This window comes from Stigmatopora nigra, chromosome 17 (assembly GCF_051989575.1).
Source record: "Stigmatopora nigra isolate UIUO_SnigA chromosome 17, RoL_Snig_1.1, whole genome shotgun sequence".
Taxonomy (NCBI): domain Eukaryota; kingdom Metazoa; phylum Chordata; class Actinopteri; order Syngnathiformes; family Syngnathidae; genus Stigmatopora; species Stigmatopora nigra.
Window position 1 is genome coordinate 12226868 of NC_135524.1, and position 70752 is coordinate 12297619.

The 70752-nt window shown below is 50.3% G+C and overlaps 1 protein-coding gene, 2 long non-coding RNA genes and 1 pseudogene across 5 annotated transcripts; 3 read left to right on the forward strand and 1 right to left on the reverse strand.

The window, feature by feature from the left end:
- Nucleotides 1–18978: 18978 nt before the first annotated feature.
- Nucleotides 18979–35186, forward strand: LOC144210293 (FH1/FH2 domain-containing protein 3-like). Of its 3 annotated transcripts, XM_077736878.1 has the most exons (12): nt 18979–19086; nt 26152–26196; nt 27976–28020; nt 28512–28879; nt 28974–29028; nt 29232–31271; nt 31350–31511; nt 31724–31914; nt 32773–32962; nt 33205–33349; nt 33412–33561; nt 34341–34857. In XM_077736878.1, exons 6-12 carry the CDS (start codon nt 31143–31145, stop codon nt 34541–34543), a joined length of 1170 nt encoding a protein of 389 aa, XP_077593004.1. In that variant the 5' UTR covers nt 18979–19086; nt 26152–26196; nt 27976–28020; nt 28512–28879; nt 28974–29028; nt 29232–31142; the 3' UTR covers nt 34544–34857. The 3 variants fall into 3 exon arrangements, with proteins under 3 accessions (XP_077593004.1, XP_077593005.1, XP_077593003.1); XM_077736879.1 differs by lacking the exons at nt 26152–26196; nt 34341–34857 and adding an exon at nt 34867–35186 and having other exon boundaries at nt 18984–19086; XM_077736877.1 differs by lacking the exon at nt 26152–26196 and having other exon boundaries at nt 18984–19086.
- Nucleotides 35187–36333: 1147 nt separating this feature from the next.
- Nucleotides 36334–42173, forward strand: LOC144210292 (sodium/hydrogen exchanger 5-like; annotated as a pseudogene).
- A 702-nt stretch (nt 42174–42875) lies between these two features.
- Nucleotides 42876–58657, forward strand: LOC144210295 (uncharacterized). Its single transcript, XR_013329348.1, has 3 exons — nt 42876–42950; nt 58083–58127; nt 58610–58657. It is a non-coding gene; the product is annotated as an uncharacterized LOC144210295 (long non-coding RNA).
- Nucleotides 49993–57652, reverse strand: LOC144210676 (uncharacterized). Its single transcript, XR_013329432.1, has 2 exons — nt 51078–57652; nt 49993–51024 (listed from the first exon to the last, which is right to left on the reverse strand). It is a non-coding gene; the product is annotated as an uncharacterized LOC144210676 (long non-coding RNA).
- Nucleotides 58658–70752: the final 12095 nt, after the last annotated feature.

Here is a 70752-nt window from a genome sequence, read left to right on the forward strand (position 1 = left end):
GCTAGGTGAGCGGGGGCCCCCCTCGCCACTCCTCGTCCAATTCCCGCCGGGGCCGCCAGGTGACCGGCGGCGCCGCCGCGTCCCTTCTTTGCAGACACTCCGGGGGTATGCCAAGGCGGCATCCAGATCGGCGGGCTGACCGAGGAGTCGTGCACCCTGAGCTGGAAGCCTCCCCTGGAAGACGGGGGCGACGAGGTCTCTCACTACCTGGTGGAGAGGGGAGACACCAACAGACCTGGGTCTTCATGAATGCCGAGTGCAAGGAGCTGACCTGCGCCATCAGAGGCCTGTTCAAGAACACCGAATACTTGTTCAGAGTGCGTGGGATCAACAAGTACGGCGCCGGAGTCCCGCTTGTCTCGGAGCCCGTGCTGGCCAGAAACACCTTCAGTGAGTTCCCCCGTCCGTCCCAGCTCCGTCATACGCTCCGGGGGCGAGCGAGCGACACTCGCCTTCCCACCGGAGTCCTCTTTCCCACCCGGGCCTCGAACAAAGCTCTCTTTTTTTCTCCAGCCGTGCCGAGTCCACCCGGCGCCCCAGAAATCCTGGCGTCCGGAAAGGACTTTGCCAGCGTGGAGTGGCTGAAGCCCGAGAGCGACGGCGGCAGCCCGTTGACCCACTACCTGCTGGAGAGACGGGAGAAGAAGAGCGCCCGCTGGGTGAAGGTGAACAGGAGCGGAGCACACTTGGACACCTCGCTGAAAGTCTCCGGTCTGACGGAAGGGAGCGTTCAGAGCAGTTCAGAGTGACGCCCATCAACAAGGCCGGAGAGAGCCAACCCAGCGAGCTTTCTCTCTACGTCGTGTGCAGAGTGCCGACGTGTGAGTACCCCACCGGGGAGTCGTCTGGGACCCCCTTAGGTCCGACGCCGCCATCCTTTTGGTCATCCCGGCGTGTTGGGTTTATTCTGTTTTATTATTATAATAGTTATATTAATTCATTTCTTTATTAAATCATTCTCTTTCTTTTCTTTGTATTAATTCATTACTTTGTTAAATCATTCTCTTTCTGTTTTTCAAAAGTGTTGCCAAGTCATCTTTAACCTAGACAGCCTGTTCCAGGATGGTTATACAAACAATCCACCCAATCTGGGTCCTTGAGATTTGGTGGGCCCTTGGTGACGAGGACAGGGCTATTCGGACAATAACAAGAATATTGTTATCGTTATGTAACCGTACACTTCGGGTTTTTCTGTATGTAACGATTATATGATTATGATTATATTATATGATTCTTAGGTCAAGGAGGTTGTATAATTACTCTAATCTAAATGTTGTTAGGTCTAGTCCCTGTTTTTGTTATTAGTAAAATACTTTGATTGTTATTGTAGTCCCAGATGTTGTTTTTACTCATACGTGATGGAATGATCAACAACTCTGTAACTTGTGACCATAAGAATGGGACGAAAACGTCTATTCGGGGAGACGTTCGGAAGTTGTAAGGTGACACTTGCTGACTCTCCCCTTCGGAGGCTTTTACCCATTGTTGTATCCATTTCTATTTAATTAAATGTCAATAATTGAATAAGATGTCTTCCTGCAGTTATTGATAATTACGGACGAAGGTAATTATTAATGAACCTGACATTTTGGTCCTTCTGAGCCATGGAGGTCAATATACCGGAGCGAGAACCCAGGCGCTGCTGTTCGACATCTGGTAAGTGACCGTGCGCACGGCGTCTTCAAAACCCTTGGTGGGCCGGAGTTTTTCGACGGGGGCGCCTGGATTCTCGGCGGTTGAAGACTTTTCCTGCTGGAGGGAGACATCTGATGGATCTCGGGTAAGTCCACATTAATGTCTGCATGTTGTGAAGGTGTTTACAAATGCGTTAAAGGGACATTGTATGTGAGGCCCATTGTTGGGCTGGTTTCGCGTCCTGGGTGACGGCGATAAAACCCTGTGTTTATACTAGTCAATGGCAGGTACGGTGGGGCACTTTGCTGGAAAGTGTCCTGTGTCTCAGGGGTAGGCACGAATGTATTGTACTAGAGGTACAATATTGGGGCCGGGGAGTGTCCTGTGTCTAAAGGGTAGGCACGAATATACGTTGTATGTTGTTTGTGTGGTTTCTGCAGTAAAATTAGGAAAGGCCTAGGAGATACAGTCGATACAGTCGAATAGATAATAATAATATTAATAAGGAGTGTAAAGAAGGCAAGCACTAGGTGGAGCTACTTTGGTAAAAGGGTGGTCTCAATTGAAACATTGAGGGGACGGGGAAGATAAACTTTCTGACTTAATAAAATACGGGAAACACCAATATTAATTGAAAAGATTATTGCTCAGCAAGCAATACCATAAAACTATAGGGAACTCTTGTATATTGGGTTTGACGTCTCCATATGGTTTCAATTGAGACTAAACCATCTTGCAAAAGATTAGGATAAACTACCAGACAAGGGAAAATACGATGGGATCTAACAACTCCCTCAATCACCATTCATTTGGGGAAAAGTGTTTTTACAAATAAAAAAACGTGTCCTACTTGGCAAGAAAAAAATATTGAAGCAGTGTTTATCCTGTTACGCGGTAAATAGGAAGTCAATTTTTCCACTGTTTAATCATTTTACCTGCTTAAACCTTACAGGGCATGGTCTGAAGCTGGGGGCGATAAATGAGACGTGGTGTACCGGCGTTCTAAAACAAACTACACCCCTGATACCACGTTCTGGCCTACGGTGGCGGGGTGGTAGATAAATTATACGACTCCTGCCGAAACGCGGCAGGACTAGGTACTTTGGTCTCACTGCTCTTACCGATGTCTGTTTTTCCATCCACAGTGGAGGAGATACAATTGGCGGCTCATAATTCGGAGGTGAAGGGTCGACCCTCCCGACATCGTCGAGAGGCATGGAGGGAAGGAGATCCAACATACATTGATGCGATTGGCATCCCCCGGGGCGTACCAGATGAGTATAAGCTGGCTAATCAGATCGCAGCAGGTTGGGAGTCTATCTTCCTTCTAATCACCCCAAACAAAAATGTGGATAGAATAAATTACTTACATTAAAATGTTCAAAACTTGGAAATTATACTGAACAGGGATTTGTGGCCATGAAGGAACAACTGGCAGCTACCAGTCTGATGGCGTTCCAGAATCGCATAGCGGTGGATATGATCCTTGAAACAGGGGGCGTGTGTGCAAGGTTTGGAAAACAATGTTGCACCTTCATACCGAACAACGCGTCACCCAGTGGATCTCTCACCAGGGCCATTACTGGCCTGCAAACACTGAACCGCAATATGCAAGAGCACTCTGGAGTAGATACGTCCGCATTGTCAGATTGGTGGGATAAGACCTTTGGAAAATCTAAAGATTTGGACTATAGGCACAATTACCGCTATCCTAACATTGTGTGGGTGATGTAGTATCCCCTGTTTGCGCTCCTTGCTAAGCCGACTTATAACTACTGCAATGGCCCCTACAAATTCTAAAGTACATGAGTTGTATCTTATGGGACGGTTTGGGGAAAGCAGTGAGGTCCAGGAGTACGGTAAATCCGAGGACCAATTGGACGAATATAATTATGTTTTTTCTCTTTCAGACCAGCCATGGGAGTAAGGAGTAGGCGGATAAAATCGCAGTCACCGACATTTCCATTTAGTGATTACTAAGAAATGACTAATAACATACATATTATAAAAACGGGGGAATGTTGGGTTTATTCTGTTTTATTATTATAATAGTTATATTAATTCATTTCTTTATTAAATCATTCTCTTTCTTTTCTTTGTATTAATTCATTACTTTGTTAAATCATTCTCTTTCTGTTTTTCAAAAGTGTTGCCAAGTCATCTTTAACCTAGACAGCCTGTTCCAGGATGGTTATACAAACAATCCACCCAATCTGGGTCCTTGAGATTTGGTGGGCCCTTGGTGACGAGGACAGGGCTATTCGGACAATAACAAGAATATTGTTATCGTTATGTAACCGTACACTTCGGGTTTTTCTGTATGTAACGATTATATGATTATGATTATATTATATGATTCTTAGGTCAAGGAGGTTGTATAATTACTCTAATCTAAATGTTGTTAGGTCTAGTCCCTGTTTTTGTTATTAGTAAAATACTTTGATTGTTATTGTAGTCCCAGATGTTGTTTTTACTCATACGTGATGGAATGATCAACAACTCTGTAACTTGTGACCATAAGAATGGGACGAAAACGTCTATTCGGGGAGACGTTCGGAAGTTGTAAGGTGACACTTGCTGACTCTCCCCTTCGGAGGCTTTTACCCATTGTTGTATCCATTTCTATTTAATTAAATGTCAATAATTGAATAAGATGTCTTCCTGCAGTTATTGATAATTACGGACGAAGGTAATTATTAATGAACCTGACACGGCGTTTCCATCTCTTTACCACCGCTGCTCTTTTCCGGTTTAAAGGCACCCCCTCCCCGCCTTCGGCGCCTCGTATCACCGACACGCACGGCGACAGCATCGCCTTGGCCTGGTCTCGTCCCGCCGAAGACGGAGGGGCCGACGTCTTGGGCTACCTGCCGGAACGAAGGAGTGGACCAGGGCCCACCAGAAAACGCTGCGCACCTCCGAGCACACGGTGACCGGACTTTGCTCGGGGAAGAAGTATCGCTTCAGAGCGGCCGGCGTCAACATCAACGGCACCGGAGACTTCAGCGAGCACAGTGCCGAGACTGAGCCGACCGAGAGGATCGGTACGTCGCCCGTTCGGGCCAAGGAAGAAAGGCCTCGGAACAACCGGAAGTGGGACGCCGTTAGATACCGGCGTTCCACTTCCATTTGTCGTGACGCCAAGTAGTCGAGTAGCTGGCTCAACTGACCTCATTTGACCTCCGCCCAACAGAAACGCCCGACTTTGACCTGCCCGACGACTTGAAAAAGACCGTCTGCCTGCGTGCCGGCGGCTCCCTCCGCCTCTCTGTTAACGTTAGCGGGCGTCCCGCGCCGACCGTGGCCTGGACCAAGCCGGGCGTCGATCTGAACAACCGGGGCTTCGTGGAGGTCACGCGCAAGTCCACCACGCTCATCGTCGACAAGGTCCACCGCTACGACGCGGGCAAATACACGCTGGTCGCCGAGAACTCTGCCGGAAAGCGGGAAGTCTTTGTGGTGGTCAAAGTCTACGGTGAGCCATCGCCGTCCCTCGTCCGAATGCCGTCGTGGCCGTCTCGGCACTCCTCGGCCGACGACAAACTCTGAATCCTTCCAGACACGCCGGGACCGACGGGAGCCATCCAGGTCAAGGAATTGACCAGAGAAGCCGCCACCATCACCTGGGAAGCGCCCACCGTGGACGGCGGGGAGCCCGTCAACAACTACATCATCGAGAGGCGCGAGGCATCCATGAGGGCCTACAAGACGGTGACCTCCAAGTGCAGCAAGACCTGCTTCAAAATCCAAGGCCTGCTGGAGGGCACGCTGTACTACTTCCGAGTCCTCCCGGAAAACATATACGGCGTGGGCGAGCCTCGCGAGACCCCGGACGTGGTCCTGGTTTGCGAGGTCCCTCACCCGCCGGCAAAACTGGAGGTGACGGACGTCACCAAGAGCAGCGTTTCCTTGGCCTGGGAGAAGCCCGAGCACGACGGGGGCAGCAGAGTGACCGCCTACGTCTTGGAGGCCTGCCAGTTTGGCGGCGACAAATGGATGAAGGTGGCCTCGCTGAAGATGACCGACTTTGAGCACACGGTGGAGAAGCTGAACGAGAAGGAGCAGTACTCCTTCCGAATCAAAGCCGTCAACAGCCGAGGTGCCAGCCAGGCCAAGGAGCTGGTGGCGCCCGTGACCGTGCAAGAGCAAAGAGGTGAGCGCTGGGGTGAACCCCAAATGTTTACTGGCTCTCTGCAGTCCTTGGCCTTTTTTTTGTAATCCTTTGATTTGTCTCTGCCAGTCATGCCCGCAGTGGATTTCAGCAGCCTCCCCCAGAAGAGCATTCACGTGCTGGCCGGCAAGACGCTGGAGCTCCACCTGCCCATTGTCGGCAGGCCTCCCCCGTCCTGCCTCTGGTTCCTCGGTGAGGACAGGATCAAAATCACCGAGCGTGTCAAGATCCAGAGCGGCGGCAAGTTTTCCAAACTCACCGTCTCGGACGCAACCATCGCCGACACCGGCGACTACGCCCTGGAGCTGAAGAACGCCGTCGGGGTCACCACCGAGGTCGTCCGAGTTGTCGTCCTCTGTAAGGAAAGCTTTCATTTGTCGTAACCCGAGCCGGACGTGGCGCCGGCTTTGGGACGAGCGGGTGGCTTGGAACTGACGGAATATCCTCCCTTCTCAGCCAAACCCGACCAACCCCAAGGAGCCATCCGATTGGACGAGATCGACGCCACCTCCGTCACCTGTAGCTGGGATCCCCCTCTCAGGGACGGCGGGGCTCCCGTCAGCGGCTACGTGGTGGAGCAGCGAGACGCCCACCGACCGGGCTGGGTGCCCATTTGTGGGTCGGTCAGCCGACCCACCTTCAAATTTCACAACCTGATCGAGGGAGACGAGTACGTCTTCCGCGCGGCCGCCTTCAATCGCTACGGCGTGGGGGAATTCTCGCAGTCTGGCATCGTCACCTGCAAGAGCTTGACAAGTAAGTGCTCCTCCTCTATGGCCGTGAAGGCCGCCACCCCTTTTGGGAGGGGGCGGGCTGGCGTTAGCCCGTTCACCCGCACTCGCCTGACACCGACCGGTAGACAGCAGGGCTGTGGAGAGAAAAATGCGTCCTTATGGTACCACGTGCGTCGTTATGGTACCACGTGCGTCGTGCGTAACCCCCTTAACCCGCTGCCCTCCAAGCTAGGCGTGGACAGAAGCCAACCCGCTGTCCATCTTCAACAGATGTTTCCGGATCTCCCGGACGACCCACCGTCTTTGACGTTTCACGCGACGGAATGACCGTGGCGTGGAACCCGCCGGAAGAGGACGGCGGACTGGAGGTTTCCGGTTATATCATTGAGCGCAAAGAAGTCAGGTCTGACAAATGGGTGCGAGCCAACAGGAATCCCATCACCATGACCAGATACCGCTCGACAGAGTTAACTGAAGGTCTGAAGTACGAGCACAGAATTCTGGCCGTCAACGCCCGCGGAATAAGCAAACCGAGTTTGCCTTCCAAACCGGCGGTGGCAGCGGATCCCATTGGTGAGAGACCGCCCAAATCCCCCCCGTCTCATTGAAAGAATCTGGTGGGAGTCGGTAAAAAAAAAGAAGGATTTTGCACTCCAAAAATGTGAGTTTTTTTTGTTGTTTTCTCGGTCAGATCCACCCGGTTGTCCGCAGAACCCTCGGATTACAGAAACCACCAAGTCGTCCGTATCGTTGGCCTGGAGTCCCCCCGATGACGAGGGAGACGCAAAAGTGGACGGCTACCTGATCGAGATGCAGAAGGCGGGCACCGTGGCTTGGCTCAAATGCAACACCACTCCGTCTCTGATTTGCGAGTACACTTTGTCCAACATGCCGCAAGGAGACCAGTTGAAATTCCGAGTGCTGGCCTGCAACGCCGGCGGTTGCGGCGAGGCCGCCGAAGTACCCGGGACCGTCTCGGTCACCGAGATGTCGGGTGAGCCGGCGCGCCGGGCACCGTCCAAACGCCTGGTCTTCGGCCAGCTGGGCCAAAAGTCTCACGCCTTGTTCTACTCCCACAGAACCTCCCGATTATGAACTGGAGCTGAAATACAAGGATGTGTACGTGGTTCGCCACGGCGGCGTGGTCCGGCTCTCCCTCCCCGTCAAGGGAAAACCTCCCCCGAATTGCTCGTGGTCCAAGGACGGCGCGGTCGTGTCCAACAGGGCCATGGTGGCGCACACCGAGGACACCAGCGAACTGGTGATCAAAGGGGCCGAGAGGACCGACTCGGGTGTTTACGAGCTCCTCCTTCAGAACAAAGTGGGCAAGAAGAAGGCCCAAATTAAGGTCAACGTCATCGGCCGCCCCGGCGCCGCCGAAGGACCGTTGACCTACGAGGAAATCCAGGCAAACTCGGTGAAATTGTCCTGGGGGGTGCCCGGCGACAACGGCGGCGCCGAGATACTGGGCTACATCGTGGAACGGGGGGAGGTGTGCAGGAACGCCTGGTACACCGTGGACGGCAGGGTGACCGATACTCAGCTAGTGGTCAAAGGCCTGAAGGAGGGGACAGAATACCACTTCAAGGTTACCGCCGAGAACACTTAAGGCATCGGTCCCTCTCTGAAGTCGGCGCAGCCGCTGGTTCCCCGGACTCCGCTCTGTAAGTATAGAGTAAAAGTGAGTCACCGGCCCCCCGTGAGTCCCGTGACTCGTTGACGTCTGCTCTGCCAAACAGGCCCGCCGGAACCCTCCGGCGCTCCGCCCGAGATCATGGATTTCACCAAGAACTCGGTGGCACTGGCCTGGTCCCGACCAAAGGACGACGGGGGTTCTCGCGTCACGGGTTACTACTTGGAGTACAAGGAGGTGGCCTCCGAGCAATGGCGCCGTCACTCCGCCCGGATTCTCTCCACCATGTTCACGCTGTCCGGACTCACAGAGGACGTGGACTATCATTTCCGCGTGGTCGCCCTCAACGATATCGGCGAGAGCGAGGCCGGACCCGCCTCCGATTCCGTCGTGTGCAAAGATCCCTTCGGTGAGTACCGCTCCCACGTGCCAAGTGGCGGACTAAGCCTAGAGCACGTCCGCTAGAGTGTATTACAAAATAGTTTTTTTTTGGTTTTTTTTTGCAGATAAGCCGAGCCAGCCGGGCGAAATTGATACGACGCAAGTGACCAACAACACCATAAGCATTCACTGGCAAGCTCCAGAATGTGATGGTGGGAAGGAGGTCCTGGGATACTGGCTGGAATGTAGGAAGTCCACCGAAAGTAGCTGGCAGAAATGCAACAAGCAGAGGCTGAAAGAACAGGAGTTCACCATGCGCGGTCTGTCCGAAGCCACCGAATACGAGTTCAGAGTGTATGCCGAGAACGAGACGGGAATGAGCAGACCACGACGAAGCGCCGCTTGCGTCAAGACCAAACTGAGCGGTGCGTATAATAACCCCCGCGGCGGAGACGGCGCCGTGGGTAGGCGTCACGACAACGAGCTGACAGTTAACATTTGGTTTCTGGCCCCCCCCGTCCGCATGGCCCGCACAGGTGAAACCAAACCCAGTCTCAGAAAGGAAATGGACGAAGTCACCGAAAAACTGGGCCAGCCCGCCGTCATGAAGTGCCAGATTATCGGCAGGCCCATGCCCGAGATCCGGTGGTACCACGCGGGCAAGGAGATTGCCGAGTCGCGCAAATACGAGATGAGCTCCAACGGCCGCAACCACTCCCTTTCCATCACGACCGACTGACAGGAGGACGAGGGAGCGTACACCTGCAAGGCCAGCAATGATGCCGGAGAAGCGGAAAGCACGGGAACGCTGGTCTTGGAAGCGGCTGCGGCCTTCAGCGCCGACCACCCGCTCAAGAGCACCTACTACGCCGGTCTGGGAACGACCCTTCGCATCCACGCCGCCTACGTTGGCCGCCCCGTGCCCAAGATTACATGGCTCCACGAAGCCAAGACCCTGGAGGACTCGGACGACATTAGCATCGAGAGCACCGAGCATTACACCCACCTGGTCATCAAGAACGTGCAGCGCAGAGTCCACGGAGGAAAATACAGGATCCGACTGCACAACCACTTTGGCCGGGCCGACGCCGCCTTCAACGTGGAAATCCACGGTACGTGGCCGCCGTTACATTCCAGAGTCGCCCTGGTTGCATTCCAGAGTGGCCGCCGCTGACCACGCCGATTGCGTTTGTCGCGCAGACAAGCCTGACGCGCCCCAGGGTCCCATCGTTCTGGAGGCCCTCCTGAAGAACTCGGTGATCATCGGCTGGAAGGTCCCCAAGGACGACGGGGGTTGCACTGTCACCAACTACATCGTGGAGAAGCGCCAAGACAGGGAAGGAAGCCAGTGGGAGTTGGTGTCCATCTCGGTGAACGGCACGTCTTGCCGGGTGCCCAACCTTATTTCTTCCGGGTCTATGCCCAGAATCGCTATGGCAACAGCAACCCCCTGGAACTGGCCTCGCCTATTGTCATCAAGACCCAATTGGGTGCGTTCAAAAAGTCGGGCAAAAAGAAAATAGTTTCAAAAAAAAAAGCCAGGACAAATCGTGGCCTGTTTGACTGACCAACGGCTGTCGTTTTTCCACAGAGAAACCATCTGCGCCTCTGGCAGTGGTGGTTTCTGCCATCACCAAGGACTCCTGCGTGCTTTCCTGGAAGCCTCCGCTCAGCGACGGCGGCTCCAAAATCAAGAGCTATTGCCTGGAGAAGAAGCAAAAGAAGGACAAGAAGGAATGGGGCGAATGGACGCCCGTGACCACGGGCGAGATCAAACAGACGGTCTTCTCCGTCAAGCATTTGTCGGAGGGCGCCGAGTACGTGTTCCGGGTCAAGTGCGAGAACCTCGGGGGACAGAGTGACTACAGCGAGGAGAGTGGCGCCATCGTGCCGGCCACGGCCGTCGACGTCCGCGCGCCCGCTTTCAAGGAGGAGCTGAGGAACATGAGCGTGAAGTACAAGAGCAACGCCACGCTGGTCTGCAAGATCACGGGACAACCCAAACCCGTGATCAAATGGTTCCGACGAGGAAAGGAGATGTGTTCGGATGGAACCAAGATCAAGATCCAGGAATTCAAGGGAGGTTACCACCAATTGGTCGTCGCCCAAGCTGACGAGGAGGACTCCACCATCTACCAGATCAGGGCCACTAACCAAGGAGGGTCCATTTGCGCTACCGTCTCTCTGGATGTCGAAGGTAAGCACACCAGTCACTAGTGCATTCTATTTCTCTCTCTCTCTGTCTCTCTCTCTCCGTCTCTCTCTCTCTCCGTCTCTCTCTCTCTCTCTCTCTCTCTCTCTCTCTCTCTCTGTCTACACCTTTCCCCGTTGGTCTCCGGCCACTGCTTCTTGGCCCGGCGCGTTGTTCTCCTCGCATTGACCGCCTCTTTTTTCTCTGTGAGCAGTTCCTGCTAAGATCAACTCCCCAAGAACCTGAAGGACAAAGAAGCTATTCCTGCCCTGCGAGGAGAGATGGTCAACATCAAGATACCTTTCGGAGGCAAGCCGGATCCGGTCATCACCTGGCAGAAGGGGCAAGATCTCATCGACAGCAACGGCCACTACCAAGTCATCGTCACGTGATCTTTCACTTCTCTGCTCTTCCCCAACGGCGTGGAGAAGAAGGACGCCGGCTTTTACATCGTCTGCGCCAAGAACCGATTTGGAATCGATCAGCAGACGGTGGAGCTGGATGTGGCGGATGTGCCCGACGCCTCCAGGGGCGTCCAAGCCAGCGACGTCTCCAGAGACTCGGTGGCCCTGAACTGGGTGGCTCCGGCCAACGACGGCGGCAGCAAGGTCGTCAGCTACGTCATCGAGAAGTTCCCCACCACCTCGGAGCGGTGGGAGCGCGTGGCTCAATCTCGCGACACCCGCTACACAGTGGTGGGCCTCTTCGGAGGGACCGGCTACCAGTTCAGGGTCATCGCCGAGAACAAGTTTGGACAGAGCGCGCCGTCCGAGGCCGGCGGCCCCGTCGTGACCAAGGAGGACAAATCCAGGGTGCTGCTGTACGACAGGGAGGTGGACGAGGCGGGGCACGTTCCCAGGGGCAAAGCGCCGCACTCGGACACAAAGAACCTGCACGGCAAACTCGCCATCGCCAAAGAGCTGGGAAGGGGTCAGTTTGCCATCGTCCACCGTTGCGTGAGCGTCGGCTCCGACAAGACCTACATGGCCAAATTTGTCAAGGTCCGGGGTGCCGATCAGGCCCTGGTCAAGAAGGAAATTGCCACGCTCAACCTGGCCAGGCACGCCAACTTCCTCCTCCTCCACGAGTCCTTTGAGAGCCCCGAGGAGCTGGTGATGATCTACGACTTTGTCTCGGGCGCGGACATCTTCGTGCGCCTCCACGCTGCCGACTTTGAGCTCAACGAGCGAGAAATTGCCAATTACCTCCGGCAGATTTGCTCGGCCCTGCACTTCCTGCACGCTCAGAGCTACGGGCATTTCGATGTCCGCCCCGAGAACGTGGTGTACGAGACCAGAAGCGGCAGCCGCGTCAAAATCATCGAGTTGGGCCAGTCCAGGCACCTGACGCCCGGAGAGCAGATCAAGATCCAGTACACCACCGCCGAGTACGCCGCCCCCGAGATCCACCGTGGCGATGCCGTGAGCGCCGTCACCGACATGTGGTCGGTGGGCGTCCTGGCCTACGTGCTCCTCTGCGGGCTCAACCCCTTTGCGGCCGAGACCCACCAGCAGATGATCGACAACATTTCCAACGCCGCCTACGGTTACGACGACGAATCCTTCCAGCGAGTCAGCGTGGAAGCCATGGACCTTACGGACCACCTGATGACCAAAGAGCGCAAGCACCGCATGACCTCCGCCGAGGCGCTGGCGCACCCGTGGCTCTCCGCCCCCCCGGAAAGTCTGAGCGGGAGAAGCATCCCCAGCGACAGACACGGGCGGTACTACCGGGCCGCCGCCAAGAAGGAATGGAGCACGGTGGTCTCTGCGGCCCGTGTGGCCAGCGGTGGCTCGGTCAGATCCCAACGCGGAGTGCTGGTGGCCAAGGTGAAGATCGCGCCCTTCGAGCACGGACCGGTGGGAGGCCAGCTGGGCCACCGGGCGGCCGCCGAGGGCGACGACGTCAAGTTCGTCTGCAACATCGACAACTACGACGGCGCCACCGAAGTCACTTGGTACTGCGGCGTCAGGCAGCTGGAAGCCGGCGACAAGTACGCCGTCCACTACGAGGACGGCACGGCCACCCTGGCCGTAGCCGGCGTGACCAGGGCCGACGACGGCACGTACAGGTGCAAGGTGGTCAATGAGTACGGCGAAGACAGCGTCTACGGCGAGCTGTTTGTGGACGGCGTCCGCTCCTACCGCCGCTTCTTCACCGCCCGCGCCATCAAGAGGACCAAGCGGCGAATGGACGCGGCCCGAATGCTTCAGAAGTCGCCCGAGTTCACCCTGCCCCTTGTCAACCACCGGGCCCACGTGGGCGAGGACGTGCGCTTCAGCGTGACCGTCACCGTGCACCCCGAGCCCCGTGTGACCTGGCACAAATCGGGCCAGAGGCTGATCCCGGGAGAGGACGACAAAAAGTACACCTTCCTCAGCGACAAGGGCCTGTACCAGCTCATCGTCCGCGCGGTGGACCACGACGACGACGCCGAATACAGCGTGACGGCCCGCAACAAGTACGGGGACGACAGCTGCAAGGCCCATCTCACCGTGGTCCCTCGGCCCAAACCGGCCGACCTCACCCTCAGGCCCATGTTCAAGCGTCTCCTGGCCAACGTGGAGTGCAAGGAAGGCCAGGACGTTCGCTTCGAGATCCGGGTGTCGGGCCGCCCCGCACTCAAGTGGGAAAAGGACGGCGCGCCCGTGGCCTTCGGCCCGTCTATCCAACTGGTCCACGAAGGCTTGGATTACTTCATTCTACACGTGAGAGACACTCTGCCCGAAGACTCGGGCCTGTACAGGGTGACCGCCACCAATTCGGCCGGATCGGCCAGTTGCCAGGCCACGCTTCGGGTGGAACGGGTCGCTCGTGTCAAGAGGGACGACGAGAGCGGACCGAGGCAGGATCCGGGCTGGGCTCAAAAGGAAGCGCTGGACAAGAAGGTGCGGCTTCATCAGATTTTGACCGACACCGTGGTCCTCCCTCTGCCGCCGGCCGCGGCGCAGGCGGTCAGGGAGGCGGCCACCGCCTACAAGCCCGCCGTGGCCACTAAGAAGAGCGAAAAGACCCAGGCCCAGGTGAAGCTGGAGAAAGCGAAGAGAAAGAAACGGGCCGACGAGAAGAGACTGCGCATGCCCTACGACGTGCCGGCGCCGCGGCCCCTCGACCCGCTGGCGCTGGAAGAGGACATGGGGATCAAACACTTCCGGCCTCTCTCCGACATGAAGTGGTACAGGAAACTCAGGGACCAGTACGAGTTCCCCGAGCCCCTGGAGAAAGTCCAACGCAAGAGGATGAAGCCGATTCGTCTCTCCAGGTGGGAGCGCTTCTACGAGGTGCCCGTGAGGATCAAAGACCAGTACAAGCCAAAGTGGCGCATCCCCTCGGCCACCCGGGACGACCTGGAGACGGTCAGGCCCTCCAGGCGCCGCACGCCTTCCCCAGGAACCGACTTCTACCGCCGAGTGCGAAGAAGGTCGCTGGGCGACCTGTCGGACGAGGAGCTGCTGCTGCTGCCGGTCGGCGAATATCTGTCCGTCAAGAGGACGGAGGAGGAGCGCCTTCGCCTGGAGGTGGGAGAGCCGGAGCTCGGCTACTCGGCCTCCCCGCCCGGCCTGAGCCCCGTGCGCTTCCGAGCGTCGTCGCCCGTCAGGGTGCGCGCCGTCGTCGACCGGGAGACGGAAGCCGGCCCCAGCTACCAATCCTACCGAATTCCTTCCAAACACGAAGCCGGCCCCAGCTTCCTCGACCTGCGTCAGCGCCACGACAAGGCCACGTACAAACCTCCCGGACAGAAGCAGAGAGTGTACGAAGACAGAGAGGATCAGGAGCTACTCCGACCTCACGCCACCGCCCACAGAATCACCACCTACAAGAGCCAACTCAAGCGAATGGAGTTGGAGGAGAAGAGCCAAAGTTTTCAAAAGGACACCCGCCGCGTGGCGGTGGCGGCGGCGGCGGCGGCGGCAAGAGCTTCGGAGGCCACCTGGTCCGAGCACGTGACGTTTCAGGCCGCCGAATATATCCCCAAAGTTGTCAAGAAGCTCCCCGAGGCGGAGAGCGAAACTCCCCGCTGGGAAAAGCCGGTGGTGTCGGAGTCTGCCTTGCCCCAGGTGGATTTTCTCTCCCGCTACGAGGAGAGAAAGCAGACGCTCAGGTCTGAGCGGAGATGCGTCCAGCCAACGCCGGAGTCTCCTTTCAGCCTGGACCACGTCCTGCGCATGGGCATCCGCTTGCGCTCTCAACGCGTGGCCGCCGGTTCCGACGCCCGTTTCACCCTCAACGTCCAAGCCAAACCGGAGCCCAGAGTCAAGTGGTTTCACGACGGCAAAGATGTGGTGCCGGGCGCCAAATACCGCATCGCCAACTCGGGCGGACTGCTGACGCTCCAGATCAACGACTGCGTGACCACAGACGCCGGCACCTACTCGGTGGTGTGCGGAAACATCAAAGGGGAGATCTCCGACAGCGCCACTTTGGACGTGGTGGAGAGATACGCCGCCTTCTCTTGCGCCCGCGGGGACGAGGAGCCGCCGTCATGCCGTCCCGCCGATCCCACCCGACCGGACGCCTACCACATCTCGTCGACGACCGCCGAGGAATCGCCGGCCCAATCCGTGGGGGTGGTGGAGAGAGCGCGGCCCGCCCAAATCCTGAACACGCCGCAGTCTCTGAGTGTCGAGGAGGGAGATCCCGCCAGATTCACCTGCGACCTGGACGGTGACCCGGCTCCTTCCGTGGCGTGGCTTCGCGGGGGCGTGGAGCTGGGGTCCTCTGCCCGTCACCGTGTCGTCTCCACGCGGTACGGCTCCTCCCTTGAGATCTTGTCCGTGCTGGTGTCCGACCAAGGAAGTTATACTTTAATGGCAGTAAATCCCGCCGGTAAGCAGGAAGCCCATTTTACTCTGACTGTTGGAAAATCCCAGTCCCGGCAAAAAGTGACGGCCTTCCCGAGAGTCGCCTCTCCCGAAGCCGAGTGCCCCGAACCTGTCGAGAGCGGGCGGCCGATGGAGTCTCTCTCCTCTCCTGAACCGGTCAAGACGCCGCAGCGGATCAAGTCCCCCGAAGATGTCCAAACGCCGCAGCGGATCAAGTCCCCCGAAGATGTCCAAACGCCGCAACGGATCAAGTCCCCCGAACCGGTCAAAACGCCGACACGGATCAAGTCCCCCGAACCCGTCAAAACGGCGACACGCATCAAGTCCCCCGAACCCGTCAAAACGCCGACACGCATCAAGTCCCCCGAACCGGTCAAAAGCCCGCAAAGGATGAAGTCCCCGGAGGCCGTCAAGTCGCCTGGCGCCAAATCTCCGCCGCCGCCTTCCGTTGCTGAAATCAAATCATTGAAAGGAGCGGCATCGGGGTTAGGGTTCAAGGACAACTCGGCCGTGAGTATTTTCCTTTTTCTGCGCTCCAACGTTGCCAGTCGCCTCCTCCCCGTTCTTCACGTGGCCCCGGTCCTTCGCAGGTTTCGGCCACATCCGACTTGACCACGAGCCGCACCGACGAGGCCTACTCTGTGGAGATACGCGGAGCGACGGCAGCGGACAGCGGAAAATACACCGTGGAGGCCAGAAACCAGCTGGGTCAGTATTGGTCCACTTCCGCTTTCAACCTCCTCGGTAAGTAGTTACAATTGTGACGCCACGGAAAACGTACCCGCCGGCAAACGTGCTGTTCCCATTCCCGCAGGCCATGCAGAAGAAGCCACCCAAGAGACGACACACCTGGAACAAAAAGCCGAAGCTTTCTCAACCTCTTCCGTCCAGGTGAAGACCACGGCCACGCGCTCCACCACTTTTAGCTCCACCGAGACAAAGAGCGTGCGCGTGGAAGCCTCCTCTTCTATCTCGCAGAGCCAGCGTGCAGCCGAACTTAGCTTCTTGTAAATAGGAACTTTTTTGTACCAAATTTGACATTCATGGAGTGACATTCGCATTCATGGATTGACATTCACATTCATGGATTGACATTAGTCCATCGTCCAACTAGCGTCTCGAATTGTTTTGAAACACGACGACACTTTTGCAGTTCCGTGTACATAATGTATATAGCCGGATCGGACGGTTATGCCAAATGTCTGCCTTGTTATTTCTAGCAAGAATATGAAGTGAAAGAGTGAACGCAAATGCGCTTCAGCGGGGGAAAGTCCCACACGGAACGAATACCCCGGCAAGCGTGGAAACCAAATCCCTGCGCCTCAACGCTACGTTGATGTCTAAGATGGCCTCGGCGGGTGGAGCGTCTCCCCGCCAAAGTTCAATCACCGGTGAAAGCAACCTCTGCTTTTTTTGACTCGTGTCGCCATTACCGTTTCCCGCCAAGGCGAGACCCCCCGCGCCACTTGCGTCACCCTCGCGTGAGAGGCCTCGGCGGATCTCACTCTTGCTTTGGCTCGGAGCGACCATTCATTTTGTGACCAGCGGAGCGCGCAAGTGGCCTGCTCTTTCCCCTTGACATAGTGGCGCCGCTCCCGCCCGCAATGGTCCCCGGGGCCTTTCCCCAGCCTGGTTGCCCGACTATATCTGGGGGCAGTATAGTGGCGTACCCTCTCGGAGGATCTGGCTCGTTAGCGTGTTTGTGTGTGTGTGTGTGTGTGTAGCTTTCAGTCGGCATTGCCTCGTGCGCCTGCCGGCGGAAGCTTTTTTTTTCTTCTTCTTTTCTTTACTTGGTCCTCCTTGAGTGTTTGTTTGTCGTTTTGTTTTAATAAAGCATGATTTCAGCACCACACATTCTCTGGCCTGTTTTCTGACCAAAATACTGTGAATCACTTCTGGGTGGCGCTGTCAGGAGCGCCCAGTTTTGTCCCTCCTTGTTGGGTCCGAAATAACAGATCAACGCAATTACCAACCGTGCACCAAGGAAAAACGAGGCAGAGACTGTGTTATATTTTAAAGGCACCGGCCGGCGGAAGAGAGGTCGAGGCGCGAGGCGGTATCTCGCGCTCGGCTCGGTGGTTCTCTCTTATCTTTTCGAGGTGGAGGATGCCTTTATTGAATTTCAGCATGATGTCACGGAAAAATACAGAAGTTGAGATTATAGGCATCATGGAAAAATACAACAGTTGAACACTGAGGTGAGTTGAGAAGATATTATAGACATCATGGAAGAGCATAAGATGAGGACAGAGATTATAGACGGGGTGTTCTTTAGAAATGCACATTATATTAAGACTCCTGTTTTAAGCAACTTCACACTCCTGGCCTGCAACGACACCAAGGAGGTCACCTCGGAGCAGGCCGCGGCGTCCTTGTCATCGGGCTCCTCTGCGTCCGGCGACGGCAACTGGACGGCCGAGGCCAAAGTCACGCTCACACCTTTCATCAACGGAGGTACGTGTGCGCCACAACACCATGTCCAGAAACCGTTACCTGCACTTTTTTTTATCAAATCATCTTTGTGTCATGAGAAAAAGCCAAGGTGGAGCCCATCTATTCGCCACGCTCATCTGTTGCTCACACGATCGTCACTGTCCCGTGTTCCCGTTAGTTTGAAGAAGTTGGTGTCAGAGAGCTGTCCTTTAACAAAGGAGGGTCTCTGACAGGGCCCCAGGGGAAACAAGTCCCAGAATATATGACAGGCTGATGATTGGCTCCAGAAGGAGGGTTTGGACATTTTATATGAAGTGCTAAATGTATACTAGAGTGATTGTTAAAAAATATATATCCACTCTCACCAGTCTGCATACCTTTCCCATTACTTACTCTGAAAATGTACATTGTTTATTATATCACCCAAGTCTTGTATACGTTCTATACATTCCACACTTATCTTGAGACCCATTATTCCTTCTTCCTAGCTGCACAAGAAACCGCAAAGATCTCAAGGCCTAGGTACTAAATCATGTTAATTAAAAGACGAGCAAGCTTTAAAAAATCTTAATATAAAAATTCCTTTGTAACTGAAACCCACCCACACATTTTCAAATTCATGCCCACTGTGAGAGAGAGTTAGCATACAAACCGTCTTTTTATTTATTTATCTTTTACAGCGATTTTGAAGTGTTACTGTCAACTCAATCTTTAAACTCTTCAATTTATAAACAAGCAACCAAAATGTCCGGAGGTCGAAACTATAGAGATAAAATTAAACTCACTAAATGTTTTCGCTAATCATTGTAATTATACTTGTTTACGAGGGGCAATGTTCTGATACTACTTGCATGTTAAATGTAAGATATAGCCCCTACGGCGTACAACTGTGAACCTGTATAAAATCTCGCGAGAAATTAAATAACCGCATATCAGTATTTTATTTTGTAAAACGGAAGTCTCCATTTTGAAGGAACGCAATGACGTCACTTCCTTTTTCGCCACGGTCCTCTCAAACGGCACTATGTTAGCGAGCTCCAAATGTTTGTCGGAAGAATTTGGACTGTGTTCGTCCGTAAAAGAACGTGAGTACATTCTATCCTAATAACTCTAAAGTTGGCTATTTGTATCTCTGTGTTGTACATGCGCCGCAGTTGCAATGTTGCCCGAATCATGACCGTAGTAAGTTACTGTATTGACCACATGGCCGCCATGTCTGGTCGGCGTTTGGCTTTGAGGTTTGGTAATTATCTCCTTGCAATTGATTTCTCTCTCTTTATTGCGTTTAGTGGGACGTTCTTTCGGCTTTAGTAGCATTTTAACCTGTAACCTTTTTTGGTAGGCGTGATAGACCTCGAATTTGCCCATTTAAATGTTAGCATTCCCGACGTGAGGCTTTTGTTCAAAATGGCGACTATTAAAAAAAAGTTCATTCGTTCGTTCCTCTAATCTGCCATTTATTGACAAAGTAACACATGTCTAGTGGGTTAATATTACTAAAATGTGTTTAATAGTAGTGCTTAAATTATACAGATTTTGAAGGGGAGGGAGAGAGAGATACAGAGAGAAATGGGGGGGGATTTATTGCCACCCTCTGAAAAACAAAAGACAGGATATTGAATTGGAAAATAACGTTTTATTTCTTCTAATTCGACATATATTTATAAAGTAACACAAAAATAGTAGTTTAATATTACCAAAATGTTTACTATGAAGACCCGGATAATAGTACTATGAAGACCCAAACAGTAGTACTATGAAGAGCCGAACAATAGTATTATGAAGACCCGAATAATACTACTACTACTAATATTCATTATCTTTGGAATTTTCCACTGCCTACTATTATTCCGGTGCCTACTATTATTCGGGTGTTCATAGTAATAGTAGTACTAAAATTATACAGATTTCGAAGGGGGCTGGATGTTAATCCTTTCCCACCCTCTGGGAAAAAAAACAAGAGGATATTGGATTGAAACAATGTTGTATTTCTTCTAATCCACCATCTATTGACAAAGTAACACAAAACTAGTGTTTAATGTTATTAAAATGTGTTTTTTAGTAGTACTAAAATTATACAGATTTTTGAAGGGGGAGAGAGAGAGAGATGGACTCCAACCCTTTTTGCACATCAACACGCTCGTTTCAAAGCAACATTTTTTAAATAAACTTGGAAAATAAGTTTAATCTAACCTTACACTAAACATAATTCTAATTTTGTTCTGCATTTTCATATCTTCCTTTTTCCCGGCCGGCCGGGTTCGCTGTTTATTCCGCTTCCAACCTGATTTTCACTATCGATGGGCTGTTTGCTTTCATATTCCCTTCAAAATATTCCGAAAATGATGCACACAAATGTCCTCACAATGGGATAACGCACGACCACTTGCCAACGATAAGTAATATATATTCCTCGTAATAGAGATCGCTACGCCATTTGCGCGAGTGACGGGGGGAAAACACTGTTATACACGAAAGAGATGCAGCAAAAAAGACTAGTGCGCTATAGTCAAACAGCTACATGTCTTGCTTTCTCGTATCTCGAAATTGGTCTTGTATCTAGAGATTATTTGCTCGAAACTTTACTCGTATCTCGAATTGCTCGTATGTCGAGCTACCACTATATATTGTCAATTTTAAATGATAATATATATTGTTGTGCCTTGTATTTTTTTCAAAGTAAAAAGTACTGCAGCTGTAAATAGTTTGGGAAACACGTTCTAACTCCATACCACTTTACAGGTTCTTCTGGGCCCCAACGCAAGTCGTCTCAAGATGTCGTCTCATGTAAGTTTCTTTGAATTGATTTGACTTTTAATTGACTATAACTAACCCTGAAACTAGTTTATTCGTTGGCATGATTGATGACATAACCCGCAATTGGTCTTGAAACCCAAAATGCCTCCCATACGCTTTGATTTAAAAAGTATTTCCCATTAATATGGTCTCTTCCTGCCATCTTGTGGCTGTTTTGAAAAAGTTCACCATACAATTATTTTCCCGACCAAAAACTCAGCCCTCCTCTTTGATTTGAAAATTACTTCCCAGTAATATGATCTCTTGCTGCCATCTTGTGGCCGTTTGGAAAAAGTACACCCTGCAATTATTTTTTTCCGACCCAAAAACCCTGCAATATTGTCCAGTAATATGGCGCCCCAAAAGAGGTGACCCCCCCCCCCTCCCACACACACACACACACACACACACACAGTCGGTCATTAAAAGGCTTTCGGTTTATGTGATGACAAAGTAACACATGTCTAGTGGGTTAATATTACTAAAATGTGTTTAATAGTAGTGCTTAAATTATACAGATTTTGAAGGGGAGGGAGAGAGAGATACAGAGAGAGAAATGGGGGGGGGGATTTATTGCCACCCTCTGAAAAACAAAAGACAGGATATTGAATTGGAAAATAACGTTTTATTTCTTCTAATTCGACATATATTTATAAAGTAACACAAAAATAGTAGTTTAATATTACCAAAATGTTTACTTTGAAGACCCGGATAATAGTACTATGAAGACCCTAACAGTAGTACTATGAAGAGCCGAACAATAGTACTATGAAGACCCGAATAATACTACTACTACTAATATTCATTATCTTTGCAATTTTCCACTGCCTACTATTATTCCGGTGCCTACTATTATTCCGGTGCCTACTATTATTCGGGTGTTCATAGTAATAGTAGTACTAAAATTATACAGATTTCGAAGGGGGCTGGATGTTAATCCTTTCCCACCCTCTGGGAAAAAAAACAAGAGGATATTGGATTGAAACAATGTTGTATTTCTTCTAATCCACCATCTATTGACAAAGTAACACAAAACTAGTGTTTAATGTTATTAAAATGTGTTTTATAGTAGTACTAAAATTATACAGATTTTTGAAGGGGGAGAGAGAGAGAGATGGACTCCAACCCTTTTTGCACATCAACACGCTCGTTTCAAAGCAACATTTTTTAAATAAACTTGGAAAATAAGTTTAATCTAACCTTACACTAAACATAATTCTAATTTTGTTCTGCATTTTCATATCTTCCTTTTTCCCGGCCGGCCGGGTTCGCTGTTTATTCCGCTTCCAACCTGATTTTCACTATCGATGGGCTGTTTGCTTTCATATTCCCTTCAAAATATTCCGAAAATGATGCACACAAATGTCCTCACAATGGGATAACGCACGACCACTTGCCAACGATAAGTAATATATATTCCTCGTAATAGAGATCGCTACGCCATTTGCGCGAGTGACGGGGGGGAAAACACTGTTATACACGAAAGAGATGCAGCAAAAAAGACTAGTGCGCTATAGTCAAACAGCTACATGTCTTGCTTTCTCGTATCTCGAAATTGGTCTTGTATCTAGAGATTATTTGCTCGAAACTTTACTCGTATCTCGAATTGCTCGTATGTCGAGCTACCACTATATATTGTCAATTTTAAATGATAATATATATTGTTGTGCCTTGTATTTTTTTCAAAAGTAAAAAGTACTGCAGCTGTAAATAGTTTGGGAAACACGTTCTAACTCCATACCCTTTACAGGTTCTTCTGGGCGCCAACGCAAGTTGTCTCAAGATGTCGTCTCATGTAAGTTTCTTTGAATTGATTTGACTTTTAATTGACTATAACTCTAACCCTGAAACTAGTTTATTCGTTGGCATGATTGATGACATAACCCGCAATTGGTCTTGAAACCCAAAATGCCTCCCATACGCTTTGATTTAAAAAGTATTTCCCATTAATATGGTGTCTTCCTGCCATCTTGTGGCTGTTTTGAAAAAGTTCACCATACAATTATTTTCCCGACCAAAAACTCAGCCCTCCTCTTTGATTTGAAAATTACTTCCCAGTAATATGATCTCTTGCTGCCATCTTGTGGCCGTTTGGAAAAAGTACACCCTGCAATTATTTTTTTCCGACCCAAAAACCCTGCAATATTGTCCAGTAATATGGCGCCCCAAAAGAGGTGACCCCCCCCCCCCCCCTCCCACACACACACACACACACAGTCGGTCATTAAAAGGCTTTCGGTTTATGTGATGACAAAGTAACACATGTCTAGTGGGTTAATATTACTAAAATGTGTTTAATAGTAGTGCTTAAATTATACAGATTTTGAAGGGGAGGGAGAGAGAGATACAGAGAGAGAAATGGGGGGGGGATTTATTGCCACCCTCTGAAAAACAAAAGACAGGATATTGAATTAGAAAATAACGTTTTATTTCTTCTAATTCGACATATATTTATAAAGTAACACAAAAATAGTAGTTTAATATTACCAAAATGTTTACTTTGAAGACCCGGATAATAGTACTATGAAGACCCTAACAGTAGTACTATGAAGAGCCGAACAATAGTACTATGAAGACCCGAATAATACTACTACTACTAATATTCATTATCTTTGCAATTTTCCACTGCCTACTATCATTCCGGTGCCTACTATTATTCCGGTGCCTACTATTATTCGGGTGTTCATAGTAATAGTAGTACTAAAATTATACAGATTTCGAAGGGGGCTGGATGTTAATCCTTTCCCACCCTCTGGGAAAAAAAACAAGAGGATATTGGATTGAAACAATGTTGTATTTCTTCTAATCCACCATCTATTGACAAAGTAACACAAAACTAGTGTTTAATGTTATTAAAATGTGTTTTTTAGTAGTACTAAAATTATACAGATTTTTGAAGGGGGAGAGAGAGAGAGATGGACTCCAACCCTTTTTGCACATCAACACGCTCGTTTCAAAGCAACATTTTTTAAATAAACTTGGAAAATAAGTTTAATCTAACCTTACACTAAACATAATTCTAATTTTGTTCTGCATTTTCATATCTTCCTTTTTCCCGGCCGGCCGGGTTCGCTGTTTATTCCGCTTCCAACCTGATTTTCACTATCGATGGGCTGTTTGCTTTCATATTCCCTTCAAAATATTCCGAAAATGATGCACACAAATGTCCTCACAATGGGATAACGCACGACCACTTGCCAACGATAAGTAATATATATTCCTCGTAATAGAGATCGCTACGCCATTTGCGCAAGTGACGGGGGGAAAACACTGTTATACACGAAAGAGATGCAGCAAAAAAGACTAGTGCGCTATAGTCAAACAGCTACATGTCTTGCTTTCTCGTATCTCGAAATTGGTCTTGTATCTAGAGATTATTTGCTCGAAACTTTACTCGTATCTCGAATTGCTCGTATGTCGAGCTACCACTATATATTGTCAATTTTAAATGATAATATATATTGTTGTGCCTTGTATTTTTTTCAAAGTAAAAAGTACTGCAGCTGTAAATAGTTTGGGAAACACGTTCTAACTCCATACCACTTTACAGGTTCTTCTGGGCCCCAACGCAAGTCGTCTCAAGATGTCGTCTCATGTAAGTTTCTTTGAATTGATTTGACTTTTAATTGACTATAACTAACCCTGAAACTAGTTTATTCGTTGGCATGATTGATGACATAACCCGCAATTGGTCTTGAAACCCAAAATGCCTCCCATACGCTTTGATTTAAAAAGTATTTCCCATTAATATGGTCTCTTCCTGCCATCTTGTGGCTGTTTTGAAAAAGTTCACCATACAATTATTTTCCCGACCAAAAACTCAGCCCTCCTCTTTGATTTGAAAATTACTTCCCAGTAATATGATCTCTTGCTGCCATCTTGTGGCCGTTTGGAAAAAGTACACCCTGCAATTATTTTTTTCCGACCCAAAAACCCTGCAATATTGTCCAGTAATATGGCGCCCCAAAAGAGGTGACCCCCCCCCCCCCCCCTCCCACACACACACACACACACACAGTCGGTCATTAAAAGGCTTTCGGTTTATGTGATGACAAAGTAACACATGTCTAGTGGGTTAATATTACTAAAATGTGTTTAATAGTAGTGCTTAAATTATACAGATTTTGAAGGGGAGGGAGAGAGAGATACAGAGAGAGAAATGGGGGGGGGGGATTTATTGCCACCCTCTGAAAAACAAAAGACAGGATATTGAATTGGAAAATAACGTTTTATTTCTTCTAATTCGACATATATTTATAAAGTAACACAAAAATAGTAGTTTAATATTACCAAAATGTTTACTTTGAAGACCCGGATAATAGTACTATGAAGACCCTAACAGTAGTACTATGAAGAGCCGAACAATAGTACTATGAAGACCCGAATAATACTACTACTACTAATATTCATTATCTTTGCAATTTTCCACTGCCTACTATTATTCCGGTGCCTACTATTATTCCGGTGCCTACTATTATTCGGGTGTTCATAGTAATAGTAGTACTAAAATTATACAGATTTCGAAGGGGGCTGGATGTTAATCCTTTCCCACCCTCTGGGAAAAAAAACAAGAGGATATTGGATTGAAACAATGTTGTATTTCTTCTAATCCACCATCTATTGACAAAGTAACACAAAACTAGTGTTTAATGTTATTAAAATGTGTTTTATAGTAGTACTAAAATTATACAGATTTTTGAAGGGGGAGAGAGAGAGAGATGGACTCCAACCCTTTTTGCACATCAACACGCTCGTTTCAAAGCAACATTTTTTAAATAAACTTGGAAAATAAGTTTAATCTAACCTTACACTAAACATAATTCTAATTTTGTTCTGCATTTTCATATCTTCCTTTTTCCCGGCCGGCCGGGTTCGCTGTTTATTCCGCTTCCAACCTGATTTTCACTATCGATGGGCTGTTTGCTTTCATATTCCCTTCAAAATATTCCGAAAATGATGCACACAAATGTCCTCACAATGGGATAACGCACGACCACTTGCCAACGATAAGTAATATATATTCCTCGTAATAGAGATCGCTACGCCATTTGCGCGAGTGACGGGGGGGAAAACACTGTTATACACGAAAGAGATGCAGCAAAAAAGACTAGTGCGCTATAGTCAAACAGCTACATGTCTTGCTTTCTCGTATCTCGAAATTGGTCTTGTATCTAGAGATTATTTGCTCGAAACTTTACTCGTATCTCGAATTGCTCGTATGTCGAGCTACCACTATATATTGTCAATTTTAAATGATAATATATATTGTTGTGCCTTGTATTTTTTTCAAAAGTAAAAAGTACTGCAGCTGTAAATAGTTTGGGAAACACGTTCTAACTCCATACCCTTTACAGGTTCTTCTGGGCGCCAACGCAAGTCGTCTCAAGATGTCGTCTCATGTAAGTTTCTTTGAATTGATTTGACTTTTAATTGACTATAACTCTAACCCTGAAACTAGTTTATTCGTTGGCATGATTGATGACATAACCCGCAATTGGTCTTGAAACCCAAAATGCCTCCCATACGCTTTGATTTAAAAAGTATTTCCCATTAATATGGTGTCTTCCTGCCATCTTGTGGCTGTTTTGAAAAAGTTCACCATACAATTATTTTCCCGACCAAAAACTCAGCCCTCCTCTTTGATTTGAAAATTACTTCCCAGTAATATGATCTCTTGCTGCCATCTTGTGGCCGTTTGGAAAAAGTACACCCTGCAATTATTTTTTTCCGACCCAAAAACCCTGCAATATTGTCCAGTAATATGGCGCCCCAAAAGAGGTGACCCCCCCCCCCCCCCCTCCCACACACACACACACACACACACACACACACACACACACACAGTCGGTCATTAAAAGGCTTTCGGTTTATGTGATGACAAAGTAACACATGTCTAGTGGGTTAATATTACTAAAATGTGTTTAATAGTAGTGCTTAAATTATACAGATTTTGAAGGGGAGGGAGAGAGAGATACAGAGAGAGAAATGGGGGGGGGGTTTATTGCCACCCTCTGAAAAACAAAAGACAGGATATTGAATTGGAAAATAACGTTTTATTTCTTCTAATTCGACATATATTTATAAAGTAACACAAAAATAGTAGTTTAATATTACCAAAATGTTTACTTTGAAGACCCGGATAATAGTACTATGAAGACCCTAACAGTAGTACTATGAAGAGCCGAACAATAGTACTATGAAGACCCGAATAATACTACTACTACTAATATTCATTATCTTTGCAATTTTCCACTGCCTACTATTATTCCGGTGCCTACTATTATTCCGGTGCCTACTATTATTCGGGTGTTCATAGTAATAGTAGTACTAAAATTATACAGATTTCGAAGGGGGCTGGATGTTAATCCTTTCCCACCCTCTGGGAAAAAAAACAAGAGGATATTGGATTGAAACAATGTTGTATTTCTTCTAATCCACCATCTATTGACAAAGTAACACAAAACTAGTGTTTAATGTTATTAAAATGTGTTTTATAGTAGTACTAAAATTATACAGATTTTTGAAGGGGGAGAGAGAGAGAGATGGACTCCAACCCTTTTTGCACATCAACACGCTCGTTTCAAAGCAACATTTTTTAAATAAACTTGGAAAATAAGTTTAATCTAACCTTACACTAAACATAATTCTAATTTTGTTCTGCATTTTCATATCTTCCTTTTTCCCGGCCGGCCGGGTTCGCTGTTTATTCCGCTTCCAACCTGATTTTCACTATCGATGGGCTGTTTGCTTTCATATTCCCTTCAAAATATTCCGAAAATGATGCACACAAATGTCCTCACAATGGGATAACGCACGACCACTTGCCAACGATAAGTAATATATATTCCTCGTAATAGAGATCGCTACGCCATTTGCGTGAGTGACGGGGGGAAAACACTGTTATACACGAAAGAGATGCAGCAAAAAAGACTAGTGCGCTATAGTCAAACAGCTACATGTCTTGCTTTCTCGTATCTCGAAATTGGTCTTGTATCTAGAGATTATTTGCTCGAAACTTTACTCGTATCTCGAATTGCTCGTATGTCGAGCTACCACTATATATTGTCAATTTTAAATGATAATATATATTGTTGTGCCTTGTATTTTTTTCAAAAGTAAAAAGTACTGCAGCTGTAAATAGTTTGGGAAACACGTTCTAACTCCATACCTCTTTACAGGTTCTTCTGGGCGCCAACGCAAGTCGTCTCAAGATGTCGTCTCATGTAAGTTTCTTTGAATTGATTTGACTTTTAATTGACTAACTCTAACCCTGAAACTAGTTTATTCGTAGGCATGATTGATGACATAACCCGCAATTGGTCTTGAAACCCAAAATGCCTCCCATACGCTTTGATTTAAAAAGTATTTCCCATTAATATGGTCTCTTCCTGCCATCTTGTGGCTGTTTTGAAAAAGTTCACCATACAATTATTTTCCCCACCAAAAACTCAGCCCTCCTCTTTGATTTGAAAATTACTTCCCAGTAATATGATCTCTTGCTGCCATCTTGTGGCCGTTTGGAAAAAGTACACCCTGCAATTATTTTTTTTCCGACCCAAAAACCCTGCAATATTGTCCAGTAATGTGGCGCCCCAAAAGAGGTGACCCCCCCCCCCCCCCACACACACACACACACACACACACACAGTCGGTCATTAAAAGGCTTTCGGTTTATGTGATAGATGGCACTTTTACCCCCCATTTTGTCATCCAGAGTGGCACGAGTTGTCGTCAGACGAAGAATCTAAAGACCAGGACGATTCCCGGTAGGCGTGCCAGGAGGCCGTCTATCCGTCTGTTTTCCAGGGAGAGAGAGAGGTGAACCGAGGCCGGCCTGTCTTCAACAAGGTATTCACCGGGCGTGCCGAGGTCCTCTGGCAGCACGTGGTGAAGCTCCACGCCCTGGCCGGCCACCTGGCCACCTTCCACCAGAAGGCCAAAGTAGCCGGCGTGACGGCCATCGCCGGCCTGGCCCTGGCACCCTTCACCTTTGGGGCATCGCTCATCGCCACGGCCGGAGGGATCAGATCGGCTTCCGCCAGCATCTCGAACAACGTCAATAACATCCAGTAGTGCAAGAAGGTGAGCGCCTAGTTTGGGATAACACGTTCTTACCCTATACTACTTTACAGTTTCTTCTGCAGACCCTTAATAAATGCCACATCCACTTCTGCAGACCCTTAATGCCACATTTGGACATCAACGCAAGTCATCTCAAGATGTCGTCTCGTGTAAGTTTCTTCTAATTGATTAATGTTTTTCTGTTTAGTGTATTCTGGCACTTTTAATTGACTATAACCATAACCCTGAAACTAGTTTATTCGTAGGCGTGATTGATGACATAACCCGCAATTGGTCTTTAAACCCAAAATGCCTCCCATACTCTTTGATTTAAAAAGTATTTCCCATTAATATGGTCTCTTCCTGCCATCAGGATCTTCTGCTCCCGAGAGGACAAAAGCCAATTGGGCCGGCTGATCTAGGGTGGGGGAGCATTTGGGGGGGTTGAGATGCTTTCATACCTCCACACCCTCCTTGCTGATGGCAAAGTCGTCAAAGTTGAGGATGGCGCTCTTGATGACGTGAACGGCGGGCAGGACCGTCATCCCGATGTTGATGGCGGTGCTCCGCTTGGAGTCCAGAACCAGGATCTCGGACTTTTTGCTCTCTGGCGCTTTCTGTGCGCATGCCACCCCCGCGGTCAAAGGGGCCCCCCCACCAAACGTCGGCGACGGTCGTCCCGGCTTACCTTGGCCCATGGCGTCTCTTTGGCCCTGGACTCAAAGAGGTGCTCCAGCTTCCCCACGTCCACTTGGACCTTGTCCAGTGACGTCCACAGGGTGCCCCGTCCGAAGCGGCACTTGGCCGGCGTCTCCGTCTGCTTCAGTTCGCGCCAGAATAACTTGACCGTCTTCTTCTTCTTTGTCCCCGACGGCGGGGGAGGAGGAGGAGCTGGAGCGCCGGGTAGCGGTGGTGGAGGAGGAGGAGGAGCCAGACTGCCTGGAAGGTGCGGAGGAGGAGGAGGTAACCGCTCCAGGGGTGCTGAAAGGCAGGAAAAGTCTGTGGTGTCCAGAACGTCCAGGTCCTCCTCCTCCAGGAGGTCTGAGAAGTCCAAGTCTTTAATCCGAAGGCTGGCGCCGCACAACTGGAAATGGTCCCACGCGTCCCCGGGTCCCAGCGAGGCGGTCTCCAGGCGCTGACGGGGACTCTCGGCGTCCACTCTGTTCGGCTGACGCGTCTGAGGCTTTTGGAGACGGCAGAAGAAAAAAAAAAAAACATCTCGTCAAGTTCCGTGAAGAGCAAAATCCATAGCGGGTGATTCATAATGCACAGAAAGGGAGCTCAAAATGACACAATTGACCCAGAATCGCCCCAAAGTGTGCCAGCTGTGCCGCGCCAGGGGTCTTGACCTGCTCTTCTCGGTCCATCTGCTCGGACGCTTCCGGCTCCGTGCCGCGCGAGGAGGTCACGTCCTTGTCGGGGGCGGCCACGTCCTCGTCGGGGGCGCCCGCCTCCTCCGTCGAGACGGAGAATCTCGCCGGGACCCCTGCCCCGAGTTGGCCGTCGTCACGGCCGGCGGCGGACGCTTTGGAGAAGAGCATGTCCAGAAGGAACTTCCTGTCGTCGGACAGCGTGCTGATCTGGCGGCGAACGGCGGGGAGCTCAGGTATGCCTGGAGACAAAAGGCATGCTGAGGTTATTAGGATTTAAAAACAACAACAAATACGCCCCTTCACCACCCTACCCTCCCACATCAAAAGGATCGGACAACTACGGCCATCGAGGACCGCCAATGAGTTCATTGGGACATCAAACTTTTTGCACGTTTCCATTCTTTATCAAGATTTTGTTTCCTGGGTTAGGGTCAACCATACACCGAGGGGGGAAAACAAACTTTCTAAGCCTGGAATGAGGCACTCGAGCAGGTGAAAATCAGCCGCGGACTGGGCGGGGGGGTTAACCCGAGTTTGTGGCGACTGCACCGTGGATCCTTGACCCGTGTGGTATTTTCAAATACATGGAACTATTTTATTTATTTTTTTTACAAATTCAAACAAGACAACGCTCCGTCGACTAAAAAAAAAATACATCTATTAGAAGATGACCATTTTTGTTCATCCGATCATTGTACGACTGCAAAGTGACGTATATCGTCACGGCCAAAAAAAGATGGCCTTGGAAGGGCAACTTTCCCATGTTTTCTTTTTGAGCCATCCGCTTTTGTTAAAATGATCAGATAGCCAATAGCACAGGGATAGGAAGGGGTGTCCAAAGCGGCCACAACGCAAAGGGCCACAAGAACGGCCGCAGGACCTCGGCGGAGCGGGCAAAGAAAGTCCCATTGATGTTTCAGGAGATCGCCGAGCCCCTGTTTGACCTGAAGTTGGGCATGGAGCAGCTGGCCGGCAACCGGACCTTCAAGAAGATCCTGGCCACGCTGCTGGCCGTGGGGAACTTCCTCAACGGCTCCGAGGTGAGTGCGGGCGGGCGGGCCTGCGGCAGTGCGGCACGCCTTAATCCCTTGTAAGCCCTCCACCCATCCCTCCTTCAGGCCGGCGGCTTCGAGCTGGCTTACTTGGAGAAGGTGGCAGAGGTGAAGGACACGGTACACCGCCAAACTCTGCTCCATCACGTCTGCGCCTTGGTCACGGAAAGCGAGCCGCGCTCGTCCGACGTCTACTCCGAGATCCCCGCCGTCACGCGTTCCGCCAAGGTGCGTCCCGGACACGGGGTTAGCTTAGGCCGGAGTTTAAAAGAGCCCGCCGCCGGACTCGTGGACCACTTTTCTGGCGGTGGTGAAAGCCACCTTTTTATTTTATAAATGGATGAAAGAAAGAAGATCAAACCACCGAGAATGGAGTGCAATTTTGGGCCGAGAACGAGTCGGGGTCTACTTCTAGTTCTCTCTCCCTCCGCTCTCTTTAGGTGGACTTTGAGCTGCTGGCGGACAATCTGCACCAGCTGGAAAGACGCTGCAAGGCATCCTGGGAAAACCTTCAGGTGGTTTCCAAGCACGAGACCAAAAGCGCCCTGAAGAACAAGATGGCCGACTTCCTGAAGGACTGCACTCAAAGGATTCTCATTCTCAAGGTGGTCCACAGGAGAGTCATCAACAGGTCCGTCCTCCCGTCCGTCCTCCCGTCCGTCCTCCCGTCCGTCCTCCCGTCCCCTATGCCGCCGTGCTCGCCGGCGGCGTTTGTCAGTCCCGTTGCCGGAGAATTCAAATCCAACAATCGCGAGGTGTTGCGTCCACGGGAGACGTCCAGGCCGGGTGGGAGGAATTCTCATGAATTTAGCTGCCTGAAGTAGTACGGGGAAGAAGAAGTGGTAACATTACGAGATTTAAGTCTGTTCCCCTTTTGACGCTAACTGAACCGGAAGTTGTTTTGGGTTCGGGGGCATCTCCGTGGGCGCGTGGCATTTTGCATAATATCTGGAGGAAAAGTCCAACATTAAAACGAGGTTTAAAAACGTCCCATTCATTAGTTAAACATCAGTCGAACTGAAAGCTGTTCGAGTTCTCCGGACATCAACGTTGATGACGTTAGATCCAACTGGGAAAAAATGGATTTGTGAATATTGGGGGTTGGGGTGATTTACTTCCCCTTGATCAAACTTTAATGATAATGAGTTTCTAATGAGAATATAGGCAACAGTTTGAAGTCGGAAGACTTTCAGCAAGTTTCGCCTTGAGATTATTTCAATGCAAAAAGTGTGCCTGCCGCAGCTCAGACGACAGTAAAGAAATGATTTCAAAGTTTCATTTTTCGTAAATGCGCCCATGGATGCGGGCGATAATGTCATCATTTACTTACGCTTTTGCTTATCAACAAATATTCTTGATTCAACCGCTTTACGCACGTGCGTTTCTAGGTGGGGAAGGCAATCACTAAAGGCGCCCTGCCCTCCCTCCACAAGTCGTGTAGTGTTCATGCCATCCACAACTTTACTAAGGCTCGTGGCGTTGCTCGCAGGTTCCACTCGTTCCTTCTGTTCCTGGGTCAGCCGGCGGCATCGGCCCGGGACACCAAAGTGACGGGCTTCTGCCGGATCATCAGCGAGTTTGCGCTGGAGTACCGCACCACCAGAGAGGCGCTCACCCTCAAACGCAAGCGTGACAAACACAGGGAGAGGACCAAAACGCGGGGGAAGCTGATCACCGAGGTCAAACTCTTTTTCAAAGCATTTTCTTCTGCATTCTTTCTGCTAGACTCATCTTTTGCTCTCCATTGAAACGACTCTGCCCCAACTGGGCGTCCCAAAACGACTCTGCTCCAACTGGGCGCCCCAAAACGACTCTGCCCCAACTGGGCGTCCCAAAACGACTTTGCCGCTAGTGTGCATCCCGTCCGTTTGCACTGCGAGATTGACGGTTATCCCGTACATACTCTTTGGCCTGGTTTCAGACGGAGAAGTTCTCTGGAGCGCTGCCACGCCCCGAGGGCTCGGCCCCCGTCTCGCCGGAGGCCAAGCACCGGACCATGACCCGGTCCATGACCCGGATGCTGACCCAAGATGACGGCAACCGGAGACGCTCTCACGCCGTCGGCGGTAAGGAACCGTCCGATGGCCTTTCAAAGGAGCACTCTAATCCAGGGTCGCCCGCGCCACAGCGTCCCGCGGCCAGTCTCCGTCGCCTCGGGACCACCGAGACCGGTCGGACGACATTATGGAGCGTCTGGTGGAGTTGGTGACCCGCGACCCAGAGGCCAGGGCGTCCGCCCCCAAAACCCGGAAGCGCTCCCGGATCAACAGGAAGTCCAGTAAGCCACGTGCCGCCGCCGCCGGCTTCGGACGCGCTCTCCGTCTTGCGGCTGGGTTTTGGCCCATACCTTTCCTGGCGTTTTCCTAAGGCGTAAACTGTTGCCTGCCATTCACCTCCAATGACATCCAATTGGCTTAAAGTGGGAGCGCCCACGCATACCTTTCGTCCATCGCTGTTCGCTAAGTGCCGGCTAGCGATAACATTATCTTTTAAAAGTTGATTTTATGAGATCTTCTAAGGATTAAATTTGGAAATATTCAGGCCACTCTAAGGACTAATGCAGTACGTCAGGGAGAATGGAGATCAGCGGTCCCCAACCTTTTTCCCCACCATGGACCGGTAAAGCTCTTTCTATTTTCATGCGGACCGGTGAATGGGGAGGGTTATCACTTGAGTCAAAATTGTGTGGGGTCGGTGCACAAACGACACCCAAGACGACAAAAAAAACATTTCCCAAGCATAGTAGCAAGTATTTGTTATTATAACAACTTTCATCATTTCAAGTAGGAGAACGAGATTGAAAAGGTTAATATTTCTTACTCCGACGAACCGGCACTAGGCGGCCCGCGGACCGGTGGTTGGGGACCACTGATGTAGATGACTTTTTCCAAGTAGATTCACAAAGTATTTTAAGAATGAGTACCACTCCTTGAAATCATTTCACGTCTCCTGAAATTTTCGGTGACGGATAACCACACAACTTCAAAGTATTGCAAATTCTCCAGTCCCACTCCCTAGAAAAATAAAATAAAATATTTCTATTTTTTTTTTTAAAAGCATCTATTCCCCGAGGGACAGGATGGAGCCCAGTTTGGGACGCATTGTACTTTTGGACCCGCCACCACGTGCATTGTTTTGGTCAAAACACACTAATCCGGCCGAATGTCTCCCTCCCTTCTTCTCTGCTGGCGGCGGCGGCCGTCCGCGGCCGTCTGCCCTCGCCGACATCGCGGCGGCCATCTCCGCTTCCGTCCGTTTGACGACAAGCGATTTACGTGGGCCCCAGTCCGACTGACCCCGACCTTTGGCGAAAAAAAAAAGCCACAGGTACGGACGGTACTTTGGTCGGCGTCCGCGTCTCGCCGTGGCTTCTCTTCTGCCCGATGTTTGCTTTTGCAACAATCCGGCCGGAAAGAAGCGGCGCCCGTGCCAGTTTTTGCTTCCAGATAGCCGTCCGTTCGTCCACCCGCTTGGAATGAGCTTAACCCCTTCCTGTAGCCATAGCAAGTCTTTAGAAGATATGTTCCCCTTTCTTTTAACGCTAAATGACGACAAAGTGTTTTTGACATGGGTTTCTGTGCAGTGAGGAGGACGCTGAAAAGCGGAGTGAGCGCCGAGACGTTGCGGGCCCTGGGGCTCCAAAAAAGCGCAGAGGACATATGACCATGGGCCGACGGAAAATGGCAAATACAGAGCACAAATGAAGAAATGCGACTATTTTTGGGTGCTGTCGAGGGAGGGCTACTGTGCACCTTTTTTGCAGTATTTTTCGCCCCTCTTCCACTAATCTTGGGTTTTTCTGCATTTTTAAAATTCTCTCTTCGCTTGGTCTTGTTTTTAACTGTTTGTTTATTGGGAAAAGTACTACTCGAATAAAAATGATTTTTTTAAATACATGTACAATTGTGTGCGTTTGGAGCTATTTTGTCTACAGTACATTGCAGTTTTGCCTTGATGCTTTTGTGGAAGTATTGTACGTAGTTGAGTAGGGAGTATTGAGGCTGCTTTGTTCTCCTCGCATGACTTCAAGGGTGTATTGTCCATTTGGGAGTGTTTAAACCAGTGGTGTCAAATGCATGGCCTGTGGGCCGAAACCGGTCCCCAAGGAGGTTCTGTCAGGCTCTCAGGGTGATTGAAAGTGAAGAAAACAGGAAACCATGAATATGGAGGTGAAAATTGTGAATCAGGGGTGTCTCGTACGCCAGAAATTGCAAACGTCAACCATTTTCAGGCAATTTTAAGGGTGCAGCTCATACACGGGGGCAGGCTTATTTACGAGAAAATGCGTTAAATTTCAAATGTCAATGTGTTCCTGTGCTTCTTTACACCAAAACAAAGGAAAGACGTGATATTTGGGTTATGCATAGCCAAGTGTGCTATAATTTTAATGGTCCGGCCCGCAAAGTCTACCCAGGCGTCTTATGTGGCCCGCGATGGGGAACAAGTTTGACATCCCTGGTTTAGATGACTTTGAGGGCTGTTTGACCTTTTTCGAGAGTATTTTGGCTGTGCAAGTAATTGATGTCTTTTGAATTCTAGGAAAGATACTTGGAAAACACACCTTAAGGCTACTTTTAGGCAGTAATCACAGTAGTCCGCAGAGGTCCAAATGGGGGTTCTGAGGTCCCGCCCCTAAGCTTACCTCCTGGGATTTAAAAGCCTTCCCGCCTCCCGCGGACTCCCAGACGCATCAAGTGGCCGCCATGCTCGCTCGTGCGTCCGCTGCGCTGCTGCTGCCGCCACTGCTTTTCCTCGCGCCCAGGGCGAGCTCGGACCCGGCAGAGGCAGAGGAAGAGCGAGCGGGGCACGGCCACGGCGGCGGGGGATACCGGGTGGTGCAATGGGAGTGGAGCTACGTGCAGACGCCTTACGTCATCGCCGTGTGGCTACTGGTGGCCAGCGTGGCCAAAATCTGTGGGTCCCTCCTGACGTCATGCCTCATGGGATATGTTTAGGAAGCAGGTTTCATTTGTGGACATTTGCACCGTGCCAATGGCGTTTCCTCCTTTCAGTGTTCCAGCTTTCACGGCGTTTGACGCGGGTGGTCCCCGAGAGCGTGCTTCTGATCCTGCTGGGATTGGCGCTGGGCGGCCTGGCGCTGCTGGCCGACGACAAGCAGCCGTACCAGCTGGAGCCCGCCCTCTTCTTCCTCTTTCTGCTGCCCACCATCGTGGGCGACGCCGGCTACTTCATGCCGGCGCGCCTCTTCTTCGACAACCTGGGCGCCATCCTCACCTACGCCGTGGCCGGCACGCTGTGGAACGCCTTCGGCACCGGCTTGGCGCTGACCGCCGCCCACCGCCTGGGAGTCATCGGTCAGTCCCTTTCCGTGTCGTGATGGCGAGCAGCTGAAAGGCCTGGAGTATTTGGAAGGAGAATTCCAATCAGTGACCGTGCCTCTTTTTAGCGAGCTGTGGCGTCGATCGAGATTGGCGCTCTTTCATTTGCATTCGTACGAAACCGTTCCAATGTTCAAAGGTTACTTTGCTATAGATTTGACAAATGAATAGCCAAAAATATACAGCACGTGACCCGAGTTGACTGATCAACCAGGGGTATACAATTTCTCCGCAAATGGTAACTACTAGTTCTCTTTGTAACCATGTTTTTTTTTTCCTCTTTGGCTTTAATCACCATTTTGATACTAATGTTTTTGGATTGTGGTTAGCGCCTCGGGCTCACAGCTCCAGGGTGATGGGTTCAAATCCAGGTCACGTCCACCTGTGTGGAGTTTACATTTTCCCCTGGGCGTGTGTGTGGTTTTCCTACGGGTACTCCGGTTCCCTTCCACACTCCAGTCTGTTTTCCCATATCCCTCTCCTCCACCACACCCGAATCAAGGGATCAACTCTTCAGCGAGATGTCCCGGTGCTCAATCACCATCCTGATTATTGATTGGGGTATGTTGGTGGAGGGAGACATGGAATACAGACTGGATAGGGGCCCTCCAGGACCACAGCCATTCAGGCTTCCCTAGACTACAGCTTTCGGCGCCGTTGACGGCAGTAGGGTGAGACCGAGGTCCTTTGGTCGAAATGACGGTAGCCGCCTTTTTGTTTTGAACGCGAGCCTGTGTTTTTGGCCATTTATGCTTGACCTTGTTTCTTCTTTGTTCCCACACGACGGAGCAGACGAGCGCGTGGAGGCGGGGCTGCTGGACTTTTTGCTCTTCGGCGCCCTGATCTCGGCGGTGGACCCCGTGGCGGTGCTGGCAGTCTTTGAGGAGGTTCACGTCAACGACACGCTCTTCATCATTGTCTTCGGAGAGTCGCTGCTCAACGACGCCGTCACTGTGGTGATGATGCGCTTCCTTCCGTCTAAGATGTATTTTTTTTTCCCCGCTGCGGGGCGGCGAGCGTTCCGTCGCGAACGACCGTGACCTTTCCGTCCGTCCGTCTCGGTTGCCGGGAAGAGGCGCGGGAATGCGCGCCGCTCGTTACTTATTCCTTCTCCGTCCCCCGTCGCCGACCATCCGTCACTTAAACCTGGGAAACGGCCCGGCGCACAGTGGAGGTATTTGGGGTTGTACTCATCGCCGTTCCGATAAATCCACAACCATTTAGGATGGACCGGAACCCCCTTGGTCGGCAGCGGCGGTGGAGCATTTAACGATTAGACTTTTGAACAGATTAGCTAGCCCCGCTAATCCTCATCAGAACTCGGAATATGAGCTAATCCCGGCAACTAGCGAAGCGTGATGACCCGACACGCGACGGACGGCCGACACGCGAGCCAGGCCGCTGCGCTGCCATGCCCCCTTGGGCGGCCTTTTTTGCAATGAGCCATTTTGGGTTGTCTTCCAGGTGTTGTACAAGGTTTACATCTCCTTTGTGGAAGTCGGGACAGAAAATGTGCAGATGGCGGATTACTTTAAAGGAATGGGTGAGTGGGCGTCTGTCTCCAAGGCGCTTCCATTGTTACTGGTTCAAAAAAACTTCCTGATCAATCTCATTTATGCCATTTCTCCAACAATTGTGTGATGCTTAAGGTGGCTTAACTCTCCCGTAGGTCAGTGGTTCTCAAATAGGGGGTTGCCCCCCCCGGGGTGGGCCCCCCCGGGTGGGCCCCCCCTTGGGTCCGCCGGACTGCCACATTCCGCCCGAGTGCGCTCCGGCGTTCCGAGACCTTACGTGTGTGTGTGTTTCTTTTTTTGGCTCCTAGCGTCCTTCCTGGTGGTGAGCGCGGGCGGCACCTCGGTGGGCCTGGTCTTCGCCGTCATCCTGAGCTTGCTGACGCGCTTCACCAAGAAGGTCCGGATCATCGAGCCGCTCTTCGTCCTGCTGCTGGTCTACCTGGCGTACCTCACCGCCGAGCTGTTCTCCCTGTCATCCATCTTGTCGTGAGTTGGCCCGGCCGCCCAAGTTGTTGGACTCGCCTCTGTCCTGACGCGCCGGGAGGTCCGTTCGTCCGTCCAGGATGACCTTTTGCGGCATCGGCGCCAACAAGTACGTGGAGGCCAACATCTCGCAGAATCTCGGACGGCGGTCAAGTACACAATGAAGACCCTGGCCAGCATCGCCGAAACCCTCATCTTCATCTTCCTCGGCATCTCCGCCGTGGACAAGTCCAAATGGGCCTGGGACACGGGCCTGGTGGCGTGCACCCTCATCTTCATCTTCATCTTCAGAGCCCTAGGTCAGTAAGTAGGTCAGGAGTGGAAAGATTATTCTTGGGACTTCCCTTCTTAAGGGTCTGACTTTTTCTGGAGGCGATTGGATTCTCTATTTAGAGAATGTAACTCCCTCTGTTGGACTTGTGACTCCCTGAGCCCAAATTGCGACTTGATGCTCAAAGAAAATGTGACTTCCAGTGGCCGAGATAGGACATTCCGTAGAAAGAACGTGAATGTGCGCGGAGAGATTGCCACTTCCTTCGGAAAGAACACCACTTCCCTTTGTCCAGGAGTGATGGGTCAAACCTGGGTGCTCAACCGTTTCCGCCTGGTCCCGCTGGACAAGATCGACCAGGTGGTGATGTCGTATGGCGGGCTACGGGGGGCGGTGGCCTTCGCTCTGGTGGTCCTCCTGGACGGTCAACGCGTCAAGGCCAAAGACTACTTTGTGGCCACCACCATTGTGGTGGTCTTCTTCACCGTCATGTTCCAGGTGTGAGACCGCGCCAAACCAATGGTATGCCACCATTTTATGGGTCACTGCAGCCAGACAGAACTTCCCCGACCCATTCCTTAGGGTTTGACCATCAAGCCCCTGGTCAAGTGGCTGAAAGTTCCTCGCTCCACCAGCAGGAAACCGACCATCAACGAGGAGATTCACGAGAGGGTGAGGCCTCGTCATCTTTTCCACGCTTTTCACGGCATCGTCATCATCCTCATCAAAATTCATCCAAATGATCCGGGACACACCGATGTGCTCCGGGGTGTATTGTATTGCTCCTGAAAAAAGATCATCCAGAAACTTTGAAATCCATCCAAAAGTCATCGACATATTAGTTGGCCGAGACGTTTTTCCACCTTACCAAAAAGGACGCTCTCTTCTTGAAAGGCCTTCGATCACATCCTAACGGCAGTGGAGGACATCGCCGGTCTTCAGGGCTTCCACCACTGGCGGGACAAGTGAGTTGCTCGCCGGGCCAGTCTCATCGGCGCCGTGGGACGGATTACTTAGGTCGTCCCTCGACGCCGACGCACAGATTATTTCATATTATTATCTTGGCCGCTCGTCGCCGCCGTATGCCTCAGGTGGGAACAGTTTGACAAGAATTACCTGAGCAAGCTCCTTCTGAGGAAGTCGGCGTACAGGAAGAGCGAGCTTTGGGAGGCGTATCAGAAGATCAACATCCGAGACGCCATCAGCGTCATCGACCAGGTGGGTGGGGCGGGCCGCCCGGCGCCGACAAGGCACTTGACGGCCATTGGGAGCCGGTGTCATTCGGTCAACGTCACGTCGGCCGTGGCGGGCAAGCCGTCGGCCTCTGCTTTGCATTTCAGCTGGCAAATGCTCCCTTTTCGACACCTTTTAATGTTTGTCATCAATGTCAAATGAACTCCATACATTGCTTGTTATTGGCCGTTGCCATCGATGCTGCTCCACGTCCAACCCATTTGGGCTGAGAGGGCCCAATTCACATTGATAGAAAATGACAGTTTTTTTTCAATGATCATGTTATACAATCCTCATTTCTTATTATGATAAACACATCTACATCATTTATTGACGGAGGACTTACCAATAAGGGTGATTATTAAGAAATGCAATTTAAACAGCTAACAATGAAACTCTAACCCCTTTCCATCATCAAGTGCTTATTTTATATTCAACCTTTTTTTGTTGGAAGTCATAGATTAAAGTAGAGTATTGACATGACATTTAATGCGTGTTCTGCCGTATTTTGGTCAAGTAGTAGAAAATATTATGAGTAAACTCAAGAAAAAGAATTGTCCATGCCACTGCATCTTTTTCCAAGTGATATCAACGGGCTTTCATCTCGGCGTGTGCGCAGGGTGGAAATGTGGTGAACGCCGCTAGACTCTCGCTTCCCTCCGTGACCAGCGGGGCTTCTTTCCCGGATGCCTCCAACGTCACCAGTTACCTGTCGGTCCACCCGGCAGGCGTGGCCCGCCACTCCCATTTTTGCCAGCATTGTCTGTGTTATATTTTTTTGTTTTTTTACAGACGTGAAAACTGCAGCAGGGTTTGTTTGGACCTCCAGGTCGTGGACAAGGTTCCCGGTGCAAAAGTGGAAGAGGAAACGGAGACTCATCATGTCCTGGCGGAAAATCTCTACAAGCCCAGGAGACGAGTAAGGTGTTCGCACCCGCCCGCGTCTCTGCGCACGCTTCTAACGTCGTCCTGCCGCAGTACCAGTCCCACTACAGTCGCCATTTCATGCCGGCGGGTGAGAAAGAACGGCAGGATCGAGAGGTTTTCCAGAGGAACATGAAGAGCCGCATGGAGACTTTCAAGTCGGGACGACACAAGCGCCACAAAAAGGAGCGCGGCCTGAAGAAGGTCAGTCTATTTCTGACGCTTCTGACGCCAGGGACGACGGCGGAGACAAGCCCAGAAGAGGCATCGACCGGCAGGACAAAGGTAAGGGGTGGCCCGAAGTGATTCAGAAACGCTCACAACAACCTTTTTGACATTGCGGAACTCGTTTTCTGCTTGTGCACATTAGATCCCGTAGTGATTCCTGTAGTCTCGGACGAGGACGATGAGTTCCAATGCCGGCGTAAGGAACCGGAGACGGACGACGACGTGGGAATCACCTTCGTTGCCCTCAAAGCCGAAGCTCCCCAAAAACGTCCACACTCGAGTAGGCTCGCACACAGTAACATGAGCGCACACGCGCCTTCCTTCGTCGATGTTTGACCGACGGGATATGCGTGCGGCAGTGACGGGGGCGCCCCCCGCAGCGGACGCTCATCTCCCATGGAAAGGCGGCGGCGCGCCGTGGCCGCCGCCCTGCCTGTCGCTGGAGGCCACCAAGGTGATCCCGGTGGACCTCCGACAGGCATGGAACCAAAGCATCTCGTCCCTGGAGAGCGTGTCCGAAGCCGCTGGCTCGCGCGCCGGGGCTTCGACCCGCCCCGCCTCTTACGCGGGGGCCGCACCTATCGCACCCGCGCCACTGCTAGAAAAAAACCAAGAGGAGGAGGAGGAAGAAGACGAGACTGTGCCGCTGGTGCCGTCCCGCAGGCCGCCCGTGCCATCGCCTTTGCCCGCCGCCCTGGCACCAGGCAGGCACAGGAAACCACGAGTGTACTTGAGGAGCCTCGTGACGTCGCCTCCGTCCGGCGGCAGCGAGGGACCGGCCGGAAAAGGACCCACGCAGCTTTAGCTTTTGGCCAATGGCAAGACACGCCGGTGCTCTGTGTTCCGCTTCCTGAACAGTTCACAAATAAAAAGAATAATGGTGTGAAATTGAGACAAATTTTTAGCCTCCCATTTTCTCGTATGTACCCCAACTTTGAGCCATAATAACCAGAGAACTAATAAATAATATATATAAATACATAATATATATCATATCTATAATATATATAATATATATAATATATATAATATATATAATATATATAATATATAATATATATAATATATATAATATATATTATCAGCAGTCTGCAAACCTTTACCATCACTTACACTGAAGATGTACTTTGTTTATTAATATAAAATATATAATCTTAATATAAAAATTATTTTGTACCTGAAACCCACCCACTAATTTTCAAATTCATGCCCACAATGAGAGAGAGAGAGAGAGTTAGCAAGCAAAACGTCTTTTTATTTAGTTATTTTTTATAGCGATTTTGTGTTACTGTCAACTCAATCTTTAAACTCTTCAATTTATAAACAAACAACAAAAATGTTAAGAGCTTGTTTAGAATCTGATACCTTTTTGGTGCACGTCATAAAAAATGAGACTATAGAGATGAAATGAAACTCATTAAATGTTATCACTAATCATTGTAATTATACTTGTTTACGAGGTGTAATGTTGTGATACTACTTGCACGTTAAATGTAAGAAAAAATTAAATAACCACATACATTTTTTTTCTTTGTAAAACGAAAATTTCCCTCATTTTGAAGGTGGAGGCAATGACGTCACTTCCTGTCCGCCATTTTACTCGCTAACAGCGCGATGTTAGCAAGTTACAAATGATTGTCGGAAGAATTTGGACTGTGTGCGTCCGTAAAAGAACGTGAGTACATTCTATCATAATAACTCTAAAGTTGGCTATCTGTATCTCTGTGTTGTACATGCGCCGCAGTTGCAATGTTGCCCTAGTCATAGCCGTAGTAAGTTACTGTATTGACCGCATGGTCTCCATGTCTGGTCGGCGTTTGTTTGGCTTTCTCCTCGTGATTGATTTTCTCTCTTTTTTTCGCGTTTAGTGGGACGTTCATTCGGCTTTAGTAGCATTTTAACCTGTAACTTTTTTTGGTAGAAGTGATTGACGTCGAAATTGGCGATTTAAATGTTAGCATTCCGGACGTGAGGCTATTGTTCAAAATGGGGACTATTAAAACAAAAGTTCATTCGTTCTTTTAATCTGCCATTTATTAACAAAGTAACAAGTCTGGTGGGTTAATATTACTAAAATGTGTTTAATAGTAGTGCTTAAATTATACAAATTTCGAAGGGAGAGAGATAGAGAGAGGGAGAGAGAGAGAGGGAGAGAGAGAGAGAGGGAGAGAGAGAGAGAGGGAGAGAGAGAGAGAGAGAGAGGGAGAGAGAGAGAGAGGGAGGGAGGATCTGTAACTTCAGACCCAACAAGTTAAATGTTGGGTCTGAAGTTACAGATCCCCATACTTACCAACCGTGCACAAAGGAAAAACGAGGCATGAGACTGTGTTATATTTTAAAGCAACCGCGCAGCTGGGGAAGGTTGGAGGCGCGAGTCCATTATGGACACGCACTCGGCTCCGCGGACCTTCTCCTCCTCCTAAGTCCCAAGTCGCGCTTTTATTAGGTTTCAGCAATGATGTCATGGAAAAGGTACAACAGTCACTGAGACATGTTAAAGACATCATTATGATTATTGACAGGTTGTTCTTTGTTATAGGGAATTTGGATGTCACGAATCCTTGCATATAATCTCTCAATACGTGTCACGGTTAAATGTCATAGGGACCTTCAATCAATATTACAATCATCAGTGTCACCACCATCATAGGTGTCACTAAGTGTCACTGTTTGGCTGCGGATTTGTCATAGAGCCAATAGGAAATATGTATGTCCTTTGAAATGCACTTGTTATTGTTTCACGCAACTTTACATTCCCTCCTGTAGTGGATTTAAAAGGACATCAGACTAAAACAATTAAGCCTTCTCAGTATTACATCACTAGTAGATTTACAACATTAGAACCATTCTCAGGAATTGGCGAGAACCTCTTGGACTGAGAATGGAACTGAAATTGAAGTCAGGGAAGTAGCAATGTTCTCCAACTATGGCACACACACCTCCATCTTTTGCTGTTATCAAATCTAGGACCATCCGGTCTTGCAACTCCATTTCTCTAAGGGCTCTTGATTCATCTGCTATACCTTGTAGGGCTTTGACAGTTTAGTTAATGAACACTCGTGTAACACTTCAATGTCCAAGTTGGGAAATTAGTGACAATGATTTGGGGGGTGTGGACCACAACTTATGGTCACCAGGCACTGCCCCAAATGGAATCACGTGGTTTGACTTGCACCGACTTTGATCTTATATATCTTATCACCATTTGAACAATATTTGCTAAACATAGTAACCATCATTTCCAGCACAATCTTTGCCTTAGTCACGTCTGTGGCTGTGCACTCAACAAAGACATTTTTTTGTCACCAGAGTAATTTTTGAGTGATCTCCATTGATGATGGGAGGCATTGACAGAACAACACCATTGCTATCATAAATAACAGGCTACAAAGGCTTGTCTTCAATAATATGGAGGAAATGTTTCAGGTGGCTGTCAGTCTTGTACAGGCTCATGAGTTGGGTGGCTGTGTATTCTTTGAGCTGGTTTAGGGGCTTGGAGAGGATGTCTCCTGGTGGTTTAATTGTATACGTGAAAGGACCTGAGATGGTGTCTAGGTCATGAGTCCCTATCGCCACCAGACTCCTCTTTCTGCAGATGTTTTGAAGCAGTTTGTCCTGGAACTCGATGAAGCTATCATAGCGTTCCTGCATGAATGTGATGTTCCTACATCTGACGCTCCCGCTGTCTTTACATCACCTTGCTCACGGCTGATTATCTCCTTCTCAGAGGTGACTTCTGCTAGCTCCAGTCGAAATTCGAAACATAGTTCGTCAAACTCATCAGTATAGGTTTTCCCCAACGCTTTAGAGAGATCTCTTTTTACGCCAAGAGTCCGCATGCTTTCTACTATCCTTCCTCTCTTCAGCCACGGTGAAAAGGACCCAGCCAGACGCCTGTAGCTGCCTGCAGAGGTGCCTGACTACACAGGCACGCACATATTTTCTTGGTTCTTTGAATTGTTCTTTTCATACGACTTCACTTTCCTCTGTGACAGCAGCACGGCATAGTCTCATTTTTCAAATCGAATCTCTGGGGGCGGGGCGTTCAGCCACACTCAGGCTGCCACTGATAGATAGTACAGTCACAGTGATGAGGGTGGCAGCGGATTTCATTTTGGCTTCTGTGTGATGGTGTAAAAACTATGAGAGGTCAAGGTTAGGTGAAAGGTGCTCGTGGCAGGTGAGTAGACGTCAGATGATTTTTTCCGCGGACAAGGGTTTTGGAACCGTCCGACTTCCAGTCTACTCAGAGTCACCGATGTCTTGAACTACTTTGACTTGGGATTGGTGAATCCACGTCGACCTCTCAGCAATCTATTACTGCGGTGGGGGTGGTGAGTTGGACCACGAAGGGGCCTTCCCAACATGGCGAGGACCAAGACTTCCTTTTTTTTTTTTTTTTTTGACTCAAATCAGGATCTGGTCACCAGACTTCACCACCTCCATTTGTTCGCTCTTCAAGTCCCACGCTATTTTGGACGTTGCACTTGTTGTTGTTGTTGTTAGGCCACCCAGGCGTCTAAGGGTTACCCTCAGCTGCGCTAGAGTTGGCCCTGGAACGCGTATTAGTTCATCCTGGGGGTAGCCGTTGGTGGTATTTGTTGCATTCGAAGGCGGCGACGGGCGGCCGCTCAGGAGACACCTCGCGAAGGTTCCAACTTTCTCCCTGTTGCACTTGTTTGGGCCTGAGGTCATCTTGCACATTGTAACAAATTAAACAGTTCCTACAAAAATTTTAAAGTAGGTACTTAGACCTCTGGGACATGGAACACATGCTCTGCCATGTACATCATCCCTCCTGTTGAGACATGGCTTCCATGGCTCACTTTTGGAATAAATTCTTTGGTAGGCACGGTAGGCCTTTAGCTGTAAATAGGCCGTCTGTAGATTGTTCTGCTTCTTCATGTATCCATGCATCTTTTCTTTCTGTGGTGCAATGTTTTCAAATAAATTAACAGTTTTTCGATCTACTCAGTTTTTGTTGTTGTGTATGCTGTATGGTAAGTGTTGTCTGCTGCTGCTTTAGCTGCTGTATTCTGTCGTTGTCTTCACCGTGTGCTTAACATTTGCTTACCGCTATGTGGTTGGGCTTAAAACCCCAATGAACAAAATCACAACAATCTTACTTATTTTCTAACTATAGTTTGTAAAAATTTAAAATCCTTATCAGTCAAAATTAAATATGCTAGCTGGTATTCTATTTTGATCCCTGCTTCCTTGTTAAGATCAATAATTATTTTTGTTGTTTCCTTTCCTGCAATTTCACAAATTAACTCATCATACCAAAAATCGAAAAAATACAAAAAGCAAATCAGGCTGCTCTCTCCTCAGGAAAACAGCTTTTCCGTTCTCTGCAACAGTTACATTCAAATCAAGTAGTATCCCGAAACAAATGCACACATGTATACCTCTGAATAGAATTGAACCCACTAAATTGTAACCACCCCTTGTTTGTTAGGGTTAATAATTTTAGCTTAATTGAGTAATTTAGAGCAATTAAAACTCATTAATTAGAAAATGCATACTAATCAAGTCCAAATGCATGCAATAATGTGTATCGTGTGGCCTATTATACTCAGTCGTGTTGCATATTAAAATTGAATATATCCCAATTTAGTAGTCTTTTTATCAAATGTCACATTCCATTGTCTTTGAAGTTTGCCCATCATCTCCTGTAAAACTTTCTCAATCAATATTTTTCAATTTCTAATCATTCACATTACACATTAACTATCTGTAAGAAGGTTTGGTCTCAATTGAAACGCTTTCGCTTTTTTTTTTTTTATGGAGACAATAAAATCAATATCAAAAGTTCCTAATGGCTTACGGTATTTCTCTCGGAGCAATAATCTTTGCGATCCACATTGGAGTGCTTGCCACTACGTCTGATCACGTCAAAAAGTTTCTTACTTATCTCCTCAAACGTTTCCACTGAGAGAACCTCCTTACTTTTCAGCTATTTTCATGTCTGCTGGTTGGTCAGCAAAACTTGGAACAGATGTTCTCATTTGGGTTGCTCGTGCGTCTTTTCCATGTTTCCTGTAGAGAAGCACAGTCTCCATCTGCTAACTCAAAATTAGTGCGTTGCTTTAAAGTTTTTTTTTTTTTTTATATTTTAATGCAGATAGCCAGATTACTCATCATGCAGCTCCAATCGTGTAGTGAATGATGGCGGTTTGTCTATAGTCTACTAAATAAGATTTCCATATTTTGTCGTCCGGGAGACCTCGTCCTGTGGGCGCAATGATTTCATAATGCAATATGGAACCTTTAATCAATCCCGTCAATTAGTCAGTTAACACACTATTACTATAAATCAACGGTACTTTGGAATTTCATATGATGCACTGTTTTTGGTTTTTCATTTCAGTGCCAAAATTTTGCATTGCAGATTTGTTCCTCCAAGTCAATGCATTATCAGCAAAAAAATTCTGATTGTCCATAATTTTTCATCACCATCCAAAAAGGCTTCTTGGCGATTTCAGAAATTGATTTCCAAATTTCTAAATCCTTTGCCACCTTGATATCTAACTGATTGATTATATCTTGGTGGTTTTCCAATCAAAAACACAAAAAGACAAACAACTACGCTCACAGACATCAGTGGTCTGTAATTTGTTATCACTAGTGGAGAGCACCACCTGCCACCTTTTGCTGTCCTATCAGCACTAATTATCCGCAAAAGAAAAAGAAATAGATTAAAGGCATTAGGTTATCAACAATTGTTTATACTTATGCAATCCGTTGTATTCTAATAGTCATTAATATGACTCGCGCTAAAGCATCTTGGATCTGTTCAGGGCAAACTTCATCCAAGATAAATCATGCTTATCCTAAATCAGGGGTGTCCAAACTTTTTGCAAAGAGGGCCAGATTTGGTAAGGTGAAAATGTGTGCGGGCCGACTATTTAGCCTGACATTCTTTGAACCATTAACATTAAATACAAATTAACCTTTTGGGATTTTTTTTAATTACAAATGGCATACTTTTACTTTTACATTTTTTTTACATTTAGGTTTTTACCGAAATCACAAACCACAAAAAATTAAGAAAACTATCAAGGATATCTAAGTTCATGTGAAACATCACATATTATTCACTATTATATGCTCACTGTAGGAACAGTGCTGAAAACAAAACAATGATCACTGCATATTCAAACTGTGATTTTGACCATCACAAAAAAATAATGAACTCATGTATTTTATACTGTGGTCAACAGTGCTGGCGGGCCGTGTATTATTGATTTCATGATAGAGGCCACGGGCCGGTAAAAATTTGTCCACGGGCCTTAATTGGCCCGCGGGCCGGACTTTGGACATGACTGTCCTAAATGAATTTGTAATTTACCCTCTATGCATTGTCTTTATGCTTGATATCCTTAATATTGTTAATTTCCTCTGCTTCTAAATCCTTATCTCTTAAATACTTGGTATATTATTATAATAACTTGTATATAATTACATCTTATTTATCCGTCTAAGTTTATCTTTCGCCGTTTAAAGTCCTATTTTGCGCGGCAATCATCAAGATTTATGAACGTTTCACAGCGTTCTTGTATATATGTATGTATATATTTATATTTATATCTATTCATATGAAGATTACTTGCATGCTTTTCTCAGTGACTGGCCCAGTTTTTCTACTCTTTTTTTCTCTTTTTCCTATTTTCTACTCCGGAGCGGGCGGCGGCTACGCCTTTCCCTTCACTCACACACAGACAGACAGGGACACGTACACACACGCAGACACACGCAGAGACACGCACACGCGCGCGCACGCACTCACTCTACTAGGAGACTCCTATTTTTTTGGTGCACCGTTTCCTAATTAAAGTTTTACGAAATATTAGCTATTTTATGAGCGTGGAGTGGGGAGGTGCAAATTGTTACGTATTTGCGGCGACGTTTAATTTCCTCTGACCGACGACACCCGATAACGCCACTTTTGTTTAACAGGTTAGAAAAAACGAGTTAAATAAGTGTTACGGATCTCTTCGAATACTACAGTGATCCCTTTGATGTCCGGCCTATGTGTACCATGGGTTTTTTTCTTCACGGGCCCAGCCCTAGCGCTTCTCTTTACTCCCCACGTCCTCTAGAGCGTTCCTCTTGAACGTTCCTACCGGTATTTGGTGTTTATGTTTCAAAACACTGCCTCTCTTATGTTACTCATTTGGTGTTTATGTTTCAAAACCCTACCTCTTTTATGTTACTCATTTGGTGTTTATGTTTCAAAACCCTACCTCTTTTATGTTCCTTGTGAACTTTTGTAAATCGTGATAAGCGTAATAATTAAACAGCAAATACCTGTTAGTCCTTGGTGCTGGTCTGGTTCGCGGGACCCGGTCTCCGGGCGGACGGCCGGGGCCGGAGGGGGAGACCCGTCTCGCAATGGGAGACGCTGTCGACAGATTCTCGGTGTCCTCAGTCCGGCGGCGGTCGTCAGCCCAGATACAGGTCGGGTTTTCGGCACCAGTTAAATGTTGGGTCTGAAGTTACAGATCCCCATACTTACCAACCGTGCACAAAGGAAAAACGAGGCATGAGACTGTATTATATTTTAAAGCAACCGCGCAGCTGGGGAAGGTTGGAGGCGCGAGTCCATTATGGACATTGAAGTAGAAAGTTTGTTGTTGCTGTTAGCTAATTTCAATATTAGCCTGTATCTACTTCCACAAGTTCTTTTAATTCATAAATGGAAAAAGTCAGCAGAGTCTCGTTCAAAAGGCGTGGCTTTATATAACAGATATATCTGGACCTAACACCTCATACAGAAGCAAGAGGAAGAAAGGTAACTCAATACAGTTTACAAAGCACATATATAGCAATGATCTCCGTCCCTCTAAGTATGAGTGTGTGTGTGAAAAGACCCCCTATGACCCCACACATGGGTCATCCTTTTAACTCATGTCTGTCGGCAGTAACTTCTCTTTCTCTGAGCCGAGGGGGCCATAACTTCTGGTAACACAAACAAAACTGGAAAAAGGAGTGAGACACTAGGGTTCACATTGGTCATTCTAAGATAACGGAACTGAAAGTGACTTCAGCGTCTATGCCATAAAGTATAGATAGCTCATTATTTACGCGATAAATCATACAGGGTTTAACAAGCGGCTGTGTTCCACATAGTGAAGTCGTAAAAACACTATTAAACATATATATAGTGGTTCAGCCTTAGTTTCATTTGCTTACTTATTAATGTATTAGTAAGTTGCATAATTGTCGTTAGTTAACATTTTAATATATAATTCCAACAATCCCTCTCTTGATCCCAGAAAGTTCTGGGATCACATAAACAAGCGGAGAGGGGAAAATCAACAAAGTTACTCCAGGGCGTCTAAGACGTCAGAAGAAACAGGAGGGGGACACGACCCTACATATGAACCAGAGTTAACTAGAAGTGGCATCAAATAGGCCGGAGGTGGCCCTAGATCACGTTTTTCAAGGCCCGTCGAGATCAGACGTTCGGACAGACGACATAAACAGGGAATACAACAACAACCACACGTGACCAGAATGGCGGTGAATACAGCAAGGGAGAGTAAGACGGATGAGACAATGCCTTTAAATTTACCGAACCATGCGCCCATTGTGTCATCCCACCATGAAGTGTCGACTCCCGAATGAGATTTTAATTCGACAGAGAAAGAACGCAGCTTAAGTTGACTCCCGTTGCAGCCCCAACGGGAGCTGATGGCTCCATGGCAGTGTTCAGTCTGAAAGGCAAATCAGAGTTGCGTCTGGGCCTCCGTTTGGTGGATGAGCCAACATGAGGGAGACTGGAGGCCCTCGCACGGGCCTTGTGGGGATCAGGAGAAATGGGAGGCGGCGTTGTGGGATCTATGGGAAATGGCGACGCACTGGATACAGGGTTGGCGCTATCGGTGTCGTTGGCTTGGAGTGCTCCCCATAGGTATGATTGGGGGTCGCCTCCGGAAGCTGCATCGCCCACACCAAGGACGATGAAGGGTATTATGAATATTATGGTACAGACGACGATGACCAGGACCACGGTCGGGTTGAGACTCCGTCTGGATGCTGTAGCCCAAGGGGGTGCTTGTTGTCGGGATCAACTGGAACTCTCCGACGGAACATCCTGAAGCGATGACTGTTGGGCCGGGGGAGGCCGGCCAACGGGAGCAGGTGAGCACTGCGACTTGTGGAACCAGGTGTCTCCTTTGCCTTCCAGCCGGTAGGCGTGCGTAGTCCTTTCCACCACTCGATATGGACCAGACCAACGAGGCTCGCTCCACTTCCGCCGGTACACCTTCAGGAACACCTGAGTGCTGTAGCTTTCTACTTTTCCCTGGGACTGTAGCACGGTATCGTCTCGTTTCTCGACTCGAATCTCTGGGAGCGGGCCGTTCAGCCACACTCAGGCTGCCACTGATAGTACAGTCACAGTGATGAGGGTGGCAGCGACTTTCATTTTGGCTTCTGTGTGGGGGTGTAAAAACTATGAGAGGTCAAGGTTAGGTGAAAGGTGCTCGTGGCAGGTGAGTAGACGTCAGATGATTTTTTCACGGACAAGGGTTTTGGAACCGCCCGATTTCCAGTCTACTCAGAGTCACCGTTGTCTCGAACTACTTTGACTTGGGATTGGTGTATCCATGTCGACCTCTCTTTACTGCGGTGGGGGTGGTGAGTTGAACCACGAAGGGGCCTTCCCAACGTGGCGAGGACCAGGATTTCCATTTTATGACTCAAATCAGGATCTGGTCACCATACTTCACCACCTCCTGCAGGATAGACAAAAAGATCACGGCAGCTTACATGTTCTTTGACAAGTTTATCGGTTTCTTGGCTTTATTGTACCATTTGTGCGCTCTTTAAGTCCCACGGTCTTTTGGACGTTGCACTTGTTGTTGTTATTGTTGTTGTTAGGCCATCCAGGTGTTTAGGGGTTACCCTCAGTCGCACTCGTGAAGGTTGCAACTTTGTCTCCCCGCTGCACTTGTTTGGGCCTCTGGGACATGGAACACGTGCTCTGCCATGTCCATCTTCCCCCTTGTTGAGACATGGCTCCTTCCATGGCTCAATCTTGGAATAAATTCTTTGGTAGGCACGGTAGGCCTTTAGCTGTGAATAGGCCGTCTGTAGATTGTTCTGCTTCTTCATGTATCCATGCATCTTTTCTTTCTATGGTGCAATGTTTTTAAATCAATTAACACAGTTTTTTAGATCGACTCAGTTTTGTTGTTGTGTATGCTGTCTGGTAAGTGTTTTCTGCTGCTGCTTTAGCTGCTGTATTCTGTCGTTGTCTTCAGCGTGTGCTTAACATTTGCTTATCGCTATGTGGTTGGGCTTAAAATCCCAATGAACAAAAATCATAACAATCTTACTTAATTTCTAACTATATGCCTTATCAGTCAAAATTAAAAATGCTAGCTGGTATTCTATTTCGATCACTGCTTCCTTGTTAAGATCAATAAGTATATATCTATATATTTTTTTTAATTATTATTTTATTTATTTATTATTATTATTATTTTTTTTGCAATTTCACAAATTAACTAATCATACCAATAATAGGAAAAATACAAAAAACAAATCAGGCTGCTCTCTCCTCAGGAAAACAGCTTTTCCATTCTCTGCAACAGTTACATTCAAATCAATTAGTATTCAGAAACAAATGCACACATTTATAATTCTGAACAGAATTGAACCTACTAAAATGTAACCACCCCTTGTTTGTTAGGGTTAATAATTTTAGCATAATTGAGTCATTTAGAGCAATTAGATTTCATTACTTATAAAATGCATGCTAATCAAGTCCCAATTAATTCAATAATGTGTATTGCGTTGCATATTAAACTCAGTCGTTCGAAATTGAAAATATCCTAATCTAGTAGTCTTTTTTATCAAATGTCACATTGCATTGTCTTTGAGGTTTGCCAATCATCTCCTATAAAACTTTCTTAATCAATATTTTTCAATAGTCAGGCATAAAATTGAAATCCAGTTCCATTTCTATCAATTTTCTTTCTAGTTGTTCACATTAACTGTCTGTAAGAAGGTTTGGTCTCAATTGAAACGCTTTCACTCTTTTTATGGAGACAATAAAACCAATATAAAAAGTTCCTTATGGTTTATAGCATTGCTCCTCGAGCAATAATCTTTCCAATCAATATTGGATGCTTTCCATTACGTCTGATCGCGTCAATAAGCTTATCTTACCTGTCTCCTCAAACGTTTCAACTGAGAGAACCTCCTTACAGTGCAAAGATGGATCTGCATCCTCCGCTATTTTCATGTCTGCTGTTTGGTCAGCAACAGTTGTACGGACGTTCTCATTTTGGGTTGCTCGTGCGTCTTCTCCGTGTTTCCTGTTGAGAAGCACAGTCTTCTTCTGCCAGCTCAAAATTAGTGTGTTTCTGTAAAGTTTTTCTTTTATGCAGATAGCCAGATTAGTCTAATCATCCAGCTCCAATCGTGAAGTGAATAATGGCGTTTGGTATGGTCTACTAAATAGGCTTTCCATATTTAACACAATTTGAATGCCATTATCACTATAAATCAATGGTACTTTGGAATTTCATATGATGCACTGCTTTTGTTCTTTCATTTCAGTGCTCCAAAATTTCACATTGCAGATTTGTTCCTCCAATTAATTCAATGCATTATCTTCAAAACATTTGTTTGGACTAAACAATTTTCCACAATTTTTTCATCGCCATCCAAAAAGGCTTATTGGCGACTTCAGAAATCGATTTCAAATTTCCAATCCTTCGCTGCCATCCCTGAAAAGGGCTTATTGGCGATTTCAGAAATCGATTCCAATTTGCAAAATCCTTTTCCACCTTGATATCTAACGGATTGAATACATCTTGGTGGTTGGCCAATCAAAAACACAAAAAGACAAACAACCATTCACACTCACAGACATCAGTGGTCTGTAATTTTTTATCACTAATCGTTCTCAAAAGAAATAGGTTAATGTCATTTGGTTAACATGAATTGTTTGATGCTTATGCAATCCGTTATATTCTAATAGTCATTAATATGACTTGCGCTAAAGCATATCTCATCTGTTCATGGGCGACCGAGACACATCATTCCGTGCACTGAATGATCTGTGATGCTCACACACTCCCAGAGAAATCATGCCTATCCTAAATTAATTATTTTATCTAAACTTGCCAGGTAATTTACCTAATAATTTGGAAAAAGGCCATTTATGCATTGTCTTTATGTTTGATATCATTAATATTGTTGATTTCCTCTGCCTCTGAATCTTTATCTCTCTCTGTTCCTCCTTTCTCCATCGCTTGGTGCGAGGCAAGCATTCCAGGAACCCCCCCGCACGCACCCTCCCTGTGTCCTTGGAGTTTGTAAAAGTTGCCTGGTACGAGTCTTTACGACGAGGGGGCGTAGGTGGGGGCTACTGTCTCTCAGCAGGCCTGGGATCTATCAAAGATTTTATGTTGGCGAGTTTTGGGATGGGTTAGTAGGAGATGGGCTAGGGGAAAAGGCTTTTTTTTTTTCATTCCAGTTGGCGGCCATTTTTCCTTTGTCTCTATCGGCTTGGCCATTTTTTCTTCACGTGTGCTTTGGTTTTGAACGTTTTTCAAACAATAGTCAAATGTTACGCTATTAATTTATTTCTCTAGGTTTTTATTTTTATTTTTTAGGGACGTCCCAACTATGGAGGCGTGGGTGTAATTTTGTTCCCTTTAATTTTTGCCACAGAGGCCAACAGCTGAGCCAGGGTACGCACAAAAGCTACCACAGTCTTTCCTTTGACTTTAGATATCTTTTCCTGCAGTACCTTCTCATTCTCCGCTTGGTCCATACGTTGTGTGACTAGGGCCTCTGCCATAGCACACGCTTTCCAAAGATCAACATTCATATTACCCTCGGTCAGCAATTTAGCTTCTTGCAAATCAATAATCATTCTCCGTTTCTCCAACACCAATTTATCTTTTGCCCTAGAATCTGCACACAAACTCTTTCCATATTCTACAAAACACATTCTCAGCTGATCATCCACTGATTCCGGGAATTTGTACATTTTTCCAAAATCCGGTAATTTAAAGTTTTTAAACCATCCTTGATCCATTTTTGTATGTAATTTGGTTCTCAAGTGAGTGTCCTTTTTCTCCTCTGTGTTCACACACACTGGCTCACACTCGCTCAAAAGGGTGCAAAGAGGAAAACAGAGGCAGCAGTGCCCCCCCCCCCCCCTTTTCCTTTCTTCTCGACAGGGACGGGGTCGGAGTGTAGCTGCCCCTAGGAGTACGCTAGCTGAAACAAACCAAAACAGTAATTATCTTTGCAATATGAAGGAGAACACTATGATGTTATTCAATCTACACAAAGGAAAATCTGGCGATTTTCCACTACTTTCTCAACACAAAGAGAAAACACAAACCTAAACAAAAAATGACACACTACTACAACCGGCAACATATAACAAAATGAGATCCCACAGACAACAAATATGAGTAAATATGAACGTTTTTTAAGACCGAGTGCTCCAGGTTTGTAAACACAAGCTTTTAATGTTATCCTAGAGACAACAATGGTTCAGCTCCCTAAACCTTAAAAACCTTTCTACGGCCGGGCAAAGAGCGATAAACCCCATAAGAAAAACCCTAACTATCGTTTTTTAATACCGAGTGTTCCAGGTTTGTAAACACAAGCTTTTAATGTTATCCTAGAGACAACAATGGTTCAGCTCCCTAAACCTTAAAAACCTTTCTACGGCCGGGCAAAGAGCGATAAACCTAATAAGAAAAAACCTAACTATCGTTTTTTAATACCGAGTGTTCCAGGTTTGTAAACACAAGCTTTTAATGTTATCCTAGAGACAACAATGGTTCAGCTCCCTAAACCTTAAAAACCTTTCTACGGCCGGGCAAAAAGCGATAAACCCCATCAGAAAAAACCTAACTATCGTTTTTTAAGACCGAGTGTTCCAGGTTTGTAAACACAACCTTTTAATGTTATCCTAGAGACAACAATGGTTCAGCTCCCTAAACCTTAAAAACCTTTCTACGGCCGGGCAAAGAGCGATAAACCCCATAAGAAAAAACCTAACTATCGTTTTTTAATACCGAGTGTTCCAGGTTTGTAAACACAAGCTTTTAATGTTATCCTAGAGACAACAATGGTTCAGCTCCCTAAACCTTAAAAACCTTTCTACGGCCGGGCAAAAAGCGATAAACCCCATCAGAAAAAACCTAACTATCGTTTTTTAAGACCGAGTGTTCCAGGTTTGTAAACACAAGCTTTTAATGTTATCCTAGAGACAACAATGGTTCAGCTCCCTAAACCTTAAAAACCTTTCTACGGCCGGGCAAAAAGCGATAAACCCCATCAGAAAAAACCTAACTATCGTTTTTTAAGACCGAGTGTTCCAGGTTTGTAAACACAAGCTTTTAATGTTATCCTAGAGACAACAATGGTTCAGCTCCCTAAACCTTAAAAACCTTTCTACGGCCGGGCAAAAAGCGATAAACCCCATAAGAAAAAAGAAAGCAAGCCACACTTTTAGAACTACCGTTTCAGACAACACAAGGCAGGACAGTGAGTTTTTTTTTTTTTTTTTGCAGTACTCTAATTAAGAAGTACTAGAAGCCAATTTGACACTTTTGACTGATTTTCAGTAACAGGGAGTGTCTTACCTTTTTGTTGTGGTCGACCTTTTCACTGTCCCGGCCTGGATCGCCGTTCACGTATCTGCAACTCCTCCAATGAATCCTGTCCGTGACGCCAATTGAAGTAGAAAGTTTGTTGTTGCTGTTAGCTAATTTCAATATTAGCCTGTATCTACTTCCACAAGTTCTTTTAATTCATAAATGGAAAAAGTCAGCAGAGTCTCGTTCAAAAGGCGTGGCTTTATATAACAGATATATCTGGACCTAACACCTCATACAGAAGCAAGAGGAAGAAAGGTAACTCAATACAGTTTACAAAGCACATATATAGCAATGATCTCCGTCCCGCTAAGTATGAGTGTGTGTGTGAAAAGACCCCCTATGACCCCACACATGGGTCATCCTTTTAACTCATGTCTGTCGGCAGTAACTTCTCTTTCTCTGAGCCGAGGGGGCCATAACTTCTGGTAACACAAACAAAACTGGAAAAAGGAGTGAGACACTAGGGTTCACATTGGTCATTCTAAGATAACGGAACTGAAAGTGACTTCAGCGTCTATGCCATAAAGTATAGATAGCTCATTATTTACGCGATAAATCATACAGGGTTTAACAAGCGGCTGTGTTCCACATAGTGAAGTCGTAAAAACACTATTAAACATATATATAGTGGTTCAGCCTTAGTTTCATTTGCTTACTTATTAATGTATTAGTAAGTTGCATAATTGTCGTTAGTTAACATTTTAATATATAATTCCAACAACACGCACTCGGCTCCGCGGACCTTCTCCTCCTCCTAAGTCCCAAGTCGCGCTTTTATTAGGTTTCAGCAATGATGTCATGGAAAAGGTCCAACAGTCACTGAGACATGTTAAAGACATCATTATGATTATTGACAGGTTGTTCTTTGTTATAGGGAATTTGGATGTCACGAATCCTTGCATATAATCTCTCAATACGTGTCACGGTTAAATGTCATAGGGACCTTCAATCAATATTACAATCATCAGTGTCACCACCATCATAGGTGTCACTAAGTGTCACTGTTTGGCTGCGGATTTGTCATAGAGCCAATAGGAAATATGTATGTCCTTTGAAATGCACTTGTTATTGTTTTACGCAACTTTACAATTTTTTTCAAAGTAAAAAGTACTGCAGCTGTAAATAGTTTGGGAAACACGTTCTCAATCCATACCACTTTACAGGTTCTTCTGGGCGCCAACGCAAGTCGTCTCAAGATGTCGTCTCATGTAAGTTTCTTCTAATTGATTTGACTTTATTTGACTATAACCCTAACCCTGAAACTAGTTTATTCGTAGGCATGATTGATGACATAACCCGCAATTGGTCTTGAAACCCAAAATGCCTCCCATACGCTTTGATTTAAAAAATATTTCCCATTAATATGGTCTCTTCCTGCCATCTTGTGGCTGTTTTGAAAAAGTTCACCATACAATTATTTTTCCGACCAAAAACTCGGCCATCCTCTTGGATTTGAAAATTACTTCCCAGTAATATGGTCTCTTGCTGCCATCTTGTGGCCGTTTGGGAAAAGTGCACCCTGCAATTATTTTTTTCCGACCCAAAACCCTGCAATATTGTCCAGTAATATGGCACCCCAAAAAGAGGTGACACCCCCCCCCACACACACACACACACACACAATCGGTCATTAAAAAGCTTTCGGTTTATATGTGATAGATGGCACTTTTTCCCCCATTTTGTCATCCAGAGTGGGACGAGTTGTCGTCAGACGAAGAATCTAAAGAGCAGGACGATTCCCGGTAGGCGTGCCAGGAGGCCGCCTATCCGTCTGTTTTCCAGGGAAGTTGGAACCGACATCTCCCCCCCTCCCCACAGGTCCTTTGCCACTTTGGCCAACAAGGTGAACCGAGGCCTGCCTGTCTTCAACAAGGTATTCACCGGGCGCGCCGAGGTCTTCTGGCAGCAGGTGGTGAAGCTCCACGCCCTGGCCGGCCACCTTCCACCAGAAGGCCAAAGTAGCCGGCGTGACGGCCATCGCCGGCCTGGCCCTGGCGCCCTTCACCTTTGGGGCCTCGCTCATCGCCACGACCGGAGGGATCAGATCGGCTTCCGGAAGCATCTCGGACAACGTCAATATCTTCTCCTCCCCCCGACCGCCCCCCATTCTCCTCCCCCTGACCGCCCCCCTTCTCCTCCCCCCGAGCGCCGCCTCTTCCCCCTCTCCCTCCTCTTCCCCCCTCTCCCTCCTCTTCACCTCCCTCATCCCCCTCCTCCTCTTCTTCCTCCTCTTCCTCTTCTTCTTCCTCTTCTTCCTCTTCTTCTTCCTCCTCTTCCTCTTCTTCTTCCTCCTCTTCCTCTTCTTCTTCCTCCTCTTCCTCTTCTTCCTCTTCTTGTTCCTCTTCTTCTTCCTCTTCCTCCTCTTCTTCTTCCTCCTCTTCTTCTTCTTCTCTTTTTTTCTCTTTTTCTCTTTCTTTTTTTCTCTCTTTTTTTCTCTTTTTTCTCTTTTTCTCTAGTGCTCGCGCTCGTTCTCGCTCGCGTGCTCGCTCGTTTGCTCTCGCGCTCGCTCGTTCGCTCGCTCGTTCGCTCGCTCGTTCGCTCGCTCGCTCGTTCGCTCTCGCGCTCGTTCGCTCGTTCGCTCTCGCGCTCGTTCGCTCGCTCGCTCTCGCGCGCCTGCTCGTTCGCTCGCTCTCGCGCGCCTGCTCGTTCGCTCGCTCTCGCGCGCCTGCTCGTTCGCTCTCTCGCACCCGCTCGTTCGCGCTCGTTCGCGCTCGTTCGCGCTCGTTTGCGCTCGTTTGCGCTCGTTTGCGCTCGTTCGCGCTCGTTCGCCCTCGCGCTCGCTCTCTTTTGGTCTCTTTTGCTCTCTTGCGCCCTCTTGCGCTCTCTTGCGCTCTCAGCCGCCGCCTCTTTCCGTCTCGTCTTACTTACGCCCTTCCTTTTCTTCTTCACAGGATACGGACAGTTTGATGGGGTGGTGGAATACAGTGAAACGTGAGTAATTGAAACTTAAATGTACAAGATGTTATTTTTTTCCATTTTGGAGCCAGCCAAGGCAAGATTAGAGTCGGTAATTGGCAGATGTTCAGTCCATTTTTAACCGAGAGGGCCGGCCTGCCGGTCTTGTCTGGGACGTTTACCATTAAAAGGCTTTCGGTTTATAAGTGATAGATGGCACTTTTTTCCCCATTTTGTCATCCAGAATGGGAAGAGTTATCGTCAGACGAAGAATCTAAAGAGCAGGACGATTCCCGGTAGGCGTGCCAGGAGGCCGTCTATCCGTCTGTTTTCCAGGGAAGTTGGAACGGATATCTCCCCCCTCCCCACAGGTCCTTTGCCACTTTGGCCAACAAGGTGAACCGAGGCCTGCCTGTCTTCAACAAGGTATTCACCGGGCGCGCCGAGGTCCTCTGGCAGCACGTGGTGAAGCTCCACGCCCTGGCCGGCCACCTGGCCACCTTCCACCAGAAGGCCAAAGTAGCCGGCGTGACGGCCATCGCCGGCCTGGCCCTGGCGCCCTTCACCTTTGGGGCCTCGTGCATCGCCACGGCCGGAGGGGTCAGATCGGCTTCCGCCAGCATCTCGGACAACGTCAATAACATCCAGGAGCGCAAGAAGGTGAGCGCCTAGTTTGGGATAACACATTCTTACCCTATGCTACTTTACTGTTTCTTCTGCAGACCCTTAATAAATGCCACATCCACTTCTGCAGACCCTTAATGCCACATTTGGACAACAACGCAAGTCGTCTCAAGATGTCGTCTCATGTAAGTTTCTTCTAATTGATTAATGTTTTTCTGTTTAGTGTATTCCGGCACTTTTAATTGACTATAACCATAACCCTGAAACTAGTTTATTCGTAGGTGTGATTGATGACATAACCCGCAATTGGTCTTGAAACCCAAAATGCCTCCAATGCACTTTGATTTAAAATATATTTCCCGGTCATACGGTCTATTCCTGCCATCTTGTGGCTGTTTTAAAAAAGTTCACCATACAATTATTTTTTTCGATCTAAAAACCCTGCAATATTGTCCAGTAATATGGCGCCCCAAGGATAATGTGACCCCCACCCCCCGCCGGGTAATGTGACCCCCACCTAGACCTGGACACCCACCCCTGGACCTTCATCTTCACCGCCGCCGCTCTCTCTCCCCCCCACCGCCGCCGCTCTCTTACTCTCTCCCCCCGACCGCCGCCGCTCTCTCTCTCCCCCCGACCGCCGCTCTCTCTCTCCCTCTCTCTCCCTCCTCTTCTCCTCTCTTTCTCTCCCTCCTGTTCTTCACCTCTCTCTCCCTCATCTTCTTCTCCTCCCTCTCTCTCTCTCCCTCCTTTTCTTCTCCTCCCTCTCCCTCCTCCCTCTCCCTCCTCTTCCCCCTCTCCCTCCTCTCTCCGTCCTCTTCCCCCCTCTCCCTCCTCTTCTTCCTCCTCTTCTTCCTCCTCTTCTTCCTCCTCTTCTTCCTCCTCGTCTTCTTCCTTTCTTTCTCTCTCTCTCTTTCTCTCTCTTTCCTCTTTCCCTCCCCCCTCTTTCTCTCTTTCCCCCCCTCCCTCTTTCTCTCTTTTCCCCCCTCCCTCTTTCTCTCTTTTCCCCCCTCCCTCTTTCTCTCTTTTCCCCCCTCCCTCTTTCTCTCTTTTCCCCCCTCCCTCTTTCTCTCTTTTCCCCCCTCCCTCTTTCTCTCTTTCCCCCCCTCCCTCTTTCTCTCTTTTCCCCCCTCCCTCTTTCTCTCTTTTCCCCCCTCCCTCTTTCTCTCTTTTCCCCCCTCCCTCTTTCTCTCTTTTCCCCCCTCCCTCTTTCTCTCTTTTTCCCCCTCCCTCTTTCTCTCTTTTCCCCCCTCCCTCTTTCTCTCTTTTCCCCCCTCCCTCTTTCTCTCTTTTCCCCCCTCCCTCTTTCTCTCTTCCCCCTCTTGATCTTTCCCCCCCTATCTCTATTTTTCCCCCACCACCTCTTACCCCCCCTCTCCCCCCACCACCTCCTCCTTCTCCTACTTTCCCACCACCACCACCCTCACCACCACCACCACCACCTCTTCCCCCCTCCACCACCACCACCACCACCCTCACCTCCACCCTGACCTCTTTTCCCACCACCACCACCACCACCACCACCACCACCACCTCTTTCCCCCCTCCACCACCACTACCCTCACCTCCACCCCGACCTCTTTTCCCACCACCACCACCACAACCACTGCCACCACCACCGCTTTTCCCACCACCACAACCACAACCACTGCCACCACCACCACCACCACCACCACCCTCACCACCGCGCGGGAACTAACCCGGGTAGCCCCCCCACCGCGGGGGATCCAACCCGGGGAGCCCCCCTCCCACTGCGTGGGACCCAACCCAGGTAGCCCCCCCACCGCGCGGGACCCAACCCGGGTAGCCCCCCACCGCGTGGGACCCAACCCGGGTAGCCCCCCCCCCTCACCGTGCGGGACCCAACCCGGGTAGCCCCCCCCTCACCGCGTGGGACCCAACCCGGGTAGCCCCCCCACCGCGCGGGACCCAACCTGGGTAGCCCCCCCCACCGCGCGGGACCCAACCTGGGTAGCCCCCCCCCCCCACCGCGTGGGACCCAACCTGGGTAGCCCCCCCCCCCCCCCCCACCGCGCGGGACCCAACCTGGGTAGCCCCCCCACCGCGCGGGACCCAACCTGGGTAGCCTTCCCACCGCGCGGGACCCAACCTGGGTAGCCTTCCCACCGCGCGGGACCCAACCCGGGTAGCCCCCACCGCGGGGGACCCAAACTGGGTAGCCCCCCACCGTGCGGAACCCAACCCGGGTAGCCCCCCACTGCGTGCCACCCAACCCGGGTAGCCCCCCACTGCGTGCCACCCAACCCGGGTAGCCCCCCCCACTACGCACCCCCCACTGCGCGCCACCCAACCCAGGTAGCCCACCCCACCGTGCGCCACCCAACCCGGGTAGCCCCCCACCGCGCGGGACCCAACCCGGGTAGCCCCCCACCGCGCGGGACCCAACCCGGGTAGCCCCCCACCGCGCGGGACCCAACCCGGGTAGCCCCCCACCGCGCGGGACCCAACCCGGGTAGCCCCCCACCGCGCGGGACCCAACCCGGGTAGCCCCCCACCGCGCGGGACCCAACCCGGGTAGCCCCCCACCGCGCGGGACCCAACCCGGGTAGCCCCCCACCGCGCGGGACCCAACCCGGGTAGCCCCCCACCGCGCGGGACCCAACCCGGGTAGCCCCCCACCGCGCGGGACCCAACCCGGGTAGCCCCCCACCGCGCGGGACCCAACCCGGGTAGCCCCCCACCGCGCGGGACCCAACCCGGGTAGCCCCCCACCGCGCGGGACCCAACCCGGGTAGCCCCCCACCGCGCGGGACCCAACCCGGGTAGCCCCCCACCGCGCGGGACCCAACCCGGGTAGCCCCCCACCGCGCGGGACCCAACCCGGGTAGCCCCCCACCGCGCGGGACCCAACCCGGGTAGCCCCCCCACCGCGCGGGACCCAACCCGGGTAGCCCCCCACCGCGCGGGACCCAACCCGGGTAGCCCCCAACCGCGCGGGACCCAACCCGGGTAGCCCCCCACCGCGCGGACCCAACCCGGGTAGTCCCCCACCGCGCGGGACCCAACCCGGGTAGCCCCCCACCGCGCGGGACCAAGCCCGGGTAGCCCCCCACCGCGCGGGACCCAGCCCGGGTAGCCCCCCACCGCGCAGGACCCAGCCCGGGTAGCCCCCCACCGCGCGGGCCCCAGCCTGGGTAGCCCCCCACCGCGCGGGACCCAGCCCGGGTAGCCCCCCCCCCACCACGCACCCCCCACTGCGCGCCACCCAACCCAGGTAGCCCCCCCCACTGCGTGCCACCTAACCCAGGTAGCCCCCCCCACTGCGTGCCACCTAACCCAGGTAGCCCCACCCCCCACCGTGCGCCACCCAACCCGGGTAGCCCCACCCCCCACCGCGTGCACCCCCCACTGAGCGCCCCCCCCCCCACCGCGCGCCACCCAACCCGGGTAGCCCCACCCCCCACCGTGTGCACCCCCCCACTGAGCGCACCCACCACTGCGCGCCACCCAACCCAGGTAGCCCCCCCCACTGTGCGCCACCCAACCCGGGTAGCCCCACCCCCCACAGCGCGCCACCCAACCCGGGTAGCCCCACCCCCCACCGCGTGCACCCCCCACTGAGCACACCCCCCACCGCGCGCCACCCAATCCAGGTAGCCCCCCCACCGCGCGCTACCCAACCTGGGTAACCCCGCCCCCCACCGGGTGCCACCCAGCCCGGGTAGCCCCACCCCCCACTGCGCGCCACCCAACCCGGGTAGCCCCACCCCCCACCGCGCGCCACCCAATGTGGGTAGCCACCCCCCCACCGCACGCCACCCAATCTGGGTAGCCCCACACCCCACCGCATGCACCCCCCCACTGAGCGCACCCCCCAGTGCGCGCCACCCAACCCAGGTAGCTCCCCCCACCGCGCGACACCCAACCTAGGTAGCCCCCCCCCACCGCGCGACACCCAACCTAGGTAGCCCCCCCCACCACGCGCCACCCAACCCAGGTAGCTCCCCCCCCCACCGCGCGACACCCAACCTAGGTAGCCCCCCCCCACCGCGCGACACCCAACCTAGGTAGCTCCCCCCACCGCGCGCCATCCAACCCAGGTAGCCCCCCCCCCCCCCCCACCGCGCGCCACCCAACCCGGGTAGCCCCCCCACCGGGCGCCACCCAACCTGGGTAGCCCCAACCCCATTGTGCACCACCCCCCACTGTGCACCACCCAACCCGGGTAGCCCCACCCCCCACCGGGTGCCACCCAACCTGGGTAGCCCCACCCCCCACCGGGCGCCACCCATTCTAGGCAGCCCCACTCCCCACCGCGCGCCACCCAACCTGGGTAGCCCCACCCCCCACCGCGCGCCACCCAATGTGGGTAGCCACCCCCCCACTGCGTGCCACCCAATCTGGGTAGCCACTCCCCCCACCGCGCGCCACCCAATCTGGGTAGCCACTCCCCCCCCACCGCGCGCCACCCAATCTGGGTAGCCACCCCTCCACCGCGCGCCACCCGATCTGGGTAGCCACCCCCCACCGCGCGGGATCCAATTCGGGTAGCCCCCCCACCGCGCGTGACCCAACCTTGCTAGCCCCCCACCGCGCGTGACCCAACCTGGGTAGCCCCCCCACCGCGCGGGACCGAACCCGGGTAGCCCCCCCCACTGTGCGGGACCCAACCTGGGTAGCCCCACCCCCCACTGTGCACCAACCCCCACCGTGCACCAACCCCCACCGTGCACCACCCAACCTGGGTAGCCCCACCCCCCACTGTACACCACCCCCCACCGTGCACCACCCAACCCGGGTAGCCCCACCCCCCACCGGGCGCCACCCAACCCAGGTAGCCCCACCCCCCACCGCGCGCCACCCAATGTGGGTAGCCACCCCCCCCACCGCGCGCCACCCAATCTGGGTAGCCACTCTCCCCCACCGCGCGCCACCCAATCTGGTTAGCCACTCCCCCCCACCGCGCGCCACCCAATCTGGGTAGCCACCCCCCACTGTGCACCACCCAATCTGGGTAGCCACCCCCCCACTGTGCGCCACCCAATCTGGGTAGCCACCCCCCCACCGCGCGCCACCTGATCTGGGTAGCCACCCCCCCACTGCGCGGGGCCCAACCCGGGCAGCCCCCCTACCGCGCGGGACCCAACCTGGGTACCCCCCCCACCGCGCGCCACCCAACCCGGGTAGCCAACCCCCACCGCGCGACACCCGACCCGGGTAGCCCCCCCTACCGCGCGCCACCCGACCTGGGTAGCCCCCCCCCCCCCCCTTGCGTGCTACCCAACCTGGGTAGCACCCCCCCCACACCGCGAGCCACTCAACCTGGGTAGCCTCCCCCCACCGCGCTCCACCCAACCTGGGAACCCCCCCACCGCGCGCCACCCAACCTGGGTAGCCCCCCCCCCCCCCACCGCGCGCCACCTAACCTGGGTAGCCCCCCCCACCGCGCACCACCCAACCTGGGTAGCCCCACCGTGCAGCCCCCCCCACCGCATGCCACCCATGTGTAGCCCCCCCCACCGCGCGCCACCCAACTTGGGTAGCCCGCCCCCCCCCACCGCATGCCACCCATGTGTAGCCCCCCCACCGCGCGCCACCCAACTTGGGTAGCCCGCCCCCCCCACCGCGTGCCACCCAATCTGGGTAGCCCCCCCCCCCCCCAGCGCGCGTCACCCAGCTTGTGTCCCTGGACCCAGGAGGCCCCCACCTGTCCCCCAACCTGGGGAGCCCCCCCGTGTCCCTGCACCCGGGAGTCCCTCCTCTGGCTCGAGTGTCACCAGATCCAGGATATCCCCCCTGCGCAAGTGCCACTGGACCCTGAACCCCTGCGTCCCCGGGAGCCCCCCCCTGCGTCCCCAGACCCGGGAGCCCCCTCCCTGTGTTCCCGGACCCGGGAGCCCCCCCGCGTCCCCATACCCGGGAGCGCTTTCCCCGTGTCCCCATACCTGGGAGCCCCCCCTGCTACTGGACCCGGGATGCCCCCGCCCTCCCCCGGGAGCCCCCCGCGTCCCTGGACCTGGGAAACCCCCTTCTCCCCCCGCGCGCCACCGAATCCGGTATTTTCCCCCACCGTGCTCCACCGCGCGCCACCGGAGCCCACGCCACCGGAGCCCACGCCACCGGAGACCACGCCGCCGGAGCCCACGCCGCCGGAGCCTACGCCGCCGGAGCCCACGCCGCCGGAGCCCACACCACCGGAAACCCGGGAGCTCCCCCCGCGCCAGGGTTAAGGTTAGTGCTTACGCTCTATGGGTTAGGGCTAGGGTTAGGGGGTTAGGGTTAGGGGGTTAGGGTTAGGGGGTTAGGGTCAGCGGGTTAGGGTTAGGGTTAGGGTTAGGGTTAGGGTTAGGGTTAGGGTTAGGGTTAGGGTTAGGGTTAGGGTTAGGGTTAGGGTTAGGGTTAGGGTTAGGGTTAGGGTTAGGGTTAGGGTTAGGGTTAGGGTTAGGGTTAGGGTTAGGGTTAGGGTTAGGGTTAGGGTTAGGGTTAGGGTTAGGGTTAGGGTTAGGGTTAGGGTTAGGGTTAGGGTTAGGGTTAGGGTTAGGGTTAGGGTTAGGGTTAGGGTTAGGGTTAGGGTTAGGGTTAGGGTTAGGGTTAGGGTTAGGGTTAGGGTTAGGGTTAGGGTTAGGGTTAGGGTTAGGGTTAGGGTTAGGGTTAGGGTTAGGGTTAGGGTTAGGGTTAGGGTTAGGGTTAGGGTTAGGGTTAGGGTTAGGGTTAGGGTTAGGGTTAGGGTTAGGGTTAGGGTTAGGGTTAGGGTTAGGGTTAGGGTTAGGGTTAGGGTTAGGGTTAGGGTTAGGGTTAGGGTTAGGGTTAGGGTTAGGGTTAGGGTTAGGGTTAGGGTTAGGGTTAGGGTTAGGGTTAGGGTTAGGGTTAGGGTTAGGGTTAGGGTTAGGGTTAGGGTTAGGGTTAGGGTTAGGGTTAGGGTTAGGGTTAGGGTTAGGGTTAGGGTTAGGGTTAGGGTTAGGGTTAGGGTTAGGGTTAGGGTTAGGGTTAGGGTTAGGGTTAGGGTTAGGGTTAGGGTTAGGGTTAGGGTTAGGGTTAGGGTTAGGGTTAGGGTTAGGGTTAGGGTTAGGGTTAGGGTTAGGGTTAGGGTTAGGGTTAGGGTTAGGGTTAGGGTTAGGGTTAGGGTTAGGGTTAGGGTTAGGGTTAGGGTTAGGGTTAGGGTTAGGGTTAGGGTTAGGGTTAGGGTTAGGGTTAGGGTTAGGGTTAGGGTTAGGGTTAGGGTTAGGGTTAGGGTTAGGGTTAGGGTTAGGGTTAGGGTTAGGGTTAGGGTTAGGGTTAGGGTTAGGGTTAGGGTTAGGGTTAGGGTTAGGGTTAGGGTTAGGGTTAGGGTTAGGGTTAGGGTTAGGGTTAGGGTTAGGGTTAGGGTTAGGGTTAGGGTTAGGGTTAGGGTTAGGGTTAGGGTTAGGGTTAGGGTTAGGGTTAGGGTTAGGGTTAGGGTTAGGGTTAGGGTTAGGGTTAGGGTTAGGGTTAGGGTTAGGGTTAGGGTTAGGGTTAGGGTTAGGGTTAGGGTTAGGGTTAGGGTTAGGGTTAGGGTTAGGGTTAGGGTTAGGGTTAGGGTTAGGGTTAGGGTTAGGGTTAGGGTTAGGGTTAGGGTTAGGGTTAGGGTTAGGGTTAGGGTTAGGGTTAGGGTTAGGGTTAGGGTTAGGGTTAGGGTTAGGGTTAGGGTTAGGGTTAGGGTTAGGGTTAGGGTTAGGGTTAGGGTTAGGGTTAGGGTTAGGGTTAGGGTTAGGGTTAGGGTTAGGGTTAGGGTTAGGGTTAGGGTTAGGGTTAGGGTTAGGGTTAGGGTTAGGGTTAGGGTTAGGGTTAGGGTTAGGGTTAGGGTTAGGGTTAGGGTTAGGGTTAGGGTTAGGGTTAGGGTTAGGGTTAGGGTTAGGGTTAGGGTTAGGGTTAGGGTTAGGGTTAGGGTTAGGGTTAGGGTTAGGGTTAGGGTTAGGGTTAGGGTTAGGGTTAGGGTTAGGGTTAGGGTTAGGGTTAGGGTTAGGGTTAGGGTTAGGGTTAGGGTTAGGGTTAGGGTTAGGGTTAGGGTTAGGGTTAGGGTTAGGGTTAGGGTTAGGGTTAGGGTTAGGGTTAGGGTTAGGGTTAGGGTTAGGGTTAGGGTTAGGGTTAGGGTTAGGGTTAGGGTTAGGGTTAGGGTTAGGGTTAGGGTTAGGGTTAGGGTTAGGGTTAGGGTTAGGGTTAGGGTTAGGGTTAGGGTTAGGGTTAGGGTTAGGGTTAGGGTTAGGGTTAGGGTTAGGGTTAGGGTTAGGGTTAGGGTTAGGGTTAGGGTTAGGGTTAGGGTTAGGGTTAGGGTTAGGGTTAGGGTTAGGGTTAGGGTTAGGGTTAGGGTTAGGGTTAGGGTTAGGGTTAGGGTTAGGGTTAGGGTTAGGGTTAGGGTTAGGGTTAGGGTTAGGGTTAGGGTTAGGGTTAGGGTTAGGGTTAGGGTTAGGGTTAGGGTTAGGGTTAGGGTTAGGGTTAGGGTTAGGGTTAGGGTTAGGGTTAGGGTTAGGGTTAGGGTTAGGGTTAGGGTTAGGGTTAGGGTTAGGGTTAGGGTTAGGGTTAGGGTTAGGGTTAGGGTTAGGGTTAGGGTTAGGGTTAGGGTTAGGGTTAGGGTTAGGGTTAGGGTTAGGGTTAGGGTTAGGGTTAGGGTTAGGGTTAGGGTTAGGGTTAGGGTTAGGGTTAGGGTTAGGGTTAGGGTTAGGGTTAGGGTTAGGGTTAGGGTTAGGGTTAGGGTTAGGGTTAGGGTTAGGGTTAGGGTTAGGGTTAGGGTTAGGGTTAGGGTTAGGGTTAGGGTTAGGGTTAGGGTTAGGGTTAGGGTTAGGGTTAGGGTTAGGGTTAGGGTTAGGGTTAGGGTTAGGGTTAGGGTTAGGGTTAGGGTTAGGGTTAGGGTTAGGGTTAGGGTTAGGGTTAGGGTTAGGGTTAGGGTTAGGGTTAGGGTTAGGGTTAGGGTTAGGGTTAGGGTTAGGGTTAGGGTTAGGGTTAGGGTTAGGGTTAGGGTTAGGGTTAGGGTTAGGGTTAGGGTTAGGGTTAGGGTTAGGGTTAGGGTTAGGGTTAGGGTTAGGGTTAGGGTTAGGGTTAGGGTTAGGGTTAGGGTTAGGGTTAGGGTTAGGGTTAGGGTTAGGGTTAGGGTTAGGGTTAGGGTTAGGGTTAGGGTTAGGGTTAGGGTTAGGGTTAGGGTTAGGGTTAGGGTTAGGGTTAGGGTTAGGGTTAGGGTTAGGGTTAGGGTTAGGGTTAGGGTTAGGGTTAGGGTTAGGGTTAGGGTTAGGGTTAGGGTTAGGGTTAGGGTTAGGGTTAGGGTTAGGGTTAGGGTTAGGGTTAGGGTTAGGGTTAGGGTTAGGGTTAGGGTTAGGGTTAGGGTTAGGGTTAGGGTTAGGGTTAGGGTTAGGGTTAGGGTTAGGGTTAGGGTTAGGGTTAGGGTTAGGGTTAGGGTTAGGGTTAGGGTTAGGGTTAGGGTTAGGGTTAGGGTTAGGGTTAGGGTTAGGGTTAGGGTTAGGGTTAGGGTTAGGGTTAGGGTTAGGGTTAGGGTTAGGGTTAGGGTTAGGGTTAGGGTTAGGGTTAGGGTTAGGGTTAGGGTTAGGGTTAGGGTTAGGGTTAGGGTTAGGGTTAGGGTTAGGGTTAGGGTTAGGGTTAGGGTTAGGGTTAGGGTTAGGGTTAGGGTTAGGGTTAGGGTTAGGGTTAGGGTTAGGGTTAGGGTTAGGGTTAGGGTTAGGGTTAGGGTTAGGGTTAGGGTTAGGGTTAGGGTTAGGGTTAGGGTTAGGGTTAGGGTTAGGGTTAGGGTTAGGGTTAGGGTTAGGGTTAGGGTTAGGGTTAGGGTTAGGGTTAGGGTTAGGGTTAGGGTTAGGGTTAGGGTTAGGGTTAGGGTTAGGGTTAGGGTTAGGGTTAGGGTTAGGGTTAGGGTTAGGGTTAGGGTTAGGGTTAGGGTTAGGGTTAGGGTTAGGGTTAGGGTTAGGGTTAGGGTTAGGGTTAGGGTTAGGGTTAGGGTTAGGGTTAGGGTTAGGGTTAGGGTTAGGGTTAGGGTTAGGGTTAGGGTTAGGGTTAGGGTTAGGGTTAGGGTTAGGGTTAGGGTTAGGGTTAGGGTTAGGGTTAGGGTTAGGGTTAGGGTTAGGGTTAGGGTTAGGGTTAGGGTTAGGGTTAGGGTTAGGGTTAGGGTTAGGGTTAGGGTTAGGGTTAGGGTTAGGGTTAGGGTTAGGGTTAGGGTTAGGGTTAGGGTTAGGGTTAGGGTTAGGGTTAGGGTTAGGGTTAGGGTTAGGGTTAGGGTTAGGGTTAGGGTTAGGGTTAGGGTTAGGGTTAGGGTTAGGGTTAGGGTTAGGGTTAGGGTTAGGGTTAGGGTTAGGGTTAGGGTTAGGGTTAGGGTTAGGGTTAGGGTTAGGGTTAGGG

Coding starts and splice junctions, on each gene's coding strand:
- LOC144210293 (XM_077736878.1), top strand. CDS start 31,143: ATGTTTCAGGAGATCGCCGAGCCCCTGTTTGACCTGAAGTTGGGCATG. Junction 31,272..31,349: donor ACTTCCTCAACGGCTCCGAG/GTGAGTGCGGGC, acceptor TCCCTCCTTCAG/GCCGGCGGCTTCGAGCTGGC. Junction 31,512..31,723: donor CCGTCACGCGTTCCGCCAAG/GTGCGTCCCGGA, acceptor CGCTCTCTTTAG/GTGGACTTTGAGCTGCTGGC.